At 38.8% G+C, this 72,089-nt stretch overlaps 1 protein-coding gene across 2 annotated transcripts; it reads left to right on the plus strand.

Annotated features, from left to right (window-relative positions):
* Window positions 1-38,084: 38,084 nt before the first annotated feature.
* Window positions 38,085-42,905, plus strand: LOC127074640 (uncharacterized). 2 transcript variants are annotated; one of them, XM_051015973.1, is made up of 9 exons: window positions 38,085-38,256; window positions 38,348-38,434; window positions 38,597-39,988; window positions 40,105-40,287; window positions 40,378-40,432; window positions 40,976-41,124; window positions 41,693-41,782; window positions 42,224-42,352; window positions 42,470-42,905. In XM_051015973.1, exons 2-9 carry the CDS (start codon window positions 38,366-38,368, stop codon window positions 42,560-42,562), a joined length of 2,160 nt encoding a protein of 719 aa, XP_050871930.1. In that variant the 5' UTR covers window positions 38,085-38,256; window positions 38,348-38,365; the 3' UTR covers window positions 42,563-42,905. The 2 variants fall into 2 exon arrangements, with proteins under 2 accessions (XP_050871930.1, XP_050871932.1); XM_051015975.1 differs by having other exon boundaries at window positions 38,085-38,252.
* The last annotated feature ends 29,184 nt before the right edge of the window (window positions 42,906-72,089 follow it).

Raw genomic sequence — 72,089 nt, forward strand, 5'->3', positions numbered from 1 at the left:
TCTCCCAACCAGGGATTCTCAAGGAGATGAGGTCTTTATTGAGATGGAGATCCTCATATTGATTTTATTGAGCTTGTACAAGCTAGGTTTTCATTTTGGAGCCATTTCATCAAGTGGTGGAGGCTCAAGCTGGTCAGAGCATTTCTAGATCATCTATCAACCATAAAAGTCAACAGAAAGTCAACTGAGGACTAGGAGATGGAAAAATGGTTTTCAACATCTCATTCATGTTCAAAAGAGGCTTACTTGTCATTACAAATGCATATCTTGAAGAATTTGAGGTCAGATCAAAAGTTGCCAAAAATGGAAAGTGACCTGTAATTGAAAGTTTCCAAAAATGGAAAGGTTTTAGTTCAAATTCAACTTGATCTTACATCATCAAAGAGGCTTCAAATGAATTTTTTCCCAATATTAAAGTTGAAGATCTCTCTCTCCCATTTCCAAAAAGTCCAAGACCATGAATTTATGATGAATGGTTGAGGAGATATGATCAAATCATTGCCAAGTGTGCATGGGATTTCAAATGACCATAACTTTTGACTCATAAATCCAAATTTGGTGGTTCTTTTTGCACTTTGCTTCTCATGACATGTAGTTTCCAAAACATCCATCACATTGCATGAATTTCCATCATATGATCATTTGTGCATTCAAGTCAATTTTGGAGGGAAATTGCAAAATTCAAAAATGGTGCATTGTATGGACTTTCTACCATTGCCATTGTGTTTAAAAGATGATTTTAAGTGACTTTGATGAAGGAAGTGGTACTGTTCACGTGGGTTTACTACATGCACCATGCAATTTTGATTTTTTGCAAAACACCTTATTTTCATTAACCAAACTAATTATGGATTAGCAAGTTGATTAGGACTTCATATAAATACTCTAATCTAACAGAATTTGGGAAGGTTAATCATTTTTCACCATTTCAAGATCCAAATTCTCTCTCCCTCCAAAATTTTCTCTCATTCATAATTCAAATTTTTTCCATTAACATTGCAATTTTATTTCATATTCTTGTTCACTGGTACTGAAATAGTATAGATCAAGCATTGATTTGTGGAATTCGTGCAAGAACCAAGTGTATCAAGTTCATGAAGTTGAAGATGGAAATTCTGTTTTGAGCTAGATCTACACGTTTTCAAGATTCCTTTTCTTCATCAAACATCATTACAAGTGTTATAAAGTGGATTTGGATCATTACAAGCTGTGGATCGTGCATTTCCAAGATTCTGCTCTTCAAGAGGTCAAGTTTCGAACCTTTTAATTTTGCAATTCATGCATATATTCTTGTAGATCTCATGTTGCTGATCGTTTTGATATAAATTTTGTGCGATTTGGATACGAATTGAGAGAGATATGCTTGATTGAAGTTTTGAATGTCAAACTTTATTTGCTTCGATTTGCATGAATCATGTTGAATTAGGATGAATTGATGCTTGATCTATAATCTCCTTTGCATGAGCTTCGTTTTGGTATAAAATTTTTGAAATTTTGAGCAATTCTGGAAAATCTAGAAAAAATTTGGATGAACTTCATCTTGTTCATCATCATCTTCATGAAGAAGATGAAGATCTTCATGGTAGCGTCCGCATCTGTCCATCGCTAGCAGGCGTTAGGGTTCTTGTTCAAGAACACGCGCCCAGGCGCATTTGATCCGTTGGTTCTCCCTTCGATCCCTGGCGCTGGCGTTTTTGTGTTTTATTTTCATTTTTCCAGTTACACGCTTCGAATCCTGGTGATAGCGTAAATTCAAATTAATTTCTCATGTTCATCTTTCCCTCCATATTTCCATGCCATACTTCATTTCATTTCAATTTTTTTTCTCCAACTTTAAAAATCCATAACTAATTGAAAAATTATCCAATTAATCCCATTCTTTTTGCAAAATGATCCTTTGTTTGTATAGAATTTTATGATGTTGATTTCATGATTTTACACTTCCTGGATTTTGATTTGTGCTAGACTTTGTGATCATATGTGCATTTGTGACCTTGCCTTACTCTTTCTATTGTGAAATGCTTGATATTGATCCAATTGCTACCAAATTTTGCATGATGATTCTTGACATGTTAATTGACATTTTGGTTTTGGTTTGACATTTTTCCCATGCTCCATTCCTGTCTTGTGTATGTGTTAACATGGTGTGACAATTTGTGTCACACATTTGGTTGTTCAACTTGTGCAATTTAATTTCCATGCCAAATGATCTTTGATGCTTCTGATTTTTTGTATGACGATTGGATTGGATGTGTTGAATGCTCATGAATTTTTCCAAAATTATTTGAATCATTTCTGTTTTGTTTTGGAATTTTCATTCATGATGTCCAAATATGAGCTTTGAAATTGTCTTTGACTTCTTTTGATCATGAAATGCTTTTGCTTGATGATTTTGATGTGATCCTTTTTAGGATATGTTGATATGTGTTTGAAGTTGCATTGTGTTGGATTTCAGCTCCTGTTTTGATTTTTTTCTTCACCTTTGACCCTAGGCTTTGACCTAGTGGTTTGTTACTTACATGTGAGCTTTGAATTTCAGGACCAAGCATCCAAATGCCATGGTTGATGATGCTTCATCATTTGAATGTTGATATTTGCTTTTGATTGCTAACATTTGCTGTTTTGTAGGTTGATGATAAGTCACTTGAGTTTGCCTTATGGCTTATATGTTGTACATTGGGATTGTCTTTTTGTTATTGACTGTTCTCTGTTTGTCTGAATTCTGTACTGATTGGTTTAGTTGTTTCCACAGGTACCTAAGTTGCTTTAAGTTCATTTGAACTTTGCTTTGTTTTGCTGTGGTTGGCGTACCACTTAGGTATAATTCCTAATCTTCATGTAGTCTGGAAGACCTGCATTACTGGCAGGCACCTGTCTGAAGCCCTCCTTAAGAGGTAATGTTTGTGGTTGTTTAATTTTGTGCCAAGCAGGTTAAGTCCTCTTAAGAGGCAATTGGCAGATAAAAGGGATGTGTAATCCATCCCCTGCTATTCTGTTGTGTCATTCATCTTGCTCACACCATGTGTTGATGCACTTTGAATAAAAACCAAAAATCTTGTAGTGTCAGTCATGTGGAGAAGAGTTCCTTCATTCCGAACTCCCACACTTTCTATTGATTAAAGCTCTCCCAGGCCAGGGATAAGAGCTATGAGGCATACCCCTCATTCCCATTTCATCTGCTTCACCCTAACTCTCAATGTTAGGGTTAAGAGCTCAAAACACCCATTTCCAGTTGGCTTGTTTGTCAAGGTCGATATGACCCCTTGACTAAAGTCTAACCTTGCTTGAGCCCCCCTTGGTTGTGTATAGTGTGTGCTATTTGCTTTTGATGTTTATCTGCTTAGCTTCTCATCTCCTTTCTGTAGGAGTCGTATGATCAACTTTTAAGGAAGTTGACGTACGTAGAGATAGACTTGAGTTGACTCACTGCCTGTGTGAGTCACGCTCTTGTTAGAAACCTCAACCTAGGACTATTATGGATTACATGATAACTATTAGGCTCGAGTCAGTCTCCCTTCTAGTTTGTCATTTCCCGGTCTCTGGTTAGGATAGAAGTTTCTCCCCTGTAAAGGGGAAATACGTAGCCCTGATCCTCATACCAGATGAGGTACGTAGGCAAGAGATCGTGCGAGATCTCTCCGGGCACCCTTTTCCTTTTTGTGTGTGTTTGCTTGACAGCTAGCAGGCTCGAGTACCAGACTCCCTGTTAGCTTGTTTGTTCAACTTTTTTGTGGCTTTTGACGACTCAGCGTCCGGTTAACCTCTTGTTTGTTTGGAGTCTGACGTAAGTCCAGCGATTGGCGGTCGGTTTCCCGTGGGTGTTTGTGTGCTTGGAGTCTGATGTAAGTCTAGCGATTGGCATTCGGTTTCCCTTTGTGTGTTTGTTTTGACGTCTCAGCGTCTGTGCGTGTGTTTTGTTTGGCGTGCGTTAGCCGAACTACGGAAGCTCTGATTCTCATTCCAGATGAGATACGTAGGCATAGGATGCGATATCCTAGCGAGCCCGTTCCCCTCTCTTTCCATCTGCGTTTTATTCCAGTGTGTGCATTCTTTGAGCGGTTTTAGCAACCTTATTCTTTCCTTCTGAGCGTGGATCCCGTCGAGTACGACGGACGTGAGGGGTGCTAATACCTTCCCCTTGCGTAACCGACTCCCGATCCTTGCAATCTCCGGTCGTAAGACCATTTCCTTTTCAGGTTTACTTCGAGCGTTTCCTTTCCCTCCTTTGGGATAAATAAAGCACGATGGCGGCTCTGTTTGTTTGCTTTTTCCCGACGGTTGTTTTTCGCGTTGCGACACAAGGTGGAATATTGAAATATATGGCTTGACACTTAGAAAAAATTTCAACATGTTGAAATTACCAAACTTCCACCTTCAAATTCACCATGATACAAGTTCCAAATGAAAAAGTGTTCAACATCAAATTTGTTCCCCTTGATCTAAGTTTTCCAAAGAACCCAAGTTCCTGCATTTTGGATGAAGTTTGCTAGGTTTATGCGTGGCTTTAATAGAGCTGCATCATTGGAGAAAATCAAATGTCCAAAACTCCATATATCATTGCCTTGTCACTCAAGCCTCATTTGAACTTCAGAACAGTTGGATATGGATAAAAATGGATTTCTTCATGGGCTTGTGCACTCCCATGCAAGCTTGTGCATGAAATGACCAAATTTAGCAATTTTTCAAGTGTGCAATTATCAATCCCAAATGCTATAAATACAAGGCCTCTAAGCTCAATTCAAACACACCTTGCGCGCCATCTTTGACCCCCAATTAAAACCCTCATATTTCAAAGGAAAACCTGAGAATTTTCAACTTGAAAATTGAGTTTAAATCTCACTGTTTGGAGATTCAAGAAATCCAGGATCCAAAGCTTTGTACTATTGCTAAACCTCTCCTGCAAGCTTCTCAAGTGTGATTAGATCAAGGTTGAAGCAAGCAACATCAAGTTCTGCACAACATTGAAGGTAAATTTCAGAAAACTTCATCTTTTCGATTCTCACTCAATTCTACTCAATTCTCTTGGATCTTTGGTTGTCTGAAGTCCTACCAATGTAGGCAAGAAGATTGAGTTGCTTAGAGGCCAAATCGAAGCAACTCAGTTGACACACCTCAAAATTCAACTCCTCATATCTTTTTATATATTTGGAGTTAGTTGAAATTGAGGTCAGATTCGTGCTCTACGCCATTTTTTCTTTTAGATCATGTCCTCCTTTTTCATTTTCTTAATGGTGATGAGTGAACCAGTCCGGTGGACCTCGCCTGAGAAGGTGACCGGAGGTCCAACGCCGGTGGTGTGCTGGACAGGTTCTGAGCCATTGATCTCATTTGAAATGTTTTAATCTCACGCATTGGTTTTAATTACCATCCCTGCAGCGTATTGACTTAGGTCTGTAGCGGTGTATTCGTCACTTTATGATTTATTGATTAAACCAAAAGCAAAGCATACAAAGAATCGAGTCGCCACCACACTTTTATTTATCCAAAGGAATGGCTAAAAAGCGAACAAAAGCCTAAGAAGTTTTACACATAGAAAACTAATGAAAAGATCAGAGAATCTGGGTAAGGGGTTAATTACGCAATGGGAAGGTGTTAGGCACCAAAAACGTCCTAGGTACTCCTAGGGAGCCCTTTTCACACTTGTTGTATAAAATTTTTATTTGTTTATGACATATTGTGCAAACATGATTGGGAAGATGAGAAAAGAATATACAATTTATTATTTTTGTGTTTGAACGGATGAACCCGTTGCCTACGTACCTCTCCATGGAAGGTAAGGATCAAAATGCCGTAGTTCGGCTAAAAAATTCCAAAATATGAGTGGGTTCATTTTAAAACAAAAGCCCTAAGGTCTTTCGTTATCCACGGGAGAAAACTCAACCTTATACAAACAACAAGTCCACCATGCGAGAACAACTTCAACTTGCTAGTGAGGGGTTAACCCTATAATAAGCAAGGAAGTCTTACAATTCAATCACTAAGGACAAGAAGGTGAGATTAATATCAACCAACTAGGATAAATCAAACCTATGGCTAATGTAAGAAAACTTAACAAGAATGGACAAAGCCACAAAACAATTGAATGAGTTGGATTAACCAATTAGGATTTATTCACAAAAGAGTGGTCAAGGTATGATTAGAATTCAATTCAAAGAAGTATTATGAAATGGAGTTTGAAAAATCAAAGGCCTAAAGCCTAGGTTTCTAATTTGAAAAGAGATGAGAATGTTTGCACAATAGATGTCACAGTTTTTTGAATTAACATGTGAAAAGGGAGTTTTGGAAACACACACAAAAATGGAAGGGTGAGGAAGTAAAACTTCTTAGATGTTCACCTCTTGAAATCATATATAGATGATTCAAGTGTGTCCTTTGGAATAAGGCAAATGAGCAATAACAAATAAGCAAAACAAATGATACCGGATGCCAATTGCTGGACTTACACCAATCTCACAAACAAAGGTGGATACCGGATACCAATATATGGATTTACACCAATCTCCTAAAACAAAACAATGATACCGGATGCCAATCAATGGACTTATACCAATCTCACGAAACAAACATGGATACCGGATACCAATTAATGGATTTACACCAATCTCCTAAAACAAAACAATGATACCAGATGCCAATCAATGGACTTATACTAGTCTCACAAGGCAAAACAAAACATGGATATCAGATGCCAATCTATCTGGGCTTATACCAATCTCCAAAGGATGATCATGGGAATACAAATGCCAACAACATGGACTTACAATTGAATCCTCACATACAACAAACAAACAAAAGCACTAAGTAAATAGGACATAAGTGGCCAATGAAATGGTCTTACACTCAATCCCTTCCAAATCATAGGAACAATGGCCAATGAATGGACTTACAGTTGATTCCTCAATGGACAAACAAAGATGTCACAGAGATATGAAATGATGATCATGTAATAATGATCAATTAATGATGATAAATGCACAAAGCACACAAGCAAGCATGCACAGATGAATCAAGCAATCAATCAAACAAAGTCAATTAGCACCCACTATACACAAGCAATTAGGCTCAAACAAGGTTAGACTTTACAGTCAACTGGAATGGGGTAAGTTGTGCTCTTAACCTTAACATTGAGGGTTAAGGTGAAGCAGATGAAATGGAGATGAGGGGTGTGCCTCATAGCTCTTATCCCTGGCCTAGGAGAGCTTCAAATGATAGAAGGTGTGGGAGTTCAGAAAGTTGGAACTCTCTCCACAAGTAATGACTCTATAGATCTTGGGTTAGTATCCACAATGCATCAACATGTAATGTGAGCAAAGGGATGACACACTTAATAGTAGGAGATGGACTACACATCTCTTTTATCTACCAATTGCCTCATATGAGGACTTTTCCTGCTTAGGACAAAGATAAACAAACACAAGCATTGCCTCTTAAGGAGGACTTCAGACAGGTGCCTGGCCACATAACAGGCCAGGTCTTCCAGACTACATGAAGAAGAGAAATTATACCTAATTGGTTAAGCAACCAAGCAAAAGCAAGTTCAAAGTGAACTTAAGCAACTAATGTACCTGTGGAAATATCAAACAAATCAGTATACTATACAGACAAACAACCAACAGTCAATGCAACAGTCAACCAATATAGGCAAAGGCATAAGCCTCAAGTCAAACTCAAAAGAGTCAACATAAACCTACAAAACACACATTAGTAATCAAAAGCAAATATCAAATGCTCTCAAGATGAGGCATCATCAATTGTGTAACTTGCATGTGTAACCTGAAACAAAGCTTCAAACATGAGAGGCAAACCACTAGGACAAGGCCTAGAGTCAAAGGGGGAGAAATAATTCAAAGCAGAACATGAAAATTGACATGAATCAACTTCAATCAAATAAGAAACTATTCCAAAAAGTCTCATGTCAATATCAATTACCAAATTCATTTCACACATCAAATAAGGCAAGGCATGCAAATTGAAAACTCAATTGAGGCAACAGAATGATCAAATGCATATTAATTCCAGAATGGCTCAATAAATCTCAAGAAAAATCATGTCTAAACAGGATACATCAAATGATCAACACACCAAAAATCATGGCATTTGGACAAGTATAAGCATGGAAATCAAATTCATCAAGGCAATGTAAGCACAACCAAGCTCAAAGGAGGCACAAATTGATACATCAAGTTAAGGCAATCCTAAAACAGAGATGACAAATGATAAATGACTCAAACCAAAGCCACAATAAACTTCAAAGTTTCTAGAAACAATGTGAAAAACTTCACAATCATAGGATACACAACCAGCATTTCACAAAGCATGAAAGTTCATGACTATTCAAAAGTCCACAAATGACAAGCCAGAAAGGAAAATCCCAAACAAATCAGAAATGAATCCAAAAATTCCATAAAAATTCATGATCAATCCTAACATCCAGAAGAAGCATCATGCAAAAAATCACATCATTTGGCATTTAATTGGCATGGTAAAGAAAATCAACAAGTTGAGCAAGCCAAGGTGTGACACACATTGTCACACCTACATTAACCAGATCATATATCAACAACCAAAAGTGCAAAAAGTGCAAACTCAACACCAAAATGTCAATTAGGGTGTCTAGTTTAAGCATGTCAATTTTCAGCTTCATTGGATCAACCATCATTATTTCACAAAGAAAATGGCAAGCAAGGTACATGATAGCATATGCATACACAAAGCCTAAGCAAATTTAAATTCCAACCGAGCACAAATTCTGGAAAAATACTCAAAAAATAGTAGACATCATGAGGAACAAAGTGCAAAAAATCTCACATCATTTGGATCATTATTTATGGAGTTATGATTTTTTAAGTGAAGAGAAAAATTTAAAAATGAATGTGGAAGCATGAATATGAATGGATGAGAAAATGAAATAAAATGCTAAAGGCCTAAATGGAAATGTTGTAGGCCATGATCGAATGGATGCACGATTCAAATGTCCAAGCGCGCCAAGGCTAAACACGGTCGTTTTGGACCAAGCCCTAGGCACATGCAGATCCATAATCCGCAGGTAACACGGATGAACACGCGGGAAAATCCGCAGGAAAGGCTATGAAGGTCATGACAGATTCCGCAGGTAATCTCCAGCAAACATGAACACGATGAAGATCCTCATGATCTTCATCAACACTTTTCCAGAAATTTTCAAAGTCTCCAGAAACATGAATTAAGCATAGCATTATGAAGATCTAACATCAATCAACAAGAATCAACAACAAATACATCCAAAACACATCATATATGCATGGATCGAGCAAATCAAGATTTCACATCAAAACTTCAAACCTTCGAAACTACATGAATACGTCATGGTTTTTAATGATTTTTAGCTCAGCATGCTCACAAAAGAAAGATCTACACGAATCACATAATGAAATTGAGAATAGAGAGAATCGATTTCCACACCTCTTGTAGAGCAGTTTGCAATTCCACGTGTTCCTGGCCTTGTAGTGCTTGGATCTTCCTCTTGCAAGCTTATGGAATGGATTGGAGGAGTTCTTGATGCTCAATTGGTCACGAATCAACAGTTTGAAGAATCCACCATTGTTGAGGTTCTTGCTTTGAGCAGCTTGAAGACGCACGAATTGGAGTGATTCTTGCTTGAATAATGATCAATGATGATGCTAGATGATGAACTAAGCAAGGATTTGTGAATTGATATGAAGAAATGAGAGAAAAATTTGAGAGAAAATTGAGAGCAAAAATTTGAGATCTGAAAAAATGAATTGTGGTTACTGATTTTCTGTTATGCTTTAGCTTATATACTCCCTCCTAATCCAATCCCTAATCATGTTTAAGCAATGGTAATGAGAATTAGCTAAAATGAAGTGCAAATGCAAAATGGCCATTTTACCCTATGCATGGTGTGCATGATGAACAGTGCACGTGGCTGAGCTTAAATCCACTTAAAATTGCATTTTAGAGCTTTTGGCAATGATAGAATGTTCACACAATTCACCAATTTTAAACTTTGGAAATTCCCTCCAAAAATCAAGTGAAATATGAAATGATCATGTGATGATAATTGATGAAATGTAATGCATGATTTGGATAATAGAGTTCAAGAGAGGAATTTAGCAAAAAGAACCACTCCATTTGGCCATTTGGTTGAGAAGTTATGCATATTTGAAGCTCCATGTACACCTTGCCATGTTTTGATCATATCTCTTCAACCACAAATGAGAAATTGATGTTCTTGGACTTTTTGGAAAGGTGAGAGCAAGATCTTCAAATTTAATGTTGGAAAAATTTCATTTGAAGCTTTCTTGATGATGTAATCTTGAGGAGAAGACCTTTCCATTTTTGGCAATTTTGAATTACAGGTCACTTACTATTTTTGGAAAGTTTTCATCTGACCTCAAATTCTCCATTGTTGATGTTTGAAATGTCAAATGAGACTTGTATGGACATGAATGAGGTCTCTCTAACCATCTCCCACCTTCAAATCCATGATTGAATGCACAGTTGACTTGTGTTGACTTTTATAAGGTTTTAGTTAACCTGGCTATGCTCAGAGGAAATTCAAGCCTCTATCACTTGGGACTTTGATTCAAAATGATATCATGGTTCATATGAGCTCTGGTGAATGATCATGGTGCCCAAATTCTCAAGAATGGCCACCATTTATTGCTCAATGGCTGCCTTTGACTGTCTTGACCTAAGATTGCTTCATCTGCAAGTAACAAGGTTAGATGACATATTTTTGTACTTTTGGTTAGTAAACAAATGAAAAGAAATGATATACAAATGCAAAATATGCTTGGTGATCAAGAAACACTCTCAAAAGACAACCCACCCATAGGGAAGGAAGCAAGGTGCACAATGATCCTTGAGGCAATGATATGATATGATATGATGCCATGAGGGATCTTAGGGACAAAATTGGGGTCTTACAGATGCCCCTATTTAAGGTCATTCTAGCCGGAGAAGTGAAGTTTAGAAATCTTCATCTCGACGCGGTAGAATGGGCTTAAATAACAGTAATGAGACAAATTTTGGTTCCTAAGAGACCTCATGATGCAGATGTATGCATGTAAAAGACACAAACTCTGTGGGGATATGGTTCACACAGAAGAAAAGACGATCCATCGGAGTAATACACTCGCCAGGAACGGAGACTCTAACACATGGGGATAGAAAGAAAAATAAGGCGTGAGCAGGACACGACTCTGAATTAGGGGACAAACTGACACTGCGTGAACAAAACATGACTGGACTAGAGACCTCACTGGGGAGTGAAGGACTCACACTGGAAAAGGAGAATTCCAAAGGAAGACACAACCATTGGAAGGACACAAGCTAACTCAAACTATCCACAAAGGATACTTCGGATAAAAATCCGGACTCGGACCAAGGAACGATTCACAAAGAACCTCCCTGCCGGGGAAAAATTGCATATATTGGGGAAAACGCCAATACAGCAAAAGGGTAAAAAATCACAACGGAAACTCCACTGGAGAAGGTCTAACAAAGAGACTCTCACGGGGAAGCAACAAAGAATGAGGTGTTACCGGTATAAGAGTAACAAACTCAGGAAGAATGAATATCTAAGACCGGTATAAGGGTGAGAGATATCAATCAACCAAACATCTGAGAAAGACCTGAAAAAGGTACATCAACTCAGGAACATCTGACTCCACAGGGGACCAAGGTCATAATTGGGAGCAGAAAGGGAGGAACACCAGGGATACCGAGGTATATAATAGGTGACCGACCAAAGTGTGGATTGGTATATATGCCAATACACTCATCATCCTAAAGGAGGGCTTGAAAAAAAGCAAATCGACTTACAGGATGGACATTCGAATCCGCAACGGGAAAACGAATCTTACTCAGTTGGGGACACAAACCCAAAGAGTGCATGAGATATAAGATCCATTACCGTCAGAACGTGGATAGAATACTCGCATGAGATATATTATCTATTACCGTCAGAACATAGATAATATACTCGCATGGAAGGAAACACCAGGGATACCGGTTAGGGCATATAATAGGTGACCTACCGAAAACGTGAATTGGTATATATGCCAAAACACTCATCATCCAAAACACAAACTTGTTAAAGGATGGATATTCGATTCTACAAAGAATAGGAATCTTACTCTACTGGGGAAGATCAATAAAGGACTCCAACCAAAGAGCGAAAGAGATATATTATTCATTACCATCAGAACGTGAATAATACACTCGAAACAGGAAGAGACACCAGAGATACCGGGGTATATAATAGGTGGTCAACCAAAAAGAGAGGCAATCGTTACCAAGCATACGGGTAAACGAGAGATAACTCACAGGGGATAAATTGCAAGCATCCGGCAATTATCCAAGAGAACAAATATTCGATTCCACAAAGGAAAAACGAACCTTACTCAACTGGGGAAACACAACAGGCTTCTACTGAAGAGTGCATGAGATATATTATCCATTACCGTCAGAACGTGGATAACATACTCGCATGGAAGATTATCCACAACCGATTACTGGGTTAATGAAGGATAAATCAACCGAAAAGAAGGGCATCGGGATACCAAAACTAGGTATATAAAGATGACCAATCAAAGGGAGCAACAATCATTACCGAGCAAAAGGGTAAATGAAAGAAGACTCACTGGGGATACATTGATACAAAATCAATGATCCGGGGATGAATTGCATAAACAGCCATTATCCACAAGGACTTGCTGGCGACTTCAAAGGGAATAACATTGCAAGCATACGGCAATGATCCAGAAGACTGCTGGGGATACAATTGCTAGCAAAAGGCAATTATCCAGAAGCAAGGGAGGAATATCAACATCGAATATTGAATGAAGATAACCACAAAGAGTAACCATCATCGGTTAGGATGAACAACAAGGTTAACTCTGCAAAGGGAGAAATTAGGGTTTACAACTACCGGATACGGGGTAGAATACCAAAACTCTGGCTGGGGATAAAATTGCTAGCAACCGGCAATTATCCACAAAAAGCACAGACTCCGTTGAGAATAAAACCACAACAACACAAAATCCACCATCAATCAGACTGAACCACAAAGGTTACCTCTGCTAGGGGAAAAGAGATAGGACTTACAACTATCGAATACGGGGTAGTAGCCAACAACTCCGATGAGGATAAAAGAAATTAGGGTTTACATCCACCGAATATTGGGTAGAAAACCAACAACTCCGCATGGGGAATGAAAGAATCACAAATCCGCACGGGAAACAAAATAGGGTTTATAACAAACCACGAACTGCTGGAGAGCAGAAAAACTAGGATTTACAACTACCGAATATTGGGTAGAAAACCAATCAACTCTTGCTGAGGAATAAAAGGTATATAACCACAAATTCCACCAAGAAGAGGGAACATAGGACTTACAACTACCGGTATAAGGGTAGAGGCCCAAACAGATTCCGCTGGGGATAAAAGAATTAATGTCGGTTACTGGGCAAATTATTCATTTATTCCACAGGGAAGCACGAGAAACAATTGACAAATGGTCAATTCGGGGTCAATCCGAAAAGACAGACTGAATTAAGACACGTCCTAATGAGGATATAACTCAATAGGAAAATCCATCCAAATATATGTGTTGGGAGGAAACGGAAGAAACCGTCATCCACGAGGATAATCTCAGTAGGGAACTGCAGAAGGAAAGACAGACACTTTCTGCTTATGGGGCTGACTCTATATGGAGAGATTTACACACCCGACATCTGCTTGAGAAGATCTACTGGAGAGATCTATGAAACCTATAGAAGGAGACAATCAAACAAGAGATATATGGCAAAAATGCAACATGAATATCTAAATGTTTATGAGTATGCATGAATATGCGTGATTTATGTTTGATGAATGCTGACAAAACAGACATATCTAACACAAACAGGTCCAGGAATCAAACGCCCGATACTAAACTTCCAGGGGAAGAACCAACTGGAAAGCCAATTTGCTGGAGATCCACATGCTGAAAAGCAAAGATCTGCGGGAAGGCAAAAGATCAGAGATATCACCAAATCTCTGAGTAATGGATCAACAATCAACCCAACTGGCGTACAGAAAGTCACAACAGGCAACGACGACCACAAAGACAAATCTGTTGGGGAAATGGAGAAATCCCACAATCTCTGCAGGGGGGTCCTCAGTATCAAAAGTTCACTGTACAAGCGAGAACTGCTATGAAAGCAAATCCACACAACTCCACTGGGGAACAACCCACAAAGGGAGAACAGGTCATCCATGGAGAATCTACTGCATACGCAACTCTACCTGGGGATAACACAAGTAGCCACTCCATCGGGAATACACCCACTGAAGGAAAAACAGATCACACGAGTAGATTCTGCAACAGGCCACTCTACTGAGGATCGAAAGCAATCAGGGAATCAATCCAATCTCTGGATGCTAGACCACCAACCAACCCTACTGGGGAAACAGAGGTTTCAAAAAGCAGAAACTGCCACAAAAGCAACTCTGTCGAGGATACCAGCTCTGGTGGAGACTCTGAGAGTATTATCGCAGATGCAATCCTGACTCTGTTGGAGATACCAACTCTTTTGGGGATTTTGCATAAATACAAATCCACCAAACCACAAATCTACTGACGGCTAGGGAATCCACTGAGGGACCCACTAGGGATATGGAGGAGAGCTGGGGAATTAACCACTGGATGCTACACCTTCCAAAAACAAATCAACAACTGTTGAGGAGGAAAATAATCACTACTCTGCTGAAGGCTAAACGCTCTGATGAGGAGATAGAAACAACTCCGCTGGCGATAATGCTGAGGAAAGTGGTAAAGTACCGGGATATCAATCCACCCCCCACCGAATCTTCAAAAGGAAAGCAACCATGCTGAGGAGAGATAACAACAACTCTGCTAGCGACTGCACTGGAGAGACTACTGCTGGAGAAGAAAACGAAGTCTTCAACAAGCACTTTGCTTGGGGAACAACCCACAACAACAACTCTGCTTGGGGAACAACCCCAACAACAAAGCAGGATAAAGAGGATACAACCATGCCAGGAATATGAACAAATGTCTTACCTGTTGGAAATCATGCCACCCTTGGGAGAGCACTGAGAAATTCTTAAGTATCCTTTCATCATTGTGAATGTTCACTTTGTTTAAAACAACAATTTGAAAAAATTTATTTGTTTAAAAAAATGAATTTTTATCAATTAAAACATGCAAAACATTTGTTGAATTGAAACAAATAAGAGTGCAAATAATTGGATAAAAAGCTCAAATTGATTTGATGGAATGGTGGCCTGCAAATGGCAAGACTCCATAGATCTGTACAAATTTGAAATCAGTGATATATATTGGAAGAGGGCTACATTGAACATAATGATCCTTTCTCTACCAATTTGAATCTCGATGTATTCGAAGCTTCAGTCGACGACGAATCGAGAACCTCTGACGAAAAGACGATTGCGGAACAGAAAGTCTTGTCAGGATGCAGTTATTTGCCAAATCCCTAATTTTTGCCTAGATTGCCCTAGGGTGAGGTACTCAATCTAGCGGGATGCAAATATTCTTCTTTTTTCATGTCTCTAACTTTTGCCTGGATCACCCTTGCGGGTTCTCCACCGAGACGCTCATTTTTGCCTAAGCCGCCCTTTCGGGTTTTCAACTTAGCGAGCTATTCTGTTTTTCGTTTGCATATACCTTTTTTTTTTTAGGCAAAGTATTTCTTGACTGCATCTGAATTCACAGGACGAGTGAAATCCTCCCCATCCATTGTTGTAAGCATCAAAGCTCCGCCTGAAAAGGCTCTCTTAACAACATATGGACCCTCATAGTTTGGAGTCCACTTGCCCCTGGAATCGGGCGCGAAAGACAAGACTTTCTTGAGCACGAGGTCACCTTCTTGAAACACACAAGGCTTGACCTTCTTATCAAATGCTTTCTTCATTCTCTGCTGATATAACTGACCATGGCACATGGCAGTCAATCGCTTCTCTTCAATCAGATTCAACTGGTCATAACGACTCTGAATCCACTCGGCATCAGTCAACTTGGCTTCCATCAAGACTCTCATTGATGGGATCTCCACCTCTACTGGGAGAACAACCTCCACGCCGTAAAAAAGAGAGAAAGGGGTTGCCCCTGTTGAAGTGCGGACAGATGTACGATAACCATGCAAAGCAAATGGCAGCATCTCATGCCAATCCTTGTACGTAACTGTCATCTTCTGGATAATCCTCTTGATATTCTTGTTAGCAGCTTCAACAGCCCCATTCATCTTTGGTCTGTAAGGAGAGGAATTATGGTGTGCAATCTTGAACTCAGCGCACAACTCATCCATCATCTTATTATTCAGATTAGATCCATTATCAGTAATGATCTTATCTGGCACACCATAACGGCAAATCAGCTGGTTCTTGATAAACTTCACGACCACCTGCCTGGTCACATTCGCATACGAAGCGGCTTCAACCCATTTGGTGAAGTAATCAATTGCTACGAGAATAAACCGGTGTCCATTGAATGCTTTCGGTTCAATCATGCCGATCATGTCAATTCCCCACATAGAGAAAGGCCATGGTGATGAGATCACATTCAGAAGTGTCGGAGGAATATGAATCTTATCCGCATAAATCTGACACTTGTGGCATTTCTTCACATATTTGCAGCAGTCAGACTCCATTGTCAGCCAATAGTAGCCTGCTCTCAGCATCTTTCTTGCCATGGCATGTCCATTGGAATGAGTACCAAATGAACCCTCATGGACCTCAGTCATCAACAGGTTTGCTTCGTGTCTATCCACGCATCTGAGCAAAACCATGTCAAAATTTCTTTTATACAGCACTTCACCACTGAGGTAGAAAATGCCTGACAACCTTCTCAAAGTCTTCCTATCTTTCACAGATTCCCCAGGCGGGTAGACCTGGTTCTGGAGGAAATTCTTGATATCAAAATACCAAGGCTTGTCATCATTCACTTCTTCAACTGCAAACACGTGAGTTGGTCTATCCAAGCGCATCACGGAAATGTTGGGAACTTCATTCCAATACTTGACCACAATCATCGAAGCAAGCGTAGCAAGAGCATCCGCCATCCGATTATCCTCTCGAGGAATATGATGAAAGTCAACTTCAGTAAAGAATGTTGAAATCCTCCTCGCATAATCTCTATACGGAATGAGACCTGGCTGATTCGTCTCCCATTCACCCTTGATCTGATTGACAACTAGGGCCGAATCACCATACACATCAAGATGCTTGATTCTCAAATCAATGCATTCTTCCAGTCCCATAATACAGGCCTCATACTCAGCCATATTATTCGTGTATTTGAAAGTTAGCCTTGCTGTAAGCGGAATATGCGTGCCATGAGGAGTAATGATTACTGCCCCAATTCCATTTCCATACTGATTTACAGCGCCATCAAACACCATCGTCCATCTAGAACCAGGTTCCGGACCTTCATCGAGTGTAGGCTCATCGCAATCTTTCATTTTCAAATACAGAATCTCCTCATCTGGGAAGTCATACTGAACAGACTGATGATCTTCAATCGGCTGATGCGCTAGATGGTCAGCCAAGATACTACCTTTGATAGCTTTCTGAGCTCGATACTCGATATCATACTCAGATAACAACATCTGCCAACGGGCAATCCTCCCAGTTAAAGCAGGCTTCTCGAAAATATACTTAATTGGATCCATTATGGATATCAACCAAGTTGTATGATTTATCATGTACTGTCGCAAACGCTTAGCAGCCCAAGCCAAAGCACAGCACGTCTTCTCAAGCATTGAGTATCGAGACTCACAATCAGTAAACTTCTTACTTAGGTAGTATATAGCAGATTCTTTCTTCCCTGATTCATCTTGCTGACCGAGTACACAACCCATCGAGTCTTCAAGCACAGTCAAATACATAATCAGAGGTCTTCCTTCCACAGGAGGAGACAAGATCGGAGGTTCAGACAGATATTCTTTGATACTGTCGAAAGCTTTCGGGCAATCCTTGGTCCAATCATGAGACTGATCTTTCCGAAGGAGCTTGAATATCGGCGCACATGTGGCAGTCATGTGGGATATGAATCTGGAAATATAGTTCAAGCGGCCAAGAAAACCTCGGACTTGCTTCTCAGTTCTGGGTGCAGGCATCTCTTGTATTGCTTTGACCTTAGCAGGATCAACTTCAATACCTCTCTCGCTGACAACAAAACCCAACAACTTGCCGGAACGGACTCCAAATGTACATTTGTTCGGATTCAGGCGAAGTCTAAACTTCCTCAAACGCTGAAAAAGCTTCAATAAATGCTCAACATGTTCAACTTCCGTTCGGGACTTAGCAATCATATCATCGACATAGACCTCTATCTCCTTGTGCATCCTATCATGAAACAAGGTAGTCATAGCTCGTTGATACGTGGCTCCGGCGTTCTTCAAACCGAAAGGCATCACTCGATAACAGAATGTTCCCCAAGGTGTGATGAATGTTGTCTTCTCCATATCCTCGGGTGCCATCTTGATTTGATTATAACCGGAAAATCCGTCCATAAAGGAAAAGACTTTGAATTTAGCTGTATTGTCTACCAACATGTCAATGTGTGGTAGAGGAAAATCGTCTTTAGGACTAGCCTTATTCAAATCTCTGTAATCAACACACATACGGACTTTTCCGTCCTTCTTAGGCACAGGCACAATATTGGCCACCCATTGAGGATATGTAGAAGTCACCAGAAACCCTGCATCAATTTGCTTCTGAACTTCCTCTTTGATCTTCACTGCCATATCTGGATGAGTTCTTCTGAGCTTCTGCTTCACAGGCACGCACTCAGGCTTCAAAGGCAGGAAATGTTGCACAATATCTGTATCTAGACCCGGCATGTCTTCATATGACCAAGCAAAGATATTTGAATATTCTCGTAGCAAACCAATCAATCTCTTCTTGACAGACTCTTCAAGAAGTGCCCCAATCTTCACCATGCGAACACAATCTTCAGACCCCAAGTTGACTGTTTCCAGATCTTCGAGATGCGGCTGAATGATCTTCTTCTCGTGCTCAATGAGACGGGTAATCTCATCAGGAATCTCTTCAACATCATCTTCCTCTGCCTCAAATACAGGGAATTCAAAATTGGGAGATGGCGTTGGATCATTATGTTCAATGGGTTTTAGAATCAACCTGCATAATGATTTTGGTTAATAAAAAAACTTTAGAATTTAAACAAGCAAATCATTATGCAGATGAAAAGATTGCTTTTATTCTTGTTTTTATGGGTTTTTTGTGATCACTGATTTCATGCAAAAGCAAAAAGTGAAAACAAATGGAAAAACAAATGTTTAACAATGCATTAATTGAATGAAAACATCCTTGTATATATGCTGCCAACAATGTCATCACTTCTCCTTTTGGCATGGGAGAAGGGTTTTGAACAAAGTGAACCATTACTCTGATTTATGGATGACCGTAGGAACATCTACAGCGACCCAATTGTGGTAGACACCACCAGGTATGATGAAGTTGCTCAAATCCTCTGCATCCTCTTCCAAGATAGCAGCAGCTTCTTCAGCTTGATCAGCATGGATGAAACCTCCACTCTTGAACAGCCCAAGTTCATTAAATTCCCCAGAAGAATAGCCAATGCCAGCCCGAGATCTATTGTCTTCAAGCTCAATCATCTTCCCCAAACCAGCAACTGCACCACATTTAATGGCCAGCTTCGCATCACGGTAGGAAGCAAATGAAGGAGACTTCTTCTCAATTGGCTCAACAATAGATAAAGCTTGGAAAGGAGTTCCAACTTCATCCGCAACATCAATATATGAGAAAGAAGACAGGTGGCTAACCAGGAGAGCCTTTTCTCCCCCTACCACAACCAGTTTCTTATTCTTCACGAATTTCAGCTTCTGGTGTAAGGTGGATGTCACGGCGCCAGCCTCGTGAATCCATGGTCTACCAAGGAGACAGCTATATGATGGGTGGATATCCATAACCTGAAAGGTGACTTGGAAATCACTAGGTCCAATCTTGATTGGGAGATCAACTTCCCCAATCACGATTTTACGCGACCCATCAAAAGCTTTCACAACAACACCACTCTGCCTCATAGGAGGACCCTGATATGACAATCGAGAGAGTGTGGTCTTTGGCAATACATTAAGAGATGATCCAGTGTCAACTAGCACGTTGGACATGGCATCAGTCTTGCAGTTCATAGAAATATGTAAAGCCATGTTGTGGTCTCTTCCCTCCTCAGGGAGATCAGCGTCACAGAAACTCAAAGTGTTGCAAGCAGTGATGTTTGCAACGATACTGTCAAACTGTTCTATGGTGACATCATGATCAACATAAGCCAGATCCAAAACTTTATGCAGAGCCTCCCTATGGGGTTCTGAATTCAGCAACAAAGACAAAACAGAGATTTTGGATGGCGTTTGTAGAAGCTGGTCTACAACGTTGTACTCACTCTTTTTGATGAGCCTCGGCATCTCATCACATTCTTCATTCACAATGCCACTCGGGCCAACAGAAGAATCAGGAGTCTTTTGTACAGAGGAGGGTTTGGCAACAGTAAGTGCCGGGTTCTGAGCATTCACAGCAGTCCCAATCGGACACTCAGCAGAATCAGAAACAATGTGAGGCTTTGGGGGTGCAGAAAACACACGACCTCTACGGGTCAACCCACTCACATTAGCAATATTGGTAACAGAAGTTGAAGGCAACGACACTTCCTTCCCATCTTCCACAGCAACGGGGTTGTATCTGAAGGGAATTGCTTTATCCGAAGAATAAGGCACAGGGCCTGCAGGCTTGATTATCAATGAAGGAGAGACCTTCGGCTTGCTACCATCATAACGGATGACAACAGGCTCAGGCAGCTTGAACACCGGAGAAATAACATTTACTTCTGGTTCATCTTCATCAACATTACGGTTCTGAAGAATCTCTATAGTACCTTCATCCAGCAGCTCTTGAAGCTCTCTTCGCACTTGGCGACAACCCAGTCTGTTAACAGAACAGATGCGGCACCTGTCATGGTCATGCTCCATATGGTTGTACTGACACAGCAAACGATGCAACTCGACCAATGACTGTCGAATATGACTCACATATTTGACTTTATACTTCCCAGGGCACCCCTGGACCATGTTCACTGATTTCCCATGCTCGGGCAATGGGTTCTTTGTAACATTGGGGCCTGAGTCCTCGAAGCTCAGAATACCACACCGCATAAGGTCTTGCACCTTAGTCTTCAGCGGATAGCAATTCTCAATATTGTGTCCCGGAGCACCGGAATGATAAACACAGTGTTGATCTGGCTTATACCACCATTGCGGGTTCGCAGGCACAGCTGGAGGATCCCTGGGGGTAACCAACTTCCTTTCCAACAAGGAAGGATATAGTTCAACATATGACATAGGAATGGGATCGAAGTTGATCTTCTTCCTATCATAATTCAGATTGGCTTGGTTACTTGTGTTGCCACGAGGCTGGTAAGCCTGTTGCTGTGGACCGTGTTGCTGTTGATACTGAGGTTGTTGCTGATGCTGATGCTGATTAGGCTGCTGATACTGAGCATTATCTCTGAAGACAGGTGCTATATGAGCCACCTGGTGCTGATTGCTGGAACGACGTACTGGCTTCCTCTGCACAGAGGGTCTTCTTGGTTTAGCATGGGATTGCACAGCATGTGCCTCCCCATCTTTCTTCTTAAACGCCCCATACCGTTTAGAAGAGCTTTCATCTTTCGACAGACGTCCCTCACGGACTCCTTCCTCCAGACGCATCCCCATGTTCACCATCTCGGTGAAATCAGAGGGAGCACTCGCAACCATCCGCTCATAATAGAATGAGCTAAGAGTCTTCAAAAAGATCTTAGTCATTTCTTTCTCTTCCAGCGGAGGAGTAATCTGAGCTGCTAACTCTCGCCACCTCTGGGCGTACTCCTTAAATGTCTCCTTATCCTTCTGGGACATGGCCCTGAGTTGATCACGGTCAGGCGCCATATCAACGTTGTACTTGTACTGCTTGACGAAGGCCTCGCCAAGATCGTTGAAGGATCGGATGTTTGCACTATCAAGGCTCATATACCAGCGAAGAGCCGCACCAGACAAACTATCCTGGAAATAATGGATCAGAAGCTGATCATTATCTGTTTGCGTAGACATTTTCTTGGCGTACATAACCAGGTGAGCAAGAGGGCAGGTGTTCCCCTTATATTTTTCAAAGTCAGGCACTTTGAACTTGATTGGAATTTTCACACCGGGAACAAGGCAAAGTTCAGCAGCAGACTTGCCAAACAGATCTTTCCCTCTGAGGATTTTCAATTCCTTTCGGAGCTCAAGGAATTGATCGTTCATTGCATCCATCTTCTCATTGACATCTGAGCCCTCAGACGGCTCAGAGTGATAGATGGTGTCGTCTACCCTGGGAATGGTATGCACGACAGGAGGAGCAGCAGCAAGGACCGGGCTAGATGCCGACATAGAAGCAAAAGTAAGAGCTGGAATATCTGGCATGAAACCCGGAGGCATACCCCACGGAAACCCGGCTGGCATGGCATGTGGCACAAAGTGAGCACTGGCAGCTGGCACAGTCGGAGCAACGACTTTAGATATGACAGTCCTCTGGGGAGGTGTTGCAGGCGGGAGAGACGGTTGGTTCTGGGCAGACAGAAAATGTTCCATCAGAGCACTCAGACGAGCGACCTCTTCCTTCAATTCACGGTTCTCTTGTTCCAATTGATCCATCACTCTAGCAGAATTGGCTCTGGTATAGTACCGGTGAGTCAGCTTGTCTTCAAAATAAATGAAGAGCACAGAGTTAGGCCACAGACAAGAAGACCAAGAACGACACCTGCTCATGCAAAATGATGCATGCAATGCTCGTGCGTATGCTTTGTTTTCATTTTCAAGGAATTTTCAGGGTATTTATTTGCAAATTTTAATTTTTAAGCATTTAATAGCATATGGAAAATATCTCGTCGAATATATTTGGGACAAAGAAGTAAAGCATTTTATGATTATTACAAGGGAAAAGGAAAATAAACATCCTATGGATCCCTAGAAGCTCGGGATGCTGGAAGACGAGATGCACAAAGCTTCTTGATCTCTCTCTCATAGGCCGCTTCCATATCCGCTTTCTCCTTTGCAAGTCGATCATACTTCCTCTTCCAGAATTTGGAAGACTGAGGAAGCAGAGAAGTCCAAGTATCATTCGGATCATCAATCACCTGATGCTCGAGGAACTCAATCAAAGCGTCCTTCTCCTTAAGCTGATGAAGCAATTCTTCTCTCTCACGGATCCAAGAACGTGAAAGGTCTTCTTCTCTCAACTCCTCTACACCTTGGTTAGGGAGGGTTGAAGGCCCAGCCACATCCAACGGTGTAGGTCTCGGATGATCATACGGCATCAGATACTCTGCAGCTCTCTGCCTGACCCAAGAGGTATATGGTTCCAAAGCAATGCAATTCTTCGGACCCAACTCATTCCTGGTCTTCTTGCAGATCTTGCGCCAAGCGCGGACAAATCTGGCTTTTAGGCCTTGGGGATCTTTACCCTCCTGAAAGAATACACCTTCTAACAGAATGTTATGAGGATTATCCTTTAGGGGGAACCCAAGCTGACGACGTGCTAAAATAGGGTTGTAGCTGATCCCACCACATGTACCAAGAAGAGGCACATTAGGGAATTCACCACAATAGTCAATGATCTGAACAGTATCATACACGCGATCATACCAAGAGATATCATCATTAGTGAGAGACATGAGTCTCTGAGACCACCGTAGACATCCCTTGTTCTCCTTGAAAGCAACCGTCTGCGGCAAGTGAGAAATAAACCACTTATACAGCAAAGGCAAACAGCACACAATAACTCCTCCACCCTTTGCATTCCTCAGATGCAAAGAGACATAGGCATCACCCAACAGAGTCGGAACGGGATTAAGAACTGAGAAGATCCTAATGGCGTTCACATCCACAAATTTGTCGATGTTGGGGAACAATACCAAACCATAGATGAGCAACACAAATAAAGCCTCAAAGGCATCCTCACTCCTGGCCTTCCCATAAACGGTAGCTTGAGCGATGAGGAAATCAGAAGGAAGACCCTGAATTCCACCTTTGGTAGTCATATGCGCTTCAATCAGGGATTCATCTATGTGCAATAAGTCTGCGATCTCTCTAGAAGTCGGAATATTCTCTAAGCCACTGAACGGCACCTGATCCAGAATCGAGATCCCAATAAGATGAGCATACTCCTCATGCGTAGGCAACAACTGGAAGTCCGGAAATGAGAAGCAGTGATACAGAGGATCATAAAACTGGGCCAAAGTACTCATCAAACCCTCATCAACCTGAGTAGTCAACAGAGGCAGAAGCTTCCCATAACGAGCTTTGAAACCCAAGGGATCTAATACATAGGATGTTAGATTCCTTAACTCTTTCACATCGGGTTGTCTAAAGCTGTACTTCTTTGTATGCCTTTTCGGTCTTTCCATGTCTGAAAATTTTGCAAATAAACCCTTTAAGTTCCTTGAAATTTTTTCTTTTTCTGATTACATGAATGCATGAATGCATGAATGCAACAATCACACTCAAGGATCAAGCAAGTCACACCAAACAAAGGTCATGGGAAAGCTCATTGTATCCCTAATATCAATCATCCATTTTGGTGGATTTAGGTTTTCACCTTATCGACACCCAAGTTCCATTGATATTAACAATACATGAACCGGCTCAATCATCCTTAATATCAATCATCCATTTTGGCGGATTATGGTTTTCACCTTATCGACGCCCAAGTTCCATTGATATTAAGGATATTTGAACGACTCAACCACGAATCACGGGTTTGCTGAGCGTCACGAGCATGGAGTCTCGGTTAAGAACCACCCAAAGGGAGTGTACTATGGTTTAAACCTGCCAGACATGTTCTACCAGAGGTTCCCATAATCATCGTCCCATCTTTCGAATATTATCGGAGGAACGAATACTCGTATTCCAAAAATATTCTCAAGAGAGACTCTTATGAGTGTAGTATCGCGTAACAATCGCATCAGATCTGACATCTGAACGACCTCCGCACTACGTCCTAAAAATAGGCCAAGATGGGCTTGGTAAACTAAGGTCCTTGGCTTCTAAGGCACATGATTGAAAGAATAATGCCTAACCACAAATAACTTGTGTGACATTATTAATCCAACATGACCTCCACCAAGTGAATGGACTCGCAAGTCAACTGGTTAAGGAATACTCCACACCAGTCAACAAGACTATGCCATTCTCCTATCCTAGAGTGCACTCGAGTTCGGGTATAGAACTCATCTCACAAAGATCACCAAAGCAAACAGCAATTGTATATCAAGCAATTCAAACATTACAATCAATACAGTTATCCCAAATTGTACAAAAATATGTCAAATAACAAATAAAAAAATCACACAACAAGGGTGAAAAGTAGGCAAAACCACCAAGGACAATTCTTTTGTCCCCAGCAGAGTCGCCACTTTTCTGTAGCGGTGTATTCGTCACTTTATGATTTATTGATTAAACCAAAAGCAAAGCATACAAAGAATCGAGTCGCCACCGCACTTTTATTTATCCAAAGGAATGGCTAAAAAGCGAACAAAAGCCTAAGAAGTTTTACACATAGAAAACTAATGAAAAGATCAGAGAATCTGGGTAAGGGGTTAATTACGCAATGGGAAGGTGTTAGGCACCCAAAACGTCCTAGGTACTCCTAGGGAGCCCTTTTCACACTTGTTGTATAAAATTTTTATTTGTTTATGACATATTGTGCAAACATGATTGGGAAGATGAGAAAAGAATATACAATTTATTATTTTTGTGTTTGAACGGATGAACCCGTTGCCTACGTACCTCTCCATGGAAGGTAAGGATCAAAACGCCGTAGTTCGGCTAAAAATTTCCAAAATATGAGTGGGTTCATTTTAAAACAAAAGCCCTAAGGTCTTTCGTTATCCACGGGAGAAAACTCAACCTTATACAAACAACAAGTCCACCATGCGAGAACAGCTTCAACTTGCTAGTGAGGGGTTAACCCTATAATAAGCAAGGAAGTCTTACAATTCAATCACTAAGGACAAGAAGGTGAGATTAATATCAACCAACTAGGATAAATCAAACCTATGGCTAATGTAAGAAAACTTAACAAGAATGGACAAAGCCACAAAACAATTGAATGAGTTGGATTAACCAATTAGGATTTATTCACAAAAGAGTGGTCAAGGTATGATTAAAATTCAATTCAAAGAAGTATTATGAAATGGAGTTTGAAAAATCAAGGGCCTAAAGCCTAGGTTTCTAATTTGAAAAGAGATGAGAATGTTTGCACAATAGATGTCACAGTTTTTTGAATTAACATGTGAAAAGGGAGTTTTGGAAACACACACAAAAATGGAAGGGTGAGGAAGTAAAACTTCTTAGATGTTCACCTCTTGAAATCATATGTAGATGATTCAAGTGTGTCCTTTGGAATAAGGCAAATGAGCAATAACAAATAAGCAAAACAAATGATACCGGATGCCAATTGCTGGACTTACACCAATCTCACAAACAAAGGTGGATACCGGATACCAATATATGGATTTACACCAATCTCCTAAAACAAAACAATGATACCGGATGCCAATCAATGGACTTATACCAATCTCACGAAACAAACATGGACACCGGATACCAATTAATGGATTTACACCAATCTCCTAAAACAAAACAATGATACCAGATGCCAATCAATGGACTTATACTAGTCTCACAAGGCAAAACAAAACATGGATATCAGATGCCAATCTATCTGGGCTTATACCAATCTCCAAAGGATGATCATGGGAATACAAATGCCAACAACATGGACTTACAATTGAATCCTCACATACAACAAACAAACAAAAGCACTAAGTAAATAGGACATAAGTGGCCAATGAAATGGTCTTACACTCAATCCCTTCCAAATCATAGGAACAATGGCCAATGAATGGACTTACAGTTGATTCCTCAATGGACAAACAAAGATGTCACAGATATATGAAATGATGATCATGTAATAATGATCAATTAATGATGATAAATGCACAAAGCACACAAGCAAGCATGCACGGATGAATCAAGCAATCAATCAAACAAAGTCAATTAGCACCCACTATACACAAGCAATTAGGCTCAAACAAGGTTAGACTTTACAGTCAACTGGAATGGGGTAAGTTGTGCTCTTAACCTTAACATTGAGGGTTAAGGTGAAGCAGATGAAATGGAGATGAGGGGTGTGCCTCATAGCTCTTATCCCTGGCCTAGGAGAGCTTCAAATGATAGAAGGTGTGGGAGTTCAGAAAGTTGGAACTCTCTCCACAAGTAATGACTCTATAGATCTTGGGTTAGTATCCACAATGCATCAACATGTAATGTGAGCAAAGGGATGACACACTTAATAGTAGGAGATGGACTACACATCTCTTTTATCTACCAATTGCCTCATATGAGGACTTTTCCTGCTTAGGACAAAGATAAACAAACACAAGCATTGCCTCTTAAGGAGGACTTCAGACAGGTGCCTGGCCACATAACAGGCCAGGTCTTCCAGACTACATGAAGAAGAGAAATTATACCTAATTGGTTAAGCAACCAAGCAAAAGCAAGTTCAAAGTGAACTTAAGCAACTAATGTACCTGTGGAAATATCAAACAAATCAGTATACTATACAGACAAACAACCAACAGTCAATGCAACAGTCAACCAATATAGGCAAAGACATAAGCCTCAAGTCAAACTCAAAAGAGTCAACATCAACCTACAAAACACACATTAGTAATCAAAATCAAATATCAAATGCTCTCAAGATGAGGCATCATCAATTGTGTAACTTGCATGTGTAACCTGAAACAAAGCTTCAAACATGAGAGGCAAACCACTAGGACAAGGCCTAGGGTCAAAGGGGGAGAAATAATTCAAAACAGAACATGAAAATTGACATGAATCAACTTCAATCAAATAAGAAACTATTCCAAAAAGTCTCATGTCAATATCAATTACCAAATTCATTTCACACATCAAATAAGGCAAGGCATGCAAATTGAAAACTCAATTGAGGCAACAGAATGATCAAATGCATATTAATTCCAGAATGGCTCAATAAATCTCAAGAAAAATCATGGCTAAACAAGATACATCAAATGATCAACACACCAAAAATCATGGCATTTAGACAAGTATAAGCATGGCAATCAAATTCATCAAGGCAATGTAAGCACAACCAAGCTCAAAGGAGGCACAAATTGATACATCAACTTAAGGCAATCCTAAAACAGAGATGACGAATGATAAAAGACTCAAACCAAAGCCACAATAAACTTCAAAGTGTCTAGAAACAATGTGCAAAACTTCACAATCATAGGATACACAACCAGCATTTCACAAAGCATGAAATTTCATGACTATTCAAAAGTCCACAAATGACAAGCCAGAAAGGAAAATCCCAAACAAATCAGAAATGAATCCAAAAATTCCATAAAAATTCATGATCAATCCTAACATCCAGAATAAGCATCATGAAAAAAATCACATCATTTGGCATTTAATTGGCATGGTAAAGAAAATCAACAAGTTGAGCAAGCCAAGGTGTGACACACATTGTCACACCTACATTAACCAGATCATATATCAACAACCAAAAGTGCAAAAAGTGCAAACTCAACACCAAAATGTCAATTAGGATGTCTAGTTTAAGCATATCAATTTTCAGCTTCATTGGATCAAACATCATTATTTCACAAAGAAAATGGCAAGCAAGGTACATGATAGCATATGCATACACAAACCCTAAGCAAATTTAAATTCCAACCGAGCACAAATTCTAGAAAAATACTCAAAAAATAGTAGACATCATGAGGAACAAAGTGCAAAAAATCTCACATCATTTGGATCATTATTTATGGAGTTATGATTTTTTAAGTGAAGAGAAAAATTAAAAAATGAATGTTGAAGCATGAATATGAATGGATGAGAAAATGAAATAAAATGCTAAAGGCCTAAATGGAAATGCTGTAGGCCAGGCTCGAATGGATGCACAATTCAAATGTCCAAGCGCGCCAAGGCTAAACACGGTCGTTTTGGACCAAGCCCTAGGCGCATGCATATCCATAATCCGCAGGTAACACGGATGAACACGCGGGAAAATCCGCAGGAAAGGCTATGAAGGTCATGACAGATTCCGCAGGTAATCTCCAGCAAACATGAACACGATGAAGATCCTCATGATCTTCATCAACACTTTTCCAGAAATTTTCAAAGTCTCCAGAAACATGAATTAAGCATAGCATTATGAAGATCTAACATCAATCAACAAGAATCAACAACAAATACATCCAAAACACATCATATATGCATGGATCGAGCAAATCAAGATTTCACATCAAAACTTCAAACCTTCGAAACTACATGAATACGACATGGTTTTTAATGATTTTTAGCTCATCATGCTCACAAAAGAAAGATCTACACGAATCACATAATGAAATTGAGAATAGAGAGAATCGATTTCCACACCTCTTGTAGAGCAGTTTGCAATTCCACGTGTTCCTGGCCTTGTAGTGCTTGGATCTTCCTCTTGCAAGCTTATGGAATGGATTGGAGGAGTTCTTGATGCTCAATTGGTCACGAATCAACAGTTTGAAGAATCCACCATTGTTGAGGTTCTTGCTTTGAGCAGCTTGAAGACGCACGAATTGGAGTGATTCTTGCTTGAATAATGATCAATGATGATGCTAGATGATGAACTAAGCAAGGATTTGTGAATTGATATGAAGAAATGAGAGAAAAATTTGAGAGAAAATTGAGAGCAAAAATTTGAGATCTGAAAAAATGAATTGTGGTTACTGATTTTCTGTTATGCTTTAGCTTATATACTCCCTCCTAATCCAATCCCTAATCATGTTTAAGCAATGGTAATGAGAATTAGCTAAAATGAAGTGCAAATGCAAAATGGCCATTTTACCCTATGCATGGTGTGCATGATGAACAGTGCACGTGGCTGAGCTTAAATCCACTTAAAATTGCATTTTAGAGCTTTTGGCAATGATAGAATGTTCACACAATTCACCAATTTTAAACTTTGGAAATTCCCTCCAAAAATCAAGTGAAATATGAAATGATCATGTGATGATAATTGATGAAATGTAATGCATGATTTGGATAATAGAGTTCAAGAGAGGAATTTAGCAAAAAGAACCACTCCATTTGGCCATTTGGTTGAGAAGTTATGCATATTTGAAGCTCCATGTACACCTTGCCATGTTTTGATCATATCTCTTCAACCACAAATGAGAAATTGATGTTCTTGGACTTTTTGGAAAGGTGAGAGCAAGATCTTCAAATTTAATGTTGGAAAAATTTCATTTGAAGCTTTCTTGATGATGTAATCTTGAGGAGAAGATCTTTCCATTTTTGGCAATTTTGAATTACAGGTCACTTACTATTTTTGGAAAGTTTTCATCTGACCTCAAATTCTCCATTGTTGATGTTTGAAATGTCAAATGAGACTTGTATGGACATGAATGAGGTCTCTCTAACCATCTCCCACCTTCAAATCCATGATTGAATGCACAGTTGACTTGTGTTGACTTTTATAAGGTTTTAGTTAACCTGGCTATGCTCAGAGGAAATTCAAGCCTCTATCACTTGGGACTTTGATTCAAAATGATATCATGGTTCATATGAGCTCTGGTGAATGATCATGGTGCCCAAATTCTCAAGAATGGCCACCATCTATTGCTCAATGGCTGCCTTTGACTGTCTTGACCTAAGATTGCTTCATCTGCAAGTAACAAGGTTAGATGACATATTTTTATACTTTTGGTTAGTAAACAAATGAAAAGCAATGATATACAAATGCAAAATATGCTTGGTGATCAAGAAACACTCTCAAAAGACAACCCACCCACAGGGAAGGAAGCAAGGTGCACAATGATCCTTGAGGCAATGATATGATATGATATGATGCCATGAGGGATCTTAGGCACAAAATTGGGGTCTTACAAGGTCTATTGTGGAACGCGCGCGCTGATCCACTTGATCTGCCACCTCAATTAATGAGGGAGATCAAGTGGTCCACGTTTTTTATGATTATTTGAATTTCATTTAATTTGTTTTATTTTCATTAATTCATATTAATTTTAATATTTATCCAAAAAATATGAGAGTTTCACCAAAAAAATTTAAATAAATGATGGGATTTAGGGGATTTGACTTTGTTAAGTTAATATCATTGGATTTAGGGGATTGATGGAATGTACATTACATCTCCCAAAATGAATGAATGATATTAATTTGGTAAAAGTCCTCCTTTGATCAAATTGAGTTTTGATCCATTCCCCTCCCTCTTCATCTATTTTCCATTCTTTATGCATTTATCTCATTTGGCCTATGATATCTCTAAGTCATAAGGCTAGTTGAATGCAAAATCAACATAAGTGTGGATGAGATTAGGCCACCTCTTTTGCATATTATTTTGTGTGTGTGGTATGTTTCATGAGCATAGTTCATTATACTATGTCTCTAACACGCATTAACACCAAAATTCTATTGCCAGACCTCAAAAAATTGTGACTTCTACATAAGTCCAATTACGATTGCTTAACATAGCGCTAAATTTTTAACACAAAAAGGCATAGCATTCTAGTTAGTGAGATTGTAAGTCTCCTCTCTTTCATGGTATTGTGTGGAAACTTGGCCTTTTTTCCTTCCTTTGGAAGATGTCTTGGCTCAAGGATCCATGCTTGTGATAAGTGGGTTGGGTGTTCTCCAAAGAATGACTTAAAATGAAAAGCAAAAGCAAAACAATACTAACTTCTAACTCTTAACAACTAACATTTAATTTCAAGCCATTTACTTTAATGCCATTTAATTTCAAGTCTATATTCATTTGCCATTATTCATACCATTCTAATTGGTTATGTTAATGCCATTTTCCCTTTGTCCATTTGGACCATATTGTGTGATATATATTATTGTGTATGTTTTGTTTGTTTGTGTGGTCTTTGACCATTAATGTACATAATAAGAACAAAAACCCTAAAAAACTTTGGTGTGGACTGTTGACTTGATCTTTGACAAATTGGACTTAGAATCTAGGCAACCTCCCTATGCTAAAGGACTTGGCAAATGCCAACATTTGTGTAACCAAGTGCTTGCAATTTGAAACTTCATCTGATTCATCTTTGAAGATCCCTTTAGGTTCATACAACATGATCATTGTGAAGCTGTTATTTTGAACCTATGATTTGTGGGGTTCATCTGTTACATGAGCAAATTTGAAGAAGATTATGGAGTGGCTAAAGCTTGGATGTGGCTATCTTTATTTGATGCCTTGCTATTCAAGATTGATATAATTGTGCATTGTGTGTTTCTTGGTTCAAAATGTCCAAGGGAATTTGGGTTTCTATAAGACATTCTTGTCTATTGGATTGCTACCCATTGGTCAGATCTTTTCAACTCTTAACTTTTAATTTTGTGCATAGGATTAGTCTCTTCATCTCCTCCCCACTTATTTAATTTCAAAATCTCTCCCTCCTTTAAAAAAAATCTTCTTTGTTTGAACTAGTTTTGTTCTAAACTTTGACCACTTTGCAAACTAGAAACTTTGGCTTTATGCCATTACATTTTCAAACTTCTTTTCTTAATCAAACTTTTAAATAGACTTAACCATACTTGACCTAAACTTTCAAAAGCCAAAAATAACTAACTCATTCAAACTATTTTTAGGCCTTGGTGCCTTTCAAACTTAATTTTTTATTAAAAGCAATGCATCCACTTTGAAATTTGTATCACGAACTACGAGGTTTTGATCCCTCATTCTTATGTTGGCACGTAGGCACAAGTCCGGAGGTCTTGTCAAACACAAAAATATAATTAATGAATTCTCTTCTCATCCCCTCACTCTATTTATTTGTAAACATCACTTTGTACAAAATACATATGCACACAAAAAGGGCTCCCTAGGAGTACCTAAGACACTTTGGGTGCTAACACCTTCCCTCTGTGTAACCAACCCCCTTACCTGTAATCTCTGACATTTTATCAGTTTTGATTTGAAAACTTCTTACTTTTGGGTTTTGTTCGTACTTTTTCCCTTTTTCCCTTGGAAACAATAAAAGCGCGGTGGCAACTCTTGTTATTTGATGTCTTCCTTATCCATAGCTTGATGATCATGAATTTACCGCTACACCCTGTAGGTTTTCGCGACATTAGCAATTATATTAAATCACGTATTTAACATAATAAATAGTGAGCGGTATCTAGCAACACATCACTGCTACCCAAGACACGAAAATGTCATGTGATTTGACAAATCCTTTTGTGATAATACTTATGTGTACAATTACCCTTTTGCCCTTATGTCTATATTGAACACAAGGAATAGATCGTGTCATCCTTGTCCAGTTCAATATTGGACCCATAGACATCTATCGTGTTACGCAGGATGGGAAAATTCCATCTAGGTCACTCATGTCCCTCAGCAAGCTTCGTGGAGTACCCATCAACTGTCTTTATGGTCATCCAGTTACGGACAACGTTTGATCAACAATAAGGCACTCGACTCTACATCTAGGGTTCATAGTGGTTTCAGGTCGAAGGGTGGAATACACCATTATCACCATGAGAATAACTTATGACAATTTGCATAACATTCTATATAGTATTCTCATAGCGGGTCAATCCAATATAAATATTACTCTTAATACTCATACCTATGCTTAAGACTTGATAACTCCTTATCCATGATCCATGAGATGTGATCATCAGTCTATATACATAATAGTCTTAATGCTTTAATGTTATCCCACTTCACAATAAAGCTCGACTACAGATACTTTAAGAATAGTGTCCTTATGTTTAATGGGATCTCATGATTAAGTCACACTTGATACATTAAACGGACTAGCTATTCTAGGGACTTTATTAAACAAACATAATAAAGAAAAAATCTTTTATTATTAATAAATAATTCGATACAAGTACCAAAAGTATTGGCCTCTATGGCTTACACCAACAAGGTGCAGGTAGAAATAAAGAGTGGACGAATCGTCAAAAGTGTCCATATCTTCTCTTTCACCCCTCAAACAATGCTCCATAAGCACGTCCCTCTTTCATCCAGTGCTAGAAAAACTAATTCCATAACAAAATTTATTGATCATATATGCGGTAGAATACAAGAAGGATATGTCTCACATGTGGATAAAGTTGATTTTCTCGCCATAATAGACCAAAGAAAGGGTCCAAGAAAGTAATAATCCAGCTGCAGGAGGTTTTGGAAAAGATGGAAGAAAAAATGAAGAAGTACTTCCGAAAATATATAGGAAGTCCAAAGAAGTGAACTCACACGTTTACCCAATAGGCTGACTATAGAAGCGGGAAAGTCTCCATGCCTAAGGGCCACATGTAAACATGGCGGACCGATTTGTCTTCTTGAGGAATACCGTTATGATGTGCATTAAATGATACCCATACCTCTTCTCATCCAACACTCAATCTGGACAAATTAGTTGATGTTTGGTGTCTCTGAATGTCACTTCAAAATTGACATGTTTTCCCAAACCTGTTAAACGCACATGCCACATAGGCGCCTACGAGCACATATGTTCCCCACTGATGAACTTACATACTATTTTACTCGCCCCACCGAGGGACTCGCCTGTGAGGGGGCGTCTTCTCTGCGACATCATCCTCGGCCAAGGGAATCATCGGAAGGGCGAGGGATGCCTTATAGGAAGAAGAATGGTTTTAAACACTCTGCACTTTAACGGAAAACTCTTCATGCTTGAGTGACTGTGTAGTGCCATATTTGGTAAAGTCCCAGGTTAGGGCGCCCTTGCCTAACAATTGGGTCGTCCTTGTAGAATTCAAATGAGTCGCCCATACGGTCCACTGAACACGGAAGTCAAATGAGAGAAAGTCTTGTTGAATCTAGAAATATAGACAGTCAATAACCTCCCTATTAAAGGGGAAACAATTAAGACCACGTTCAGGGGGCCAAAAACCCCAGTCCTCAGGAATCCCTATAAATACCATACTTTTCAAAGGGATATGAGAGATCATCAAGTCATACACACTTACTACTACTCAAGAGCTTCACACCTGTAGTAGCCCCAACATCGTAAAGCTTACCCGCCCATCCGTTATCCAGCAACGCCGACTGTAACACCCCGATAATAATATAATAATTATTTAAATTAAGTTAATAATATGTTTATTAATTTAATTAGATGATTGAATTATTATTATTATTATTTTGGAATAATAATTATTGGGATAATTATTTATTGGAATAAAATAAGTTGGAATAATAAAAAGTCCCATTTTTGGTAAAAAGGGTTTTTTTGCACGTGAAAAGGAAAACACAGAGAAGCGGTTGAAAGTGGAAAAAGGGCAAAAAGGCAGAGCAAGAGAAGAGGAAAAGCTTGGAGATCAGAGATTGCTGGATTAACTCAGGTAAGGGGGGTTATCATCGGTTAAAGGGCATTATGTGATAATATGTACTGGGTAGTGATAACCATTGTTTTACCTCTGATTAGATTGATGCATGATGAATTTGTGAACTTTTTGGATAAACGAAATTGGGGTATAATTGAGGAAGAATTCGTAGGAATTAGATGTAAAAGTGTCAGATCTGTGTAATCGAATAAGATATGAATTGTGTTGAAAATATGAATGATTTCTGTGTAGAAATTGGACTGTGGAAGGTTGGTTTGAGTAGATCTCGTAGCAGAGAAAGCCATTGCAGATCTGAGAGTTCTGGTTTCTGGTCATACGCGTATGGCACTAGGCAATACGCGTATGAGATGGCTGGTACGCGTATGGCACTAGGCAATACGCGTATGGATGAGGAAGATGAAATTTTGAACGTGAAATGGTCTCTAGTGGTACGCGTATGGGGAAGTGATACGCGTAGCATACGCGTATGGGAATGGCCAATACGCGTATGGATTTGGTCAGGCGTGGCCAATACGCGTATGGGCATAGGCAATACGCGTATGGGCAGAATTGTGAATTTTCTGTGCTGTTGTTGTGCAGTTTTTGGTTGTTTAGGCTGAGTGTTGCAATTCAGCTGATGTATTACATATTAGGGATCATTTCCCGTGGCTTTGAGTAGTATAGGTATTAGTAGAGTGTACTAATACTGTGGTTGTTGTTTGGCATGATCTGATATGCTTATGTGATAAAATATTGATGATGTATGATGATATGCATGTTGTTGTGAATGTATATATTATGCATGTAATTGTGAATGGACTGTTGTATGGCTTCGAGTGTGAGCACAGGTCCATTGCGGATTGTTGTTGATGCTGCATTTGCTAGATGATTAGCATGCATGGCATAGCCTGTGGGGCTGTAGCTAATTCCCATGGTGAGGAATTAGTGAGTGAATTGTTATGGAATTGTTGTTGATGTTTACATACTAGATAATTAGTGTGCATAGTCTAGCCTTTGGGGCTGTAGCTAATTCCCATGGTGAGGAATTAGTGAGTGAGTCATTAGATCTCAAATGAGTGGGACTAGTGAGCTTAGTAGCCGTATCTGGAGTTGATCGGTGAGCTTGAACTGTATGTTCAAGAATAGTCGGTACCGCATATGTTGAGTCTCATTGCATAATGAATGTATGGCATATAATATGAATGGATGTATTCCAGTATTATATGGTTATTATGTGTTGTGTTGTTGATGATTGAGTATGGTTTGAGATTATACATATGATATACGTTATTGTTGGGTATGATGTTGAGTTGGTACTGCCGTTGCTGAGTGTGTAGTCTGGTTAGGGTGAACAAATGCGTATTTACTTAACATTACATAATGTTGTATAATGCTTATTATATTGATTGAGAAACTCACCCTTACATCTATTTTTCAGGTAACGAGCAGTGAGTTGAGTAGAAGCTAGTGCTATGGAGTCTAGTGTCGTCCTTAGTGGGTCATGCTCTGGTAGATGTAACATCGGGAGGGAATGTTTGACTATGTTTTAATTTAGTTGTTGATTCAACTTTACATGTAATGTAGTACATGATCTGAATGTCGATGTTTTGTACCCGCTGCGAATTATGCAAAAGAGTCTTATTTTGATTTGATAAATGAGCATGACAGGATGTTTTGATAATTGTTGTGAAATGATTGTGTGACACCCTTCGGGGCATAATTACTCTGATTGATATGTTATTATTTTAATTAAATATTTTGGGGTATTTAGAAGGGTGTTACACCGACCACCAACAGGGTCTCTCACCTCACGTGATTTGGCTGCTCAAATATCCTAAAAAACCACCGTACAGGACTACTCGCCGCCGTGAGTTAGCCATCATCCTTAAACGTGCAATATACCTACTAGGACCTCTAAATCTTCCTACTTTTAGAAGGGGAGCACGTATACACATATTCTTTTTAAACAATACAGATAGTCTAATCCTTTTTTTTTTAGACCAACTCACTTAATTATTACATTATAATTCTATTAAAGTGTATATATTAATAAAAGAATATATATATGAATTGATTATGAAATAATTATTTATAATTTAAAAAAATTATGGAGTAATAATAATTTAATTATTAAGAAAACTTAAACATTAAGATTTGAATTTCAATTATTATTATTTTTTTTAAAATTTTAGATTTTTCCAAATAGAATTATTTTTAGTGGAGAAAACTTAAAAGAAGTAAAACAAAACCAACAATAAAAATAAATAATATTAATAAAAAATATAAGTTCATTTAGAGAGAAATAATAATACCTATACTAAAAATTAAATTATATTTTTTGAAATTTCTTCTATGAGTTTGATATTTAAAAAAATAAATATAATACTAATATATTAAATATTATATATCTTAATAATAATTAATAATAATATTTTATCTTTAGTGATATGTATTTAAACCTAAATTTGGACCAAAAACATTTAGTTTTAGTTTTTTTATTACATTTTATTCTAGAAGGAATAAATTTATAAAATATATGCTATTATATTAACAAAATATGTCAGTCAAAAAAAAAATTATATTTTCCAGGTATAAAAGAAAAGCACTGTAATCTGATTATTTGCAAGAGAATTGAAACTGCTACCTTCACTCCACTCCTCCTGAATCATGCAGTGCTAAGAATCATTTCATCGAATATCCCATAAACTCATAGTGACGACACTCACGAGGTTTGGAGGTTACTCTAATAACCACAACACAACTCTCACGTTCCCAACGCGCGTTAGTGAGTTGTCTTACTTTTCACTAACTTCCATTTTCATCACTCTTTCAGTTTATATATCATCATCACCACAACACAATTCCCCAATTTTCAGATCTTTTCACTCTCTCTCATGGATTCGGTTCCGCCTCCCCCTCCTTGGAATTCAGATGACGATTTTCTCCTCAAGAACGCCATTGAGGTATTATCTTCGTCTATATATACTGTCATTCTTCTTCCGTAATTTGATTTCGTGAACTCTTTTGTAATTCCCTCTCCTGAAGGTGGAATCGAAACCCTAGGCTGTTGTTTGTTGTTCTTTTCGTGTTTGATAACCTCAATTGTGCTGAATTGTTTTGTTCAGACTGGAGCTTCGCTGGAATCGCTGGCAAAAGGAGTTGTTTCCTTCTCCCGGTGGTATTCACTTAGGGAGTTGAGGGAACGCTGGCGTTCTGTTCTCTATGATTCCGATGTTTCTGATGAAGCTTCTGCTGCCATGAAGAATTTGGAGCTCGCCAAGTCTAACGGTAATGGAACCAAGGAAGTTGCTGCCCCGAAGAGGAAGACTCAGACCATTCGCAAGGTATATAACGACATGCGGAAGAGACTTCGCACGGAGGTTTTTTTTAATTCTTTTGATATGGCTTTATGTGATGAGATGTGTATTGAAAATAACACCAATGGAAATGAAATTGGTGGGTATGGTAATGTTAATGCTAGTTTAAATAAGGATGTGAATTATAATTTGCTTGTAAATAGTTTAGTTAATGATGGGAATCAGTTGGGGTTAGTGGGAGCTAGGGCAGGGTCATCTCATTCAATGAGTGAAGATCCAATTCGGAAGACAATTGAGGATGTCCCTGCACCTAACAGGCCGGTTCGTGTTAGTCTTGAAAATGAAAATGGAGTTTCTGAGACGAAAGAGATGATTCCCCATGTTTCTGACGCTCTCTTGAACTCCCCGAATGGAGACGGGCTTATGTCAATGAGTATAGGTGAGACTGCAGCGGATAAGCAGTCTGATGTTAATGTTGATTCAAATCTTTTGCCTTCTCCTTGTGACATTCAAGGTGTTGGTGAGTCTCAGAAGTTGGCTGAAAAAACACAACTTGCTATGGCAAATGGTCCGTCTGCTGTGTTAGAGGTTGTTGCTAACTCGTCAGGTAGCAGTCACGGTGATGTGGGTTTTGCTTCTGATTGTGAAAATGAAGTCCAACCGTCTGGTGCGGTGCAAAAATCTGACCCTAAACCTGCAAATGAATTTAGGTTATGTTCATTGAACACCGAGGACCCTAATATCCCGTCAGATGACACTAACTGTGCAAAAGTATCTGATGTAGTTCCTAATTCTGAAAACGTATCTGCTATACTAATTCCGACTGTAAACATATCCACAGTAGTAGTTCCTAATTCTATGATTCCGAAACCCATATCGATTGTTAAAGAAGTGGGGTATCCGGATTCCTCTATTAGTAATCTAACAAAAAGGGAACCAAATGAAGGCTTGAAGAGAAAAGACACCCCTTCAAGCTCTTTTGCAGCTTCTCAGTCATTTCGACCAGGATTAGTTCCTAATATAAGGTCAAGCAAGGAAAATTCAGTTGCTGCTGTACTAAATATTGAAAATCCTGCAAAGAACTCAATTTCCAAAGTTTCTAGACAGAGTAACAATGCCACTGTCAACATCAACCCAAGTCAAAGCAGATTAGTTCATGCAACTATGAAGCATGCCTCATCTGGACATCCGGCACCAGAGGTTAGACGGGTCAATTGCTGGATACTCCATAATTGAAATAAAAAATCTTTAGGGAACTGGTTTATGATTACACTTTTTATTAAGAAAACATTATTGAAGTTACATGTTATTTACAGGTAGTTATTGCTCTGCCTTCACCTGTTAATACACATCCAACGGAAGAGGAGGATAAGTCTTTACCTGAGATAGAAGAAAAATTGATATGCATTGATCAGGAAAAAGGCGATGCTCATGGTGATTATGATAGTGATAGCGATGAGGAGCACGAAGTTCCTTACTATTCTGATGCTGAGGGAATGGTAAGTATTATATGTTGCATTGAATTGTAATAATGCTCCATATTTAATTGTGTTTGTTTATCACTCATATTCTTGATGTTGCTTGCTCAGATTCTTGAAATGGATTTAGTTCCAACTGTTCAAGATACAAATGCAAGCACCGAAGGTAAATCAGCTGACACTAGATACATAATTTAATTATCACAGTTCTATTTAAAGTTCTTCATTTTTAAAAGTGCAACCCATTGCACAAGGTTGTCGTCATGTGGGATCTAGGAAGCACCAAATCTACACAACTTTCCATGTAAATGGATGGTTTAATTCTGTTTCCAGAAATGGATGGTTTGATTCTGTCTCCAGAACCTATAGCCACCTTGTCATAAGACAGGCAACTTCACTGTTGTGTTGTAAATCACCCTCTGGACAGGATTTTTAAATTTACTTCAAAGGTTGTTAAAAAGTTGGATTTAAAGATTTGAATTTATCAATGAACATTCATTGTTTGGTTGTGTTTTTTCTTTGTTCCTGTGAATTTTCTTATAATCAAATGAACACTCCTTTTATTAATAATATGCTGGTCAGCCTTCATAGGGATTTACGAAAAGTTACGGCTAAAATACTAATAATATTGTTCATCATTGAATTTATTCATTTCTAGGTGTTGTAGTAATATGGTTATTTGTCTACTAATATTTTTGTTGTATTACAGTGATAAGATATCAGAGTGATGAAACTAAGAAGACCATCATGAGATTGGAGCAATGTGCCCAGTCTTTTGTGCAAAGAGCCATTGCATCTCGAGGTGCACTTGCAGTGTTTTATGGGCGCACTCTGAAGAAATATATCGAAAAATCCGAGGTGCATTTATGAATTTGGAGCTCTTATTTTCCTTTAAAATATTGGCAGGAACTTTTACCCATATTGTTTTACCCATACGGGCAGGAACTCTTGTTTGCATGTCATCATGATTTCCATACCATGATTTGTTGTCTTGCATAGTATTAGCCTAGTACCATTGCATTATTATTAGTGCTCCAGCTTTGACAATTGGGAAACTAACTTAAATAGACTAGCTTTCATTTGTTTTGTGACTGTGTCTACTAGATTTTTATATCTAGGAGGGTCAATGCTTGTAGATGATCCTAGTTTTCTGATCTTTGCATATCTTTTATATGTATATCTATTATATTTGTATTTAAATTTTGATGAAACATATTCTGCAGTGGTATTTGCAGTTCTGAAATAAGATCGACCTGTATTGGGGTGAACTGTATTATAATAATGTCCTTTGTGTGTGCCTAGCCCTACATTTAAAATTTTGATTTTGGTGTTAGCCTCTAATCTGTGTTACTCCATAAGTTTGTTGTGTTTGTTTTCAGCTTAAATATTTTTCCTTATATTTTTACAATCTCTTTCTATTTCACAGGTGATAATTGGCAGATCAACAGCTGATGCAGATGTTGATATTGACTTGGCTAGAGCAGCGAAAGATGCTCACAAGATATCTAGAAGACAAGTAAGATATCTTAACTGTGTCTACAATTCCTTACGGAAGAGTTTAATGTCCTTTATACATTTTTAGTTTTTGGGGAGGCAGAGGGAAGGAGTTGGTATTATTGTTTAAAAGTAATGCATGAAATGACCGCTGTCGTTCTAGAAAGTAGTAATAGAACACTATATTGTTGGTATACATATTTCTAGAGCATATCCGATGACAAATTTTTAAAAAGCTTTTATTTACCTATTTGGAATATGGTGTTCTTGTGAGTGGTTATGGTGATTGAACCTAATGGTGTTATTTTGATGTTTCATTATGCATGAGCGCAACACAGAACAAGGACCAGAAGAATATCTTGTTCATAATGAAAATCCAGACATTTTAACTACATTTTCTTTTATGTTTCTTTTGCCGAATTCATATTAGAATGAAATGTGAACTACTACTTAATATCTACAGGCTTCAATAAAGATGGATGCAAATGGTTCTTTCATCATCAAAAACCTTGGCAAGAGGACTTTATACTTGAATGGCAAAGAAGTTCCTAAAGGACAGATGCGGAGTCTGAGTGCTGGTAGTTTGATCGAGGTAACTGCATTTCCTTTTCCATTCTTAAGCAAACTTGTATATTAAAGTAGTGCGGCAATGCTGTTCTTTTTACCTCAGTCCGTGATAATTTATAGTAAACAAATGGCTTACATGCAGATTTGGGGCTTGGCATTCATCTTTGATGTCAATAAGAAATGTGTCGAGAGGTTTATAGGAAATGTGAATGAACAGAATCGGATAAAAGAATGACTTTTACAGCGTCGGCGGGGGTCCATTCGAAGACAAATGACATGAAATGGTTGTAAGATAGCTTTGTTAAGCTAGCCAAAAATATAAGTTATTACAGTTAGTATTATATCGTATCAATGTATTGTGGATCTAAAGTTAGATCTGTAGATATAGATAGAAAGATAAAGATAAAACTATACATATATGTATAAATGGCTGCTGCTCAATGGGGGGACTTGGGACTTGTTTTGATGTCATTGTTTTCAATGTTTTTATTGTTGTTTTAAACATTTCTGTTTAGGGATCATACATTCCAAACAATCATCAATAAATTATCCAATGAATAAAGTTATGGTTTCCAACATTTCTTACAAGTCTCTTTCTCACACAAATTTAATAGTATATGGTTTTGGATGCTTGCTTTTAGTTTATCATTTATATATGTAACTTTTTCCATTAGCAAAAACATTCCGATTCAGAGCATGTGTCAACTGTCGTATAACTTTAAAAGATTAATTATTAAAGTAAGTAATACATTTAACAATCTGGACGTTATTATGTCTTAACATTTTGTTTAGATTGTGAAATAAAATAAGGTGGGTTATATCCAATCCACCAATTGTTTAGTGGTGCATGGATGTCCATAAGGGTAAAATGTGCCTCTCTGTCGCTGGATCAGAAGCATCTTCTAGATTTTAATATATTTGTGAGTTACTTGGGAATATGCTCTACTTAGTTCCAAGGAAGTTTAAACATTGAAGATAGTGACCAGAGTGGTAACTAATGAAGTTTCGGTTTATTCACATGCTTAGAGTAAGAACAAAATCTACAGTTCCATTTTGTGATTCTCATGGAAGATGCTCAAACTCACAGCCACACCGTAACACTGAAGTTATATTAAATTTATTATTGCTAAGTAACACAAGGTACGTATCTAAGGAATACTTAGATTATGGTAGAATCATGGAAAGTAGAATACTGCACGTGTAAAAAAACACTAAAATACCACACAAGTTCATGTTTAACACTTGTATAATTAAAATAAGAGTTTTGCTATTTTGACACTAGTTTTTCTAGACAGTATGTAACAACGTGTTGCACGGAATCCAAAGTAGGCTAAATTATAGAAAATAATAAAACTAATACATTTTAGAGATAGAGTACGGTGTGGAAATAAGGACTCCATAGTATTATTTGAGTATCAAGATAATTATTCTTAAATAAATACAAATAAGTAAAAAATATTTGTGATGGTAATGTGATGCTTCTTATGTTCTAATTTTTTTTAGAAATAAGTGTGTTGGAAAATATTTTATTTTTGGTTTTATTATTTTCTTTATTTTTTTTTTATTCTCTATTAAGGAGATAATTAAGTGTAATAATTATATTTTTACTATATAAATCAGTCTGAGACTGAGTAATAAAACACAATAGCTTCTACCTATTTTCTTTAATATGGTATCAAGAGCACCGGGTTAGGGTTTACTGTAAAGCTTTCCACATACCCGCTTAGTCCCCTATGACAAATAACAACATCATGTGGCCTACACCGGATCCAATAATGGCGAACAACCGCAACCTGAGTCGGACATCGGCCGCGGAAATGGCAGGGCAGAGGAGACGACGGTGGTCGCGGAGATGGTGGTGGCCGCAGAAACGACGATGGTCACGGAGATGGCGTACGAGAGGAAACGTCGGTGGTCACAAACAGTGAAAATAATGACGACGACAATGGAAAGAAGAACAATATTGTTTTTGGCAGTAATGACGACAACAATGGAAACATGAACAATATTTTTTGTGTGACAATTATTCCAACATAGGCGGCAATGATTAAGAGGGTTCCGTATACTCCCTCAAGGTCAATATTCCTAAAATGAATGAGAATAACTATAATGAATGGGCTCAAACTGTTCGGTTGATATTGGATATTAAAGGGAAGCTTGGGTTCTTAACAGAAGCAGTAGCTAAACCGACAACAGGAGACCCTCGTTACAAACAATGGAAGTCTGAAAACTCTTTGATTATTGCGTGGCTGGTAAGCTCTATGGAAACTCGAATATGTAAGTCTTACATGTATTTTCCTTCTACAAAATGATGTGTGAGAAGTTGTTAAGGAGACATACTTTGATATTCAAAACTTCTCCCAAATTTTTGTGTTTAAAACCAAAGTTATGGCATGCGAAACAACATGACAGAAGTGTAACTACTTATTATAATGAGTTGTTGACTCTATGGCAAGAGTTAGATCTCTGTTATGATGCAAATTGGAGGTGTACAGAAGACAATGTTCTGTTTCTCAAGAGGCAAGAAAATGATCGTGTATTCATGTTTTTAGTTGGGCCCAATAATGACCTTGACGAGGTAAGAGGTGGAGTCTTAGGAAAAATACCATTTCCAACTCTTCGTTAAACTTTTGCAGAAATAAGAAGAGAGGAGGCACGACAAGGAATTATGATGGGCAAGAAAGGTGGAGTTTTTCTCTGATCTCAAGCATTACTATTGGGATGAGCCTTTTCTTTTCAAGAGAGGCACCGATAGAATTTTACAAAGGTGTATCCCCGAGGAAGAGATAAAAAGTGTGATGACTCATTGCCATGCCTCCGCCTATGGTGGGCATGCTAGTACCGGCAAAACCGTGTCAAATTTTTTGCAACTCGGCCTCTATTGGTCAACTCTCTTTAAGGATGTTAATGCTTTTATAAAGAAATATGACCATTGCCAACACACATGAAACATCTCTAAGGGGAATGAAATGCCCTTGAATAACATCCTTGAAGTGGAATTTTTTTATTTATGGGGTGTTAAATTTTTGGGACCCTTCCCTCCTTCTCTAGGGAATTAGTACATTCTCGTGGCTGGTGGTTATGTGTCTAAGTAGATTGAGGTTATCGCCTCTCTGACAAATGATGCATGAGTTGTTATAAAGATGTTTAAGAAAATCATCTTCCCAAGGTTTAAGGTCCGTAGGTTAGTGATAAGCGACGGGGGGTCGCACTTCATTGCTAGGAAGTTTAAGAACCTTCTTAAAAAGTATGGGGTGTGGCATAGAGTTGCCACCCTACCACTCAGAAACAAGTGGCCAAGTCGAGGTCTCTTTATCAGTGAATTTTGATGCATATTCTTCTACTATTCTACTTAGGTAACTCTATAATTTATTCTATTATTTTTACTATTTTAGTGTGTTTATATTTAAGTTTATTTTTGGCTTTATTTTATTTTCGTACTTTATTTTCAGCATATACAATTATTTGATACTTTGTCACTATGAAGATCATAACTTGAGCTATATGAGTCGGATTGACGCGTTCTAATATGCGTTGGAAAGCTAAGAGAAATAAATATAAGTTTCATGTAGAAGTCAAAAGTATATTCGGAATGGAGAAGGGTTGAATAATTCATTGAAGTTTCAGACTTAATTAAAATAGTTAGTTTGAGCCGGTTTTTGTAATTTTTGGGTCCGATCCCATAAGGGCCCGAATTTCCCTTTTATTATATTAGGTATTTCACTGCTACAGGAATCATATTCTGAATTTTGATGATACAATATTGCTTAGAAGATTTCATGGAGAACTAAAGTTCATAAGGTTGATCTGTTGTAATCGGTTTCCGCCGATACTTTGAGGTTTCCTAATTTTCAATCAAATGTCTTTTCCCTTTTTATATTTTGTTCTATGTCTTGTATGCTTTATTCAAGTTCTATAGAATATGTGTTAATTAATTTCGATTGATATATGTTTCATAATCACGTTTGCTTAATTCGCGTGTGTTTAACCCGTTTGCTTAATTCGGAATCTATTTGCTTAATTCAGAAATTAGGAACACATATCATATATTAGTATCAATACGCTTGTTATTGTTACTGTAATCGAAAAGGGATTAGAATCCGCTTAGGACATGAAAATTATATTAACCAATGATAAGTTAGGAAACCAAAACAATATATCAGCTTATTTCATAATCACTTTTTATAATCATATTTTGTAATCACTTATTCTTAATCAAATCATAACCCCCTATTTTGTTTTCTTATTTAGTTAATTTACCAAGAGTCCTTGCGATATGATACTCGAGTGTCGCTTCCCTAGACCACTGTTCTTAGTTACTCGTTTTTTATCTGTGTGCGACAGCGGATCAAATTGACACCGTTGCCGGAGACTCTTGTAGATTTTAATAATTATTATAGTCATAGGTGTTGTGTTTCAGCGTTCTTACTCCAACGTTCTTGCGTTCTGGCCTTTTCATATTTTAGCATAAAAAAATATATGTTTTTTAAGAAAATCGTCTCAAATTATTCTAATTGTTTGTCGATTCATTAGGAAGAAATCAAAGATCGAAAATCTCTATTTAGAAACTAAATAGTGGATGCCATCCTAAAAATCCGAAATTCTTTATTTTTCTATTTTTTATGATTTGTTTTCTGTTTTGATAGTTTTAGAAAATTTTGAAAAAATCCCCAAAATTCTTAGTTGACTTTATTAGATTAATTTTCGTGTTTTTGTATTTTATTTCTTTTATTTTAATAATTTTTTTTTCCATTTTTCAATTATTTTTTTAAATAGGGACATTGTCGGCATTTTCCTATTTGTTGCTGCATTGCTGAATTAGTTATGTGTTTTCTCATTGTTTGTTGATTTTTTTCTTTTCTATTGAGTTTAACATGGCTTACCAAAGAACTCTGAGAGAACTTGTTGCTCCTGATGTTCATTATAATGCTTTGTGTATTGAATACCCTGTTGTTGTTGTACCTTTCGAATTGAAATATGGTTTAATACACTTGTTGTCAAGGTTTAATGGTCTTGTAGGTGCGGATCCGCATATGCATCTAAAAGAATTTCAGATTGTGTGTTCTACACCATTGAGGCCTCAAGGAATTACTGAAGATCATGTCAATCTTAGAGCATTTCCATTCTCACAACAAGATACTGCAAAAGATTGATTATATTATCTTGAGCCAAATTCTATTACAAGTTGGAATAATATGAAGAAAATTTTATTAGAAAGATTTTTCCCTACTTCAAGAGCTTCTTCAATCAGAAAAGAAATATGTGGTATTAGACATGTTGACATGGAATCATTGGCCGAATACTGGGAGAGATTCAAACAATTAGTGTCGAGTTGTCCTCACCATCATATTTCTGAACAATTTCTAATACAATACTTTTACGAGAGATTGCTACCAATGGAAAGAAATATTTTAGATGTTGCTAGTGGTGGAGCACTTGATGATAAGACTCTAGTTGTTGCCAAATCCTTGATTGAGAACATGTCACTTAACTCCCAACAGTTCATAACTAGGGATAATTATATCGTCCAAGCAAAAGGTATGAATGAGATTCAAGTTTCTTCTTCCAACAAAGCTCTAGAAACCATAATTGATGAACTTACCTCATTAGTGAAACAATTGATGTTACCCCTGCCACCAGCACCACCATATAACCCTCCACAAGTAACCACCTCTTCACCTTCCGAACCTTCACTAGAGGAACTTGTCAAGCAAATGGCTGTAAATAGTCTCCAATTTCAGCAGGGAACAAATTCTAGTATTCAGACTTTGCAAACACAAATTAGATAGCTTGCCACTTCAATGAATGTCATGCAACAAGTTCAAGGATCGAACCAACTACCTGCCCAAATAGTAGTTAATCCAAAAGGCCCTAATGTGAGTGCAATTTTCTTGAGGACCGAAAAAGTTACAGAACCAGCCCCAGAAAAAAATAAAAAAATTGTTAGTGCAACACCTGAAAATAAACCTGAACCTTTTACTGTTGTTGAGGCTGAAGAAGAGTATGTACCACCAATCCCTTTCCCATAAAGAGTACTAAAAAATAAGAAGGTTGACGAGGAAGAGCATTTTGTTTTTCAAATAGAGTTGCTTTCTGAAGTTGTTGGTGAAGCTTATTCTGATTTGTTTTCAGCTGATTTTCTAACTTTTTTTTTTGTTTTGATGATATTTACTCATGTGATGATTGTACTAACACTAACTTCTGTGTTGTTTGTGCTGAGATTGATGCTGCCTTGCAGGGTGACAGTGTAAATGAAGTTGTTTATGTAGCTGAAGCTCTTGACATCCCAGCTGCCCCAAATATACAGTTCATTGAACAATCACCTTCTTTAGAGCCTAAACGACTTCCTAAAGATTTATATTGTTCATCAAAGCTTCAACTTGAGCAGAAACATAAGAAGGGAATTTGATGGACATTGGTTGACACTCGTGATATTAGTCCATCCATATGTATGCATAGTATCTCACTTAAAGATGAAACAAAAGTAGTGAGGCAGTCCCGTAATCCTTTAATTCTTGATGTTGTGAAAAGGAGATCACTTTCACATGCTCATTCAACACTTTTACTTATCGAATATACTTCTTCGATCCTAGAATACAAGGCGAATGCACTAATCAAAATTTCAAGGTCAATGGACACTATCCAAAGCTACTCCATGTGAACCCGACTTTGGTGGAAGAGACTATAGAAGAGCTCTCTTTGGGAAAGGCTGCTTATGTGATCATTTATCTGCCTTGACTCATCGGGTGTGTTATTTCCTTTCTCCCACTCTTATTTTATATCTATGTTCTTTCTTTGAGGACAATGCATGTTTTAAGTGTGGGGGAGAACCATTTCTTTGTTTTGTTTTCAGTTTTTCTCTGTTTTGGTTTTTGTTTGCTTTCTTAAATAAAAAAATTGCATGATTTTTCCTTTGGTTTTTGAGTTACAATTATGAGTATTTTTCTTAGTTCTCTTGACTAAAGTCTTGTGGGGTGATGTGAAAAATTTGTTGTGTATTTTTAGTATGATAGGTAGGACTAAACTCTAAATTGTACATCATTTGTGGTAGATCAATTAACCCTTGTGAGCTTTGAGCCTTATATGGATAACATACAAAAATCCATCTCTTTCTTTCTTGTGTGATTCAGTCATGTATGTTAGTCTCTAGAACTTGAATTGACTCTTGTTGATGTTGTTGTTTACTTGTACACACTGATATGATCAAGGCATTTTTTTGTTTTGTTTTTTAAGCCATTTAGCCAAAAATTCAACCCTGAAATAATATCATCCCTTATTTGAAACCCCCTTGAGCCTATTATCTTTTTTTTTTGTTTAAAACTCATTACAAATCGAGAAGTGAAAAACAATGTTATCACCCTATTCAAAGGGTTGAAAGAGTCTTGTTTGGAGTTGAATAATTATGTTTGTAATATTTCAGAAGTTGGTAGAAAAAGAAAAGAAAAATAGAAAAAAAAATAGAAAAAAAAATGAATGAAAAAAAATAGAAGGATGTATACATGTCAATACATACTCCTTATGAAAAAGAATGAAAAAAAAAAGAGAAAGGAGAAGAAAAATATGAATGAAAACAATTACTATAGAGTTGTTGAAGTGAATAAAGTATTTTTTAAATTCAACTCCCGCAATTTCTTTCAAGTCTCTTTTGTCTCTTTGAATTTTAACCTATTACCTCCTTAGGATTTATCTCACCCTTACCTTGGCCACGTTACAACCAAATAAAAGTCCTTTTGATCTTTGTGTACATATATTTCAATTGTGGATGTTAGAGTTTTTTTCCAACTTATGGTAGCACTAACTTTCATGTTGTGCTTTGAGTGTAAACAGTTAACCTAAACACTTGACAGTTGAGTGAATTTTATCATGTGAGGATCTTACTGCTTTTGGATGTACTCGTTGGTAATTTGTTTTCCTATCTTCTTTGAATGTCACAAGAAGTTGCTCACTAACACCATATTCTTGAAACATAGACTTAGAATTCTGCTTGTAGCTTGTATCTTGATAACCTTTGGAATTGCATGTTTTGTTTGTTCTTGTTTTTTCTATTTTGAGTTTTGAATTTATAATTTTGCTTGGAGTGTAAAAGTTCAAGTGTGGGGGAATTTGATCAGTGCATTTTGATGCATATTCTTCTACTATTCTACTTAGGCAACTCTATAATTTATTCTATTATTTTTACTATTTTAGTGTATTTTTATATTTAAGTTTATTTTTGGCTTTATTTTATTTTCGTACTTTATTTTCAACATAAACAATTATTTGATACCTTGTCGCTATACAGATCATAACTTGAGCTATAGGAGTCGGATTGATGCATTCTAATATGCGTTGTAAAAACAAGAGAAAAAACTACAAGTTTCATGTAGTATTCAAAAGCATATTTGGAATGAAGAAGGGTCGAATAATTCGTTGAAGTTTCAGACTTAATTAAAATAGTTAGTTTGTGGCGGTTTTTGTAATTTCGGGTCGGATCCCATAAGGGCCCGAATTTCCCTTTTATTATATTAGGTCTTTCACTGCTACAAGAATCCTATTCTGAATTTTGATGGTACAATATTACTTAGAAGATTTAATGGAGAACTAAAGTTCACAAGGTTGATCTGCTGTAATCGGTTTCTGCCGATACTTTGAGGTTTCCTAATTTTCAATCAAATGTCTTTTCCCTTTCAATATTTTGTTCTATGTCTTGTATGCTTTATTCAAGTTCCATAGAATATATGTTAATTAATTTCGATTGATATATGTTCCATAATCGCGTTTTTTTAATTTGTGTGTGCTTAACCCGTTTGCTTAATTCAGAATCTATTTGCTTAATTCAGAAATTAGGAACACCTATCATATATTAGTATCTGTCGCAACCTGAAAAATACAATGCGCGAAAAAACAACCGGCGAAAGAAAATGACAGAAGATTCGCCACCGTGCATTATTCATCCCAAAGGAGGGAAAGGAAACGCTCGAAGTAAACCTGAAAAAAGAAAGGACAAGACGGGGTCTTGCAACCAAATCTTGGGTTCGGGAGTCGGTTATGCGAAGGGAAGGTATTAGCACCCCTACGCATCCGTAGTACTCTACGGGATCCACTTTTGTAGTTCTTGTCTAAAGGGTGTGGGTTTATCTAATGTGTTATTTACTAAAAAAAGGGGGTTAAATGAAAATGACTCGCGCGGATGTCGCATCCACTGCATACGTATCTCATCTGAATATGAGAATCAGAGTCTTCGTAGCTCGGCTGACTATGGGGTTATGGATTGGGTTTTGGACGAACGACGTCACTACGCAATCTACCGGATGTTCGACCTTTGGAGACTTACTCGCCTGTAGTAGAAGGAGTTAACGTGTTGCTTTGGGTTTTAGGGTTTGGGATGCTCAAGGGCAAAAGGGCAGTCCTTGACGAAGGAACCGCGCTACCTGCAGGGATACGAACACATACAAAACAAACATGTATAAAGTAAATGTGCCAACAAGGGGCTCAGAAGTAAATAAACAAAAGAAAACAAATGCCTCCTATCGAGGTCTTCCAGCTAAGAAAGCGATAAAATGCGGAAAAGAGGTAAAAGTACCACACGGATAAAGATCCGAAGTAACAACAATTAAAGGAATAAGAAACCCAGGGATCTCCCAAGCTAATGCCATCAAAGAAAGGTGAGTCAGTACAGGTAATCGGAATGAAACCTCCAGGGGGTATCCCACAAATAAAATGGGAAACCACGCAAGTTATCCCTGCAAAAGTCATGTGAGCCCTCACAAAAACTCAACAAACAGGTTAGAGACAAAAAAAAATAGGGTAATCAAGGGTTGCCCCCAAATCAAAATGTAACCACATGAATCATGCTCTTTCAATTCACAAAAAAGCTCACAAAAAGCAACCAAGGGTAGGAGGCCTAAACCTCTTGTCAAACACATGCATCAAAAGGGTATCAAATTCACCCATAATACCTCATACATTAGAGCATTCAAATTAAAGGCATAAAGATGATGGATATAGGGAAAACCTGATTGGAGAGCTTGATTGAAATTGAGTTGCACCCGTGAGGTTTACAAAACAACCTTTAGGGTTTATGTGAGGCAAATGTGATTCTGTGCAGTTGAGTTTCCTTCAGGGTTTGGAGGCTGCTCTGAACTTTGTTAGCTCTTCTCTCACTATCTTTTTTCTCAGGGTTTTGTTCCAAGGAAACCTCAGAGTATTTTTGCTTCCCTTCCTTCTTTTTCCCAGGGTTCTTCTCTCACTATCTTTTTCCCAGACAGGGTAATAGGAATAGAATGCAATTTTGTTTCACTAAAACTCTGAATTTATATTGGTAGCTTAGTGGGCTCAAATGAGAGAGGTCCAAGTCCAAGTTTTTCTATTATATTTTATTTATTATATTTTTATTATTATTTTTATTTATTTATTTATTTTTTGTAAAAAATTATTATTATTATTATTTTATTTTTTTGTTTTATTTTTCGTTTTTTTTTTATTTTTTATTTTTAAGTTTCTTGGATCTAATTTTGTTTGACATGATGAAATGCAATATGAAATGCTAAATGAATGCATGAATGAGGAGGGCAAATTTTGGGGTGTTACAGCTTTCCCTATTCAATCATCAGCTAACCCGAGTAGGATGAAAGCGAACAGCTTATCAGACAAACGGGGTGAGCTGTAATTGAATACCAAAGACAGACCGAAAATTTGCGCTCCGAGAACACCACAAAAACGCGGAAATACACCGCGCTGTTTATTTTTCTTCCGATCCTCTGGCTGGATCTGAATCAGTCTTCTGGCTTAATCTGGAGTTTCGATCCTCTAGCTGAACCTATACTCAATTTAGTCCTCTGGTTGGATATTAATTTTGATCCTCGGGCTGGATACGATTTTGATCTTCTGGCTAGATCTTCTTCGATCTTCTGGCTAGATCTCCTTCATTTCGATTCTCTGGCTGAATCTATTTCCTTTGATTCTCTGGCTGAATCTACTTCGATCTTCTGGCTAGATCTGAATTGTTGCGATTTTCGATCTTCTGGCTAGATCTTCTTTGTTTCGATTCTCTGGCTGAATCTACTTCGATCTTCTGGCTAGATCTGGACTGTTTTGATGATAAATTCCCATCATTAGGATCCCGCATCTGAGGCATGCGCTGGTTGACCCTCTTTTGAAATCTACACCCAACCTTCATATTAGATATGCAGCTTCGAGAATATTCCACTTTTGGGCTTCGTACATATTCTTCGGGCTAGAACATGTTGTAACGACTCCTCAATTAGACTTGGGCTTGCTGGGGAAATAAAGCTTGTAGGCGACTTCACTGGGGAATCTTCAAATTGAGCCTTAGGCTGGCTTACTAGAACACGATTCTCAGGCTGAATCTTCGAAATGACCCTCAGGCTGGATCACTGGAACACGATTCTCAGGCTGAATCTTCGAAAATGAACCTCAGGCCGGATCACTGGAAAACGATTCTCAGGCTGAATCTTCGAAATGACCCTCAGGCTGGATCGCTGGAAAACGATTCTCAGGCTGAATCTTCAAAACGACCCTCAGGCTGGATCACTCACGCTTGATCCTCTGGCTGGATCTCATGACCTTGGTTGTAAAGTAATTCTTCAGTCTGCTTGGAAGAACCTGTTTATCAGCTTATGTGTATGCTTGATATGATATGCATGCAAATGCAAATGTTATGCATGGTGTAAAAAGAAATCTGCTTAGGGAAGCAAACTCCGGTAGGGAACAAATCGCTGTATCAATCCTTGAATGCTCTGTGGGGAATGATCCGTCTGCCGGGACCAATGCTCTGTGGGGAATGATCCGTCTGCCGGGACCAATGAGCCACCAAAAATAAATTGGCTGCTTGAAAAGTTGACCTTGCGGGGGGAGTATCAACTATGGAAACTTTGTTCGGCGAGGCTCTGTGAGGAGAGTCTGTGGGGAAAACACTTCCTGGGGAAATGTCGTAGGAAACGACCTTTGCTGGGGATATGAACTTGCTAATCACCCTCAAGCTGGGGATTAACAAATCTGTTAAAAATAATCTGCTGGGGAATGAGATGAACACTGGGAACACCACCCTCTCATCTGTTGGTTATGCAACCACTCCGCTGTTGCTAGGAAGATACAGTCTGACACTGTCAACTCCGCTGGGGAACATGCTCTGCTGAGGAGAGACTTTGTCAACCGCTTGGTGATGAGGATTCATGACTTGGTATCCGATTCCTGTGACCTGCAACCAAAAATACACGTATGCCTCGGGGGAATTACTCGGTTTGAATTCACCGTCCGGGATTAAGCACATTCAAAGCAATTTTAAATGTTTTCCTGTGCAAATCATCTGCAAAAGCCACCATTATGTTCATATGCAATATGTTTTATCAAAAAATCGGACATTTTTGCAAACAAACTGATAAATGAAAAATAAAGAGGCTCTTTAACTGAATTATTCGACTCTTACTGGGGAGAAAATTTGTGCCAGGAATAGGCGAGGGTATCAGGAAGCGGATCCCTGAAAAGAGGTGATCGCTATAAAAAGAGAACTATCCTAATGGCAATGGGGATACGGGGTCCCACCGAGTTTCGACTCTGCTATGGCTCGTATGTCCTCAAGACGCTCTGCTCATCTTGCTTTCTGATGTGGATGATTAGTCGATCTTTAACCTTCGAAGATTGCCGGATTGAATGAAACGGTGATATAACACTGATGAACTCAGATCACAGTCATTCGCTTATTCCCTAACTTTTGCCTGGATCGCCCCCTTTTTGGGCTTTCAATCCACCGGGATACCCATTTTTGCCTGAGCCGCCCTTTTGGGTTTTCGACTGGGGTGTACTCTTTTTTATATCCCTAATTTTTGCCCGAACCTCTTTATTCTTTTTTTTTTGGTTCGTCGGGATGCCCTTTTTTTGCCTGGACTATTCTTTTTATCGTCCAGCGGGTCTATTTTATGCGAAGTATTTTTTTTTAACTGCGTCTGAGTTAATAGGGGACGGGAATCCTTCGCCATCCATGGTTGTTAGCATCAAAGCTCCACCATAGAAAATCCTTTTAACCACGTACGGACCCTCATAGTTCGGTGTCCATTTGCCCCTGTGATCTGTGTTGGGAGGAAGAAATCTTTTGAGTACTAATTCACCGACTTGATACCCCCGAGGGCGCACTTTCTGACCAAATGCTTTCTTCATTCGTCTCTGACCGAGATACGTCAATTCTGGGTACGTAGTTCCAGCATAGCACCTTAATCATCGAAGACAAGGTAAACAAAGCATCAGCAAAGTGGTTTTTCTTCAAAAGAAAGTCAACAATCTTCTCGTGTAGTCTCTGTAAGGAGCCAGATGAGGCTGAGGTGTATACCATTTCCCGTTGGTTTGATTGATGACCAAAGCCGAATCCCCGTATACATCCAGGGTTTTAATCTGTATATTGACGGCTTCCTCAAGTCTTAGGATACAAGCTTCGTATTCGGCTTCATTGTTGGTGCAGGGAAAAGTTATTCTGGCACCAAATGGCATATGAACCCCCTTCCGGTGTGATCAACACTATACCAACTCCGCGACCATTGACGTGGACCGCCCCATTAAACATCATAACCCATTTGGATTCAGGGTCAGGCCCCTCCTCCGGGAGTGGTTCCTCTCAATCTTTCGATTTGAGAAACATGATGTCCTCATCAGGAAAGTCAAACCTCATAGGTTGGTAATCATCAATCGGTTTCTCTGCAAGATAGTCTGACAAGACACTTCCCTTGATGGCTTTTTATGAAGTGTATTGGATGTCATACTCTGTTAGTATCATTTGTCACCTAGTAACCTTTCCGGTAAGTGCTGGCTTTTCAAAAATATACTTGACTGGATCCATTTTTGATATCAATAGAGTCGTGTGAGTCAACATATACTATCTTAGTCGGCGAGCAGCCCATGCCAAAGCGCGGCAAGTTTTCTCGAGCAATGAGTATCTTTGTTCACAGTCGGTAAACTTTTGCTAAGGTAGTATATTGCATGCTCTTTTCGACCTGACTCGTCATGCTGACCGAGCACACAACCCATTGACCTTTCTAACACAGTCAAGTACATGATCAACGGTCTTTCCTCTCGGCCTGTAGACTTGCCCCGATCTTGATCTCTTTCTTGTCGTCTGCGGTACCGATGTTGACGGTCTCAATCACCTCCTGATAAGGTGTAATAGCTCGGTCCTCCTGTTTCAACAATCTGGCTAACCCTTCGGGCAATTCACAATCTTTCTCAACCCCTTCTTCGGCTTAATAGATAGGATTGTCGAAGTCATACTTCGCCATAGCAGTGTCGTTAGTAGTGAGATCCGGGTGGTCAGCTCTGCATGATGGAGGATCATGCTTTACCTTAGAATGAGAGATTTTTTTTTGGAAAGAAAGAAAAAACAAAAAAAGAAACATTGCCATTTTTTTTGTAAAAGTAGAAAAAACTGAAAGAAAGAGAACACAAAATTGTTTGCAAAAGCCGTCCTTTATTGATGATAAAAATAATTACGAAATGCGACTAAATGGATGGCCCTACAAATGAGCCGTTACACCTTGGGCAAAGTGTAAGACTTTATTATGCATGTAATAAAGGAAAACAATAAAAATCACTCTTTCAGTAGAGTAACCCGGACGGTTTTTTCAGACGACCAATTGTCGAGCTTTTCTCCCGGGACACACGGGCGAATCCAGTTATCTAAGTCACAGTCGCTGTCAGCCTTGTCTTCATCTGCAGCATTGACGATGTGGGGAGAAATCAAACCCCCGCTGGAGAGAGTACCGGTTTCATTCTTCTGAGATCCCAGAGCATACCCCAATCCAAACTTGTCTTCTTTGATGACTGGCTCCACAAATTTGCCCTAGCCTTGGGCATTACCAGCTTTAACCACTTCGACAGCTTGCTTGTATGAAGAGATAGAAGTCCCGACCTTCTCAAACTCAGGTGAAAAGACAGCTTCGGGCGCGACCTCATTGATGTTTATAGCTTCGAAGCCCTGACACAGCATCTCGTGCATCTCACCGTCCATCTCTACATACTTAAATGTAGACAGGTGGCTAACAAAAATATCCTCTTCACCACAGACAGTGACGACCTGACCTTCTAGTTCATATTTGAGCTTCTGGTGGAGGGTAGAAGTAACAGCACCGGCAACATGAATCCAAGGCCGACCTAGCAGACAGCTGTAGGCAGGCTGGATATCCATCACATAAAAGGTACTCTTGAATACCTACGGTCCAATCTTAACTGGCAACTCAACTTCGCCAAAGACAGCTCTCTTAGAGCCATCAAAAGCCTTCACAACTAAGTTACTTGGCCTCAGGATGGTGTCATCGCAATCCAACTTCGTTAAGGCTTTCTTTGGAAGAACATTCAGAGAAGAGCCTGTATCAACCAAAACATGGGAAAGCACCACCCCTTTGCACTCCATTGTGATATGCAAGGCTTTGTTGTGATTCCTGCCCTCAGATGTCAGGTCATTATCGGTGAAACCTAGCCCCGGCTAGCGTTTACATTGGAAACTACCGACTCCAGCTGGTTAACAGTTATCTCCGGGGGAACATAAGCCATATTCAGTACTTTCAACAAGGCTGCTCTGTGCGCCTCAGAGCACATCAATAGTGACAGAATGGAGATCTTTGAGGGTGTCTGATTTAGCTGGTCGACTACCTTGTAGTCACTTTTCTTGATAATCCTCATAAACTCATCCACTTCCTTCTCGAATGCGGTCTTAGGAGGATCTTCCTCAGTAGTAACCTCTTCGGCGGCCATCTGTTTCCCTTTAGCCTTGGCAGCTGCCTCGGCTTCAGTATTTGCGCGTAATGTTGATGGTGCAAATAGGCGTCCACTGCGAGTGAAGCCACCAACCCCTCCAACATTGTCTACAGCGGAGCTACCAATGTCAATGTCTTCTTTGTTAACTTTCTGCCCCTGGCAGTAGATATCAGCCCCATAGTGCCACGGGATAGCACTGTCTTTCTCATACGGAACGGGTCCTGGTATTGTGATGGTGATCGGACCAACCAAAGTCGGTTGAGGGCTGTCAGAGTAAATTGCAACTGGTGCTGCACTTTCGATGTTCACCGCTGCTGGTTCTGTACTTTCTGGGAAATATATTGTTGTCGGAGCGAGTCTCTCGGGAACACATATTTCTTCAGGAGTGAAATAAAACGTCACCGTCGATACATCATTCTTCACTGGACGGGCCTGATCAAACTGAAGACAACCTTCATTTATCAGTTGCTGAATACCCCTTCTCAAACTGTCACATCCGTTTTCGGCAGCTTGACAATTTCTGCATTCTTCCCCACAGCCCGGGAAAATCTGTCCTTTCAGAAGTCGGTCTTTAACCACCGATAGCGAAGTCTTTACCTTAGTCACATCAGAAACCAAATTCAAAGTTTCCCCACTATCAACAGCATTAATCCTCTGCCCGCCGTGAGCCGGCATCGGGTTCTGGATAACATTAGGCACCAGAGCAAAATTGATAGCCTGGGCATTTCTCAAATCTTTTACCTTTAACTGGAGAGCCTTGCAATTATCTGTAGTATGGCCAGATGCGTTGGAGTGAAAAGCACATCTGGCGTTGACATCATAACCTCTAGGCAAATTATTGGGATCGATTGGTGGGGCCAGAGTTCTCAACGTAACCAGATTCATGTCAATCAGCTTGGGAAGTAATACTGAATAAGGCATTGGGATTGGCTCGATGACTCAGTCCGTCTGCCTTGGACGTTGTTGATAGTGTCTCTGCTGACCCGGATTACCTCTTTGTTGTTGATTGTTGTACCTGGGTTGTTGTTGCGGATGATATTGCGGTTGAGGAACAGGTGTTGGAATAGTGACTGCGGCCACTTGATCTTGATAATAATTAGGGCGTCCTCTACCCCTGCCGCTGCCGGCATACACAACGCTTGCCTCGCCTTCTTTTCTTCGCTGACCGTTACCAGCAAACGGTCTCTTGGGACCTGATGAGTTGGAAGCACTATTGTCTTGAATTCGGCCCATCTTCAACAGACTCTCGATTCTTTCTCCAGCAATTACTATCTCTGCAAAGCTGATTGACGGGCAAGCAGCCAATCTCTCAATATAATTGCCTTGAAGAGTGTTCATGAACATGTCCGCCATCTCCCTTTCAGACATAGGGGGTTGGACGGACGCAACAATCTGTCTCCAATGCTGAGCATACTCTCTAAAGGTTTCCTTGGCAGTCTGAGACATACCTTGCAACAAGGTCCGATTTGGAGCCATGTCCAAGTTGTATTGATATTGCTTGACAAAAGCCTCTGCCAAGTCTTTCCAGCTCTTGATGGTAGTACGAGACAAATGAGAATACCATTCACGAGAAGCTCCAGTTAGACTGTCTTCAAAATAGTACATCCACAACTTTTCATCTTCCGTGTGAGCTCCCAACCTTCCCAGATAAGATTGGAGATGAGTGCGTGGGCAAGAAGCCCCGTTGTATTTCTCAAAAGTAGGGGGTTTGAACTTGTGAGGAATCCTTACTCCCTGAACCAGACCAAGATTTGTGACATCAAAGCCTAAGGAATTTTGAGACTCCAAAGATTTGAGCTTCTCAGCAAGCTCATCCATACGGCGAGTGGTCTCGAGGGCCTCGTCGTGCAAAGAAAATTGATCATACTGATAATCTTCAGTAACGGGGCGCCCGTTAATCCGAATTCCTTGATTCACATTGTACCTTCCGCCAATACCATTTCCAACATTCCCTGTGTTGCCAACATTACCCGGGTTTCCATTAGCATTTGCGTTACCCGCGTTACCAGTGTTCACAGGGTTATCAGCGTTCCCAGGGTTACCAGGGTTTCCCTTAGCATTTGGTATCTCCACCTCCGGATTGGGTCTCGGTTGCTCAACCAATTCCCTCAGCTTTTCCTGGCCTTCTGCCATACCAGTCATCAATGTCATGAACTGATCCATCCTTTCACGCATATCAACCAGCTCTTTCTGTACTTGGTCCATCGCTAGCTGTGGACGATTTTCCTTTGTCGGGTACCTGTGGACTCGCTTGGGACCAATAACTGCCTGATACAGGGAACAAACATTAGACACTGCGGTGACACCTGCAAAACAGACAAAGGGTTAATATGCATGGTATGCGATGCACTGCTTGTTCAGTTTTAAGGCACCCCCGTTTTGAAAGGGAATACCCTGCAAATGAATAAGCATGAGATGTTGGATGCAAATATGCAGATGATGTTATGCAATGCAAAGGCATGTCAATCAGAATTGATGGATCCGCTTGAACATCTGTCAGGTTGCACTGCCTGGAGAGAAATTCACTGAGGAATATAATACAAGACCAAAACTCTGCTCCAGAAAACCGGGTTGGTTGGAGGTTAAGGTTTCCTGAATTTAGCCCGCCCCTCACTGGTAGGTTCTAAGAACAGAAGTTCGTCAGCTTCAGCCCTTCAGTCACGAATAATACGTTTACCACTGAAGGTTTGGTATTATTACGGGACAAAAGACCTTCATTGACTCCCCTCAACAGGACATCCTAATAGCAAGTTCCCAGTCTCGGGATCCTCGGATTGAGCAGCGAGAATGCGCCCACCAGAGCTAACATAATCACGTCTCGGAGGAGAGGCCTCGACTGAGTTCTCGGGAAATGGTCACCAGAGTCGACGATTTCTAGAGGAACATCCTGCCGTTACGGAACACCCGTAAGACATAATATATCCAAAAGAAACCTCGTCTGGGTGTGGTTCTTCACGAACGACTTAACGTAACAACACGCCACGCAAGCCTCATGATTATCCACTCTAAAACCTGTGTGTACACTCAAGCCTGGGTAATGGGCTTATCTCTCATAGAACACCCCATCCCAACAAACAAACAAACAGATCCAACAGATGCATGCAAGCAGGTAAGCAAATAAAGGTACAAAAGCATGAACACCCAATAAACAAGAAATCACACAAGCTAGGAGGGACTCGCTTAGGGAAGATGGACCAGCAAAAGGTCAACTTCTTTCAGTCCCCAGTGGAGTCGCCAGCTGTCGCAACCTGAAAAATACAGTGCGCGAAAAAACAACCGGCGAAAGAAAATGACAGAAGAGTCGCCACCGTGCGTTATTCATCCCAAAGGAGGGAAAGGAAACGCTCGAAGTAAACCTGAAAAAGGAAAGAACAAGACGGGGTCTTGCAACCAAATCTTGGGTCCGGGAGTCGGTTATGCGAAGGGAAGGTATTAGCACCCCTACGCATCCGTAGTACTCTACGGGATCCATTTTTGTAGTTCTTGTCTAAAGGGTGTGGGTTTATCTAATGTGTTATTTACTAAAAAAAGGGGGTTAAATGAAAATGACTCGCGCGGATGTCGCATCCACTGCATACGTATCTCATCTGAATATGAGAATCAGAGTCTTCGTAGCTCGGCTGACTATGGGGTTATGGATTGGGTTTTGGACGAACGACGTCACTACGCAATTATCGGGATTTGGCAATCCTCATCGATTTCCATTATGACAAAGTCTACTAGCATATAATGATCTTCAAATCTCAGCGAAACATCCTCTAACACCTATGGGATACTTAACCAATCTATCTGCAAGTTGCAAAGACACATTAGTCAATTTCATCTCTCCCATGTCTAACTTCTTACACGCAGATAAAGGCATGAAGCTAACATTAGCTCCTAGATCACAAAGTGCTCTCTCAAAGTCCATGATGCCTATATGACAAGGGATAAAAAAACTTTCCAGACATTTGAGCTTAGGGATTACCATGTTTTGAATCACAATACTACTATAAAGAGTCATAGCCGCAGTTTCATGGTCCTCTAGCTTCTTTTTTATTGGAACTAATATCTTTTTAGAACTTAGCATAAGAGGGCATTTGAGGTGGATCTTTTTGAGAAGTTCCATAAACTTTTTGAATAGGGCCTCCACTTTGTCTTTCATAAGCCTTTGTGGGAAAGGAACAATAGGTTTGTAGGGAAGATGGACAACATATGGTGCTTCCTTCTCAAACTCTTCAACAACCTCCTTTTCAGGTGGTGTTGGAACACTCTCTTCAACCTCTCTCTCTCTCTCTCTCTCTCTCTCTCTCTCTCTCTCTCTCAATATAACTGCCCACTTCCTTATCACTACGAGTTGTCACGAAATTCAAATGTCCCTTGGGATTTTGCTCGGGTTGCCCCAGAAATGACCCTAAAGGAACGAAGGTAGAAGCTTGTTGTTGAGCCACATGGGAGATCTGAGTCTACAACATTTTGTTTGGGTGGCAACATTGTCAATCTTAGTGGTCAAGAGCATAAATTCCTCAATAGTGAGAAGGTTCTGATTTCTAAATTCATCGTTTTGACGATTTTGCATCATCACGATTTTTCCATCAAAAGTTCTAAGTTGGATTTCTTAGGTTCAATTGGTGTAGCTTTTTGGAAACCCGGAGGTCCCATAGCTTACTGGGGGTTATTGTTCCTATAAGAGAAGTTAAGGTGATAACACCACCCTGGGTTATATGTATTGGAGTACGGATTATTCCTCTAGTTGTTGTTTACAAAATTGGCATTTTCTTGGGTGGATCCTCTAGCGAGGATCATTTGGCAATCTCTATCGGTGTGCCCATTAATTCTGCATATCTCGTAGTAGAGAGTAGTGGGGCAACAAAAGCAACAAGGGAAAGATAATAGGTGTGGAAGGTGCGATGCTTTAACTATCAATCTTTTGGTAAAGGGAATCCACCTTAGTGTTCGTATGGTCAAACGCGTTCACCTCATAAAGACTACCGACCTTAGGGGTAAACTTAGCGGCAAATTGTCGCACGCTTCCCTGTGAGTGGTGATTTTTGGCCATCTTTTCTATCAAGTTATATGCTACATCTTGAGGACTATTCATTAAGGATCCACCAAAAGCCACATCTAAGGTCATCCTTGTGGAGTAAAGGAGACCGTTGTAAAAGGTGCGGATAATCATCAACTTCTCAAGCCCATGAAAATGGCATAGTCTTAACAAATCTTTATAATGCTCCCACGCGTGAAACATTGATTCCCCGTCTTCTTGCCTAAAATTTTTAATCTCATTCCTAACTTGGGCCATTTTTCTTGGCAAAAAAGACCGCTTTCAACTTGGTCCATGAAGTAATAGAATTGGTGGAAAAGGATTGAAGTCAAGCTCGCGCGTGATCTCTCAAAGAAAAGGGGAACAAACGAAGGCAAATAGCGTTTTGGTCAACGCCATTAGCCTTAACAGTACCACAATTATCAATAAATATCGAAAGATGAAGGTTCAAGTTTTTAGATGGTAATCCGAAAAATTAATTTTGTTGCAGCATACCAATCAAAGAAGTTTTTAATTCAAAATTATTTTAATCGGTGGGTGCACAATACAACAATGCGGTTCCTCTTCGGTAGGAATCGCATAATCCTTAAGAGGCTTAATGTCAACTACTAGATCGACCATAGCTTGTTGTCTAAGATTTTGGTATCTCGCACATAAGAAACGCTTGATTTCGTTCACAGGTTTGACTAAACTCCCAACATTAAAAGTTCTTCATATACAAGAGCAGCGAGAACCACAGAAAATAAATAGAAAAATAAAGCTCTAGTATATATGGTGATCAAACATTAATTTAATATTAAACGCAATTGGTCCCCGACAACGACGCCAAAAACTTGACACACCACAAGTGCACAACTGTGCAAAGTTATAAAAAGTTACTGAACCACAAAGACCAATGGTTAAAGTAACGAATTCCATCCTATCGATGTTTATCTAGAGGAATCGATAGTTTGAGTTTTGGTAAAAATAACTTAAATGAAAATAGCTTAATTGAAAAATCACCTAAATTCCAATTGTGGCAAACAAGGCATAGGGTTATGGTTCTCACTCTAACACATTCGTACAATCCGAATCACTTCTATCACGAGAGTTCCGACATAATTTATAGAAAATAGATAAATGTGAGTAATATCTACTTTCACCGGCGCATTACCCTATCAATGACGAATAATTCGTCTTCTTTCGCACCATCTGATTATTTGTCAAGGATTCATTACTTTTTCCCGGCTATAAAACTTTATCAAATTCATCCAAGCGCTTTCACTATATTGGACTTGTTTGTTTATAAACCTGCGCTTCGGCACCGACACATATCCTTTCAGACTACGGTCAGTACCTGAGAATACTTTACTTTCATACAAGAGTTGGAATTCATGAACTCAGTCAATAAAATAAATTTATACAAAATACTCTTGTAATCGGCATGGGATAGATCATACAAATGGTTATAAGATTATCCCCATAACCCTTAGTCCCTAATCGACTACTCACTCACGGCGAGGGCAAACACAACCAATTCAAAGTTCATAGATGAATTCATAATGGACAATTGGAATAAACAAGCAATTGAATATGAAAACAAATAATAAAACCTGAATTGATAGCTTTAATCCTAATTGCTCCAATGGAAACTTGAGTGGAGAGGCAATGGAAAATACGTAGAAACTTTGCAGAATAAAAACTGGGATCCTAAACTTATAACTAACTATGAGTGTCATACCCCAAATTTTGTCTGGGTTCCCTTTTATGTTTTTAAAGAGATTTTCATTTCGAATTATTTAATTAGCTCCGTTGGTATTGTAGTAAGGAGGTCTCAAGTTCAAATAACAGTAACCCACAAAAATACTCTCTCTCTCTCTATCATAATTATATATTGTTTTTTACTTTACATTTGTTTTTATTCCAAAATCACCCCCTCATCAGCGTTTGATCTTATTTTTTAATAGTTTGAAATTTTATTATTATAATAGTTTCAACATTGTATTTTATTAAAATGTTTAATTAAAAGTAATAAAAAATAAAAAATAACAAAAATACAAAATGTTATTTTATCGTTGTTTTAGTTTGCAGTTTTTTTTCCTTTTATTTGGGTTAATTTGTTTTAAAATTTATTTATTTTCATTAATATTTTAATTAATCACAAAAAATTTTAAAAAAAATCTTAATTATTTCTTTTAATTAATTTAATTTTTCCTACTATCTATTTTGCTTAGTTATTTAAAATTTTGATTAATATAAAAAAATACGAAAAAAAATATAAATTTCTTTTTATATTGATTTCTCTCATCTTTAACATGATTCTCTTTTATTTTATATTCTTTTAATATATTTTAGAATGTTTCCCTTTTATTACATTTAACTTATCTAAATATATATATATATATATATATATATATATATATATATATATATATATATATATATATATATATATATATATATATATATATATATATATATATATATATATATATATATATATATATATATATATATAAATACAAAAAACAAATTAAGTTTTATTCAGTTTATTAGATTATCTAAATTAAATTTACTAAAAAAGAAAAATGCCAAAAAAATTACAAAAACATTCCTTATTATTTCTTTTAATTCAAAAAAAATATATCTTTTATGTCATTTAAATAAAAAATATCCTTTATTTGTCTTTTTTTTTTCAAATTCAGAAAAATACAAAAAAAAAAAAGAAATATTCTTTTTACACTTAGGTCAAACATAAAAAAAAAACATTACTCTTTCATTTAAACTAAAAAATAACAAATCTCTCTTTTTTATAAAATCGGATAACAAGACATTTGGGATATATCTCCTTGTAGATCTTCGAGCGTTCGAATACAAGTTGTGTCGCTTGACCAGTCGAATGTTCGTCTTCCACCATTAAAACCAATCAAACTCATCAAAGTCATTTTTATTCTTCCACCACGCGATGAAATCCTTTTCATAAATTAAAATAAATCAAACACACAAATATTTTTTTACCGAACTACGATGCTTTGATTTTCTCATTCAAATTGAAGATATGTAGGTACAGGATTTTGAAACCCTGGCGAGCACACCAATAAAATTAATAGTTTTCTCTTTTTTAAATATTTTAATAAATGAAATAAATAAATTGCAAACATTTTTGTAACACACCCTTAACCCTTAGAACTATAAGAGGTTCCCTTTGAGTATAACAGATGTGAGGGATACTAATACCTTCCCCTCACATAACCAACTCTAAAACTCATATTTGGTTGCGATGACCAATTTATCTTCACCTTCAGGGTTTTATTGATGTTTCCCTTCTAAAAATAAAACTTCGGTGGCGACTCTGTCTATTTTTTAGCGTTAGTACGCTCAGTTTTTTTTTGTGCCACTACAATGAGTAATATAGCAAAACCTAAACTTGGCTCAACATCTTGTTGTTCAATAGTCATTACATCAGAATATCCGAAATCAAATCATGCATAAAAGCCAAAAACATGAGAATCTATCTAAAAAAGGAAGAAAATAAAATATGCTTCGCCCTCCTCCTACAAACCGTAGCAGCTGCTACGAGTGGTTGTTGTAACACCCCGATAAAATAAGATAATTATTTAAATTGAGTTAATAATATATTTATTAATTTAATTAAATAATTGGAATTTTTATATTATTGGAATTACTATTATTGGGTTATTATTTTATTGGAATAAAAGTTGGAAGTTAGAAAAAGGTCCCATTTAGTAAAAGGGTTTATTTTTCACGTGAAAAGGAAAAAGGAGACAGAAAAGTGGAAAAGGGCAAAGAGAGCCAGAGAACAAGGGTTGAAGAGGGAAAAAAAGCTTGAAGCTCAGAGATTTGCCGGATTAACTCAGGTAAGGGGGGTTTATCATCGTTTAATGGGTATTATGGGATAATATGTCATGGGTAGTGATAAACCATTGATTGATCTCTGAATTGGATGATTATGATGAAATTGTGAAATATTGGATGAACGAAATTGGGTTATGATTGAGAGGAATTCGTAGGAATTAGATGTAAAAATGTTAGATTTTTGTGAAATCGAATAGAGTATGATTCGTGTTAGATGATATGAACAATTATTGTGAAAAATTGGACTGTGGAAGGTTGAATTGGATAGATCTCGTAGCAGAGAAAGCCATAGCAGATCTGGAAGTCTGGTTTCTGGTCATACGCGTATGGCACTAGGCAATACGCGTATGAGATGGCATGGTACGCGTATGGCACTAGGCAATACGCGTATGGATGAGGAAGATGATGTTTTGAACGTAGATTGGTCTCTGTTGGTACGCGTATGGAGAAGTGGTACGCGTAGCATACGCGTATGAGATGGTGTTACGCGTATGGGATTTTGTCAGGAGATGGGCCATACGCGTATGGGGTTAAGCAATACGCGTATGGGCAGGATTGTGATTTTCCTGAGCTGTTGTTGTGCAGTTTTTAACTGTTCAGCTGAGTAACGTAATGCAGATGATGTATGATATATTAGGGATCATTTCCCGTTGTTTTGAGTAGTATAGGTATTAGTAGAGTGTGCTAATATTGTGGTTGTTATTTGGCATGATATGATATGCTTATGTGATAAAATACTGCTGATGTGTGATAGTATGCGTGATGCTGTGAATGTATCAGTTATGTGTGCATTGGTGAATAGACTGTTTTATGGCTTAGAGTGTGAGCATATATCTATTCTTGAATTGTTGTTGATGATGTAGCATTGCTAGGTGATTAGCATGCATGTTGTGGCCTTTATGGTGGTAGCTAATTCCCATGGTGAGGAATTAGTGATGAGTTATTGTGGATTGTTGTTGATGTTTGCATGCTAGGTGATTTAGCGTGCATAGCATAGCCCTTGGGGTGGTAGCTAATTCCCATGGTGAGGAATTAGTGATGTGAGTCACTAGGTCTCAAATGAGTGGGACTAGTGAGCTTGGTAGCCGTACCTGGATTTGGTCGGTGAGGTTGAACTATATGTTCACGAATAGTCGGTACCGCATGCATGGAGTCTCATTGCATAATATATGTATGTATGGCGTATAATATGAATGGATGTATTCCAATATTATACGTGTGTTTTATGGTTGTTTTGAGTTTGAGTATGATGATGGTGATGATTATGAGTTTATATTGCCGTTGCTGAATATGTGTAATCTGATTAGGGTAATGATATGTGTTATATTACTTAGCATTACATGATACTTTATAATGCTTATTATATCGATTGAAGGACTCACCCTTACAACTATGTTTTCAGGTAACGAGCAGTGATTGAATAGAAGCTAGTCCTGGGAGTCTAGTGTAGTCCTTAGTGGGTCATGCTCTGGTAGATGTAACATCGGGATGGGATGTTTTACTATGTTTTCTTTTGGTTGTTGAACAACTTTACATGTAATGTAGTACATGATTTGAATGTTGTTATTTTGTATCCGCTGCGAATTATGCAAAAGTGTCCTATTTTGATTGAATAAATAAGCATGACAGGATATATTGATGATTGGTGTGAAATGATTGTGTGTCACCCTTCAGGGCATAATTACTCTGATTGATATTTTATTATTTTAATTAAATACTTGGGGTATTTTAGAAGGGTGTTACATTAGTGGTATCAGAGCATAGTCGGTCGAGTCGAGTCGTAATTATTCTGTTTTCCCTGTACGGGATAGGTGTTGTGTAACTCTATCAGTACTTATTGTTTAGCTTGTTGGGTTTTCAGAATAGAGATGGCTGGAAGAGGTAGAGATGATGCTGCAATTGCTGAGGCTCTGGGTATGCTAGCTGGAGTACTTGGGGGAAATCCGAATGTTGTGGGAATGGGAGCTTCTCGTCAACTGAGTGAGTTCCAAAAGAACAATCCTCCAATGTTCAAGGGAGCATACGATCCAGATGGTGCTCAGAAGTGGTTGAAGGAGATCGAGAGGATCTTCCGAGTGACTGAGTGTGCCGATAACCAGAAGGTCAGGTTCGGTACGCATATGCTGTCAGAGGAAGCAGATGATTGGTGGGTTGCTACCCGCACTGAGTTGGAATCTGCTGGGAATGCTGAGATTACTTGGGCAGTGTTCAGAGAGAGATTCCTGAGGAAGTATTTTCCAGAGGATGTCAGAGGAAAGAAAGAGATAGAATTCTTGGAATTGAAACAGGGTAACAGGTCTGTTACTGAGTATGCTGCTAAGTTCACAGAGCTGTCAAAGTATTATACTCCCTATAACGAGGCTACTGGGGAATTTTTAAAGTGTGTGAAGTTTGAGAACGGGTTGCGTCCCGAGATCAAGCAGGCTATTGGGTATCAGCGGATCAGAGTGTTTTCTGATTTGGTTGACTGTTGCAGGATTTTTGAACAGGATTCCAAGGCTAGAGCAGAGAGCTATCAGCAAAGGGTTGATAGGAAAGGCAAGAATCAGAATGATCGTGGGAAACCGTATGCAGCTGGCAAAGGTTTCCAGAGACAGAGTGGGATATAGAGGCCTAGTGGGGGAGACTCCAGTGCCCCTGCCAAGTGTTACAGATGTGGTCAGGCTGGACATCGTTTCCATGAGTGTACCAGTGCTGAGAAGAAGTGTTTCAAGTGTGGCAAGGGTGGTCACTTGGCTGCAGAGTGCCGGTTGAAGACTATGACTTGTTTCAACTGTGGAGAGGTGGGTCATATCAGTCCGCAGTGTCCTAAGCCGAAGAAGGAGAATCAGTCGGGAGGCAAGGTCTTTGCTTTATCGGGTTCTGAGACTTCTGCAGATGATCGTTTGATCCGAGGTACGCGTTATATTAATGGCTTTCCTCTTGTAGCTATTATCGACACAGGTGCTACTCATTCCTTTATATCTTTGGATTGTGCTGTGAAACTTAAGTTAGAGATATCTGAGATGCGTGGTAGTATGGTGATTGATACTCCTGCGAAGGGTTCAGTGACTACTACTTCGGTTTGTTTGGATTGCCCTTTGAGTATTTTTGGTAGAGACTTTGGAGTGGACCTAGTGTGTCTTCCACTAGTGCAGATCGATGTTATCTTGGGTATGAACTGGTTGGTGTTTAACCGAGTTTCTATCAACTGTTTTGATAAGACTGTGATCTTTCCTGAGATTGAGGAAGGAAAGAGTTTGTTTCTATCAGCGAGGCAAGTGAATGAGGCAGTAGCAGATGGGGCAGAGTTGTTTATGCTGTTAGCAACTTTGGAGGCTAAAGATAAACTGGTGATTTGCGATCTAGCTGTGGTGTGTGATTTTCCTGATGTGTTTCCGGAAGAAGTGAATGAATTACCGCCGGAGTGTGAGGTTGAGTTCTCAATTGATTTGGTACCTGGTACTAGGCCGATATCGATGGCTCCGTACCGTATGTCTGCTGTGGAGTTAACTGAATTGAAGAGTCAGTTAGAGGATCTGTTGGATAAGAAATTTATTCGTCCGAGTGTGTCACCGTGGGGTGCACCAGTGTTATTGGTTAAGAAGAAAGAAGGTACTATGAGGTTGTGTGTGGACTACAGGCAACTGAATAAAGTGACGATCAAGAATCGGTATCCTTTGCCGAGGATTGATGATTTGATGGATCAGTTGGTTGGTGCGAGTGTGTTCAGCAAGATAGATTTGAGATCGGGATATCATCAGATACGTGTGAAAATTGAGGATATTCAGAAGACTGCTTTCAGAACAAGGTATGGACATTATGAGTATTCTGTAATGCCTTTTGGTGTGACTAATGCGCCTGGAGTATTTATGGAGTATATGAATAGGATTTTCCATCCGTACCTAGACAAGTTTGTTGTGGTGTTTATTGATGACATTTTGGTGTATTCGAAATCTGAAGAAGAGCATGCTGAGCATTTGAGAGTGGTTTTAGGAGTTCTACGAGAAAAGAAGTTGTTTGCTAAACTGTCTAAGTGTGAATTTTGGTTAGAAGAAATTAGCTTTCTTGGTCATGTGATTTCAAGAGGTGGTGTTGCTGTTGATCCTTCTAAGATAGAAGCGGTATCTAAGTGGGAAGCTCCGAAGTCAGTTTCTGAGATAAGAAGTTTTCTTGGACTTGCAGGATATTATAGGAAGTTCATTGAGGGATTTTCTAAGTTGGCGTTACCGTTGACGATGTTGACTAGAAAGGGGCAAGCGTTTGTTTGGGACTCAAAATGTGAAGAAGGTTTCCAAGAGTTAAAGAGAAGGTTGACTACTGCTCCTATTTTGATATTACCAAGTCCGTCAGAACTATTTGAGGTTTTCTGTGATGCTTCATTGTTGGGTTTGGGTGGTGTGTTGATGCAGAATAAGCAGGTTATAGCTTATGCTTCGAGACAACTGAGGGTTCATGTGAGGAACTACCCGACGCACGATTTAGAGTTGGCAGCCGTGGTATTTGTTCTGAAGTTATGGAGACATTACTTGTACGGGTCAAGATTTGAGGTTTTCAGTGACCATAAAAGTTTAAAGTATTTGTTTGATCAGAAAGAGCTGAATATGAGACAGAGGAGATGGTTAGAGTTTCTGAAGGATTATGACTTTGGTTTGAATTACCATCCGGGTAAAGCAAACGTGGTGGCTGATGCATTGAGTCGGAAATCATTGCATATGTCTATGTTAATGGTTAAGGAATTGGATTTAATTGAGCAGTTTAGAGACTTGAGTTTGGTGTGTGAGAGTACTCACAATAGTGTTAAATTGGGAATGTTGAAGTTAACGAGTGGTATTCTGGATGAGATTAGAGAGGGTCAGAAATCCGATGTGCTTTTGGTTGATAAGTTGACTCTAGTGAATCAAGGTCAAGGTGGTGAATTCAGAGTTGATGAGAGTGGTGTTTTGAAATTTGGTAATCGGGTATGTATTCCGAATGTTACCGAACTTAAGAAGAGTATCCTGGAGGAAGGACATCGTAGTGGCTTGAGTATTCATCCTGGAGCTACGAAGATGTATCATGATTTGAAAAAGTTATTTTGGTGGCCGGGAATGAAAAGAGAAATTGCGAGTTTTGTTTATTCTTGTTTGACTTGTCAGAAGTCAAAGATTGAGCATCAGAAGCCGTC

The sequence above is a fragment of the Lathyrus oleraceus genome, chromosome 4, assembly GCF_024323335.1.
Source record: "Lathyrus oleraceus cultivar Zhongwan6 chromosome 4, CAAS_Psat_ZW6_1.0, whole genome shotgun sequence".
Lineage (NCBI taxonomy): Eukaryota > Viridiplantae > Streptophyta > Magnoliopsida > Fabales > Fabaceae > Lathyrus > Lathyrus oleraceus.

What these genes read in the sequence shown, in the direction of transcription:
- LOC127074640 (XM_051015973.1), top strand. Translation starts at nt 38,366, where the DNA reads ATGGATTCGGTTCCGCCTCCCCCTCCTTGGAATTCAGATGACGATTTT. An exon ending in CTGGACATCCGGCACCAGAG is followed by an intron (nt 39,989 to 40,104) that starts GTTAGACGGGTC and finishes TGTTATTTACAG; the next exon opens with GTAGTTATTGCTCTGCCTTC. An exon ending in ACAAGATATCTAGAAGACAA is followed by an intron (nt 41,783 to 42,223) that starts GTAAGATATCTT and finishes TAATATCTACAG; the next exon opens with GCTTCAATAAAGATGGATGC.